This window comes from Epinephelus lanceolatus, chromosome 6 (assembly GCF_041903045.1).
Source record: "Epinephelus lanceolatus isolate andai-2023 chromosome 6, ASM4190304v1, whole genome shotgun sequence".
In the NCBI taxonomy this organism is placed as follows: Eukaryota; Metazoa; Chordata; class Actinopteri; order Perciformes; family Serranidae; genus Epinephelus; species Epinephelus lanceolatus.
Window position 1 is genome coordinate 32,972,623 of NC_135739.1, and position 61,121 is coordinate 33,033,743.

Here is a 61,121-nt window from a genome sequence, read left to right on the forward strand (position 1 = left end):
ATATGAACATATACATACAATTACAAAAGAAAGAAATAAACCACAAAGAAAACACATTTACACAGAGGTTATTTGCCTGTATAGGATCTAAAAATCTGATTGATTATACATTGAATGTAATATAATGAAAAATAACTTTGCAAAAAAAATATTCTATATGAATTTCTGTCCTGAACGCCTTGGGGTCCCCCAGGAGGAGCTGGAAAGTGTTGCCGGGGAGAGGGATGTCTGGGGTGCTTTGCTTGGCCTGCTGCCCCTGCGACCCAGCCCCGGATAAGCGGATGAAAATGAATGGATGGATCTATATGAATGACACGGGGAGAAAATGCAAACTCCGCACAGGAGGGCTCCCTCCTAGGATCGAACCAGGAACCCTCTTGCTGTGGTTCAAACCCTCTTGCTGTGAGGTGACAGTGCTAACCACCACACCACTGTGCCGGGTCAGGGCACAGGATTTATTTATTCAATTATTTCATTTTTTTCATTTGTAATTTTTACCACGTTTATCATCTTAGTTTGGCATGTTGGTATGATCGCATTTGCTTATTAGCACTAAGTACAAAGTACCGCTGAGGCTGTTAGTAGTGTGGCAATAAACCAAAGTACTGGTCCAGTTCAAATGACGACCTGATGATGGTGCCACATGATATCACAGTTCATTCTAAGGGGAACATGAACCCCATTTTTTTGGCAGTCCCTCTCATAGATATGGATATACCTTCCCATCCCATCAAAGAATCACCAAAGTCAAGATGATGTATCCTCTGTGTGCCATCAGTGTCTGTTTAAAATTTCACAACACTCCATCAAATGAGACAAATGAGTCTAGATCAAAGTGGCCCAACTGTGGCATCCCTACAGCCACAGTGCAAACATGGCTGAAAACTATCACGACTACATGGCTGACTGAGATTCTATAAAAAGACAATATATTTCTGTTCCTGTGTCAGTACAAAAGTTAGATAAATGAAAATTTTGATTTTTACATGTGAGGGTATTTTGTCTGGTGGTGCTGGGGTTAATTCTCATACATGAAAACTGCCTCTGCTGATGCTGTCGACATTCTTCTCTCGTCTCCTTCCTGTGTGAACACTAGCTGTTCCTCTTCAAACTCTACTGCTCCCAAACTGATGGGTCGACTTATCCGCGTCCCTGTACTACACTGACATGTCTCAGCTCCACTCTCTGACTTGATCTTTCGACCACTCTTCCTGACACCCATCACCATTCCTGGGCCATGAGAAAATGTCCATGTCTTTACTCCCTGTTTGTCCTCCATCACTTTGTTGCCTCTTCCTCTACCAATACTGAAAGTCCCAGCAGTGTTTCCCCTGTGCAGAATCATGCCCTGCAGGTTGCTGACAGGCACATCAGCCAGAAGCACTGTGTTCTGAAGTTGTGGTTGGACTATGTAATGCATTGGCTGCATCATAGGGGTGGTGGTGTAGTAGACTGGCTGCTGCTGTAGTACAAGCATCTGAGCCACAGAGGGCATCATGGCTGTGGTAACAGGACCAATATGGGGTAAATGAGGCATGCTGCTGGTACAGTGTGAAAACTGCCCATGCATGCTCCCGGAAGCTGATCTATTAAAGCCTGTGACACTGGTGGTATTTATCCCATGCATGCTGCTGGAGGATTTTCTGCTTAAGCCCATGACCCCAGTGGATGACTTGCTGATGCTGCTGACATTTTGGGTTTGCTCTTGGATCTTGCCTTGGATGCTGGGTGGTTTACTCTCCAATAAGGGCACAGCAATGTGGTCAACTTTATCCACCTCTGGAGCGACAAAACTTAGAGGTGTCGGAGGTCGAGGAGGAGAACAGATGTCAGCCAGCTTCTTGAACTTTAGCTCGAGGTCATCGAGAAAGTGCAGGTCATCGTCAGACTCCAGGATGCTGCAGCAGCCCACTGAGCCAGCAGGAGAGCCCTGGCCCTCATAGTCATACTCAAGCACACAATCTCTTGCTGCTTGCTTCTCTGCTGCACAGCTCGCTTTCTGCATAACATTAACACCAAGAAATTGAAAGACATGTTAATCTTGTCTCCCCCAATTCCTCGAATAAAAAGTCAGTAATGATTACCTCTGGCACAGCTTGAACAATCTGAATAATGAAACATGTATTACCAGTGCTAATGTGCTCAAGGCAACATTTTGATAACAGTATTAACAGAGTTTGGAATAGCATGTGTCTCTGATTACCTGGTATAAAACAGTTATTTGAAAACCAAACCAAACAAAATTGAACAGAGTGTCTATTTGCCCCCAGGGGAGAATAATTACATTGCAGCTGTTTGACTTTTTACATCCATCCCTATGTTGCTTGCTGATTATGGATCCCACTGTGAGCTGTGATTGGCTGGTACTCCTCATATTGGCATGTCAAGGTCAGGAGCAGTTAAGATTGGAGGAATAGGTCAGGGCTAGGGCTAGTACTGGCCATTGTTAGATATTCTCCATGATTAAAGTTGTAAATGTATGAATAAAAAACTCAAAAAAGCACTCCCAGATAGTCAGGTGACGTTGTATAAAGAACTACACAGTCCACAAGGGCTGTATGTCATGGTGGGTGAGTGGGACAAGCATAGGACTTTCACTTTGGAGACTAGGGTTTGAGTCTTGTGAGTCAGTGTTGGTTTATTACTTTTATACTTGGCTGACTTATTATTTTCAGTTTGTAGGATGTATAAAACTGCTGAATGCACACTGTGTACATAAACTTTCACAGAATAGCTGAAAAGACTCATTTGTGTGGATGTCATATTTCAATATGACTAGGATGACTAGCAGTATACATCCAGATGTAAATAGCCATATTGGCTATTCCACCCTGGGTGCAAATAGTATTGCTGGCTATGGATACCTGGGTGCAAATAGTATCCGCCAAAATAGATAAAAAATAAAAAATAATAATAATAAAAATGAACCAGCTTTCCTCCAAAATCAGCTCAGAACATTAACAGCAGTAATGCTGCCAGGCAGACCAGACAGGAATTAGAAATATGCCATCTACATGTAACTAAATATAGACCCTGATATTAAACAAATAATATATGAGCAGGACAAAAGAGCTGAAATACAGAAGTATTAATGGCACTGTCCAAAAAGTAGCTGGCTCACAACATCCAACACCACACTGCTCCTGAGAAAAAAGTCACATGAAAGATGCTAGATATGCTGCTATTTTAAATCTATTATGTGGTAGAAACTAAAAAAAACTAAACAAACTAAAATGTACAGCGTAATAATAAATCAAAAATAATGAATCAAAATCACACACATAGTTTTAAAATGTATACTTTCATATTGCCTCCTTTTCTTCAAAATTCTGAAAAATGGAAAAATAGCTTTTAAATTCGCCTCAAGCATAAATTACTACCTAAAATTTCTCACTTAATCAAATTTTACATATCCACTTCCTGCTTAAATTCTGACCCATGCACACACTGGTTTTCCTGTACAATGAGGGGTGATTAGCAACATCTCAGGTGCGCTACCTTCCAGTTTCCAAATAAAGTGAATTTGACAGTCTCAATAAACTGTTGTTAGTGACAACCTGTCTGATACTGATGTACAGTGACGTCACCATGCTCCCAATCTCAGCAATGACTTTGGTTTCTTCCATATTACTGACAATGACAGAACTATTGAGGGTAAGAGTTGTAATAAAGCAGTATCAGGCCAACGGTCCCTCACCTGAGAGTAGTACTGATGCAGAAACACATTAGAGAGGGCAATGTCATCCATGCTGTCATACTGTAACAGTTGTTTCTTCATTGAGTATGTCTCTCTCTGGCTCCCTCTGGACTCTCCAAAGCTGCTCTCCCACATCCATCTATCAGCACCGTACCCAGACTTGTACATTTTGTTGGCAATGCCCATCTCAAGAGTCCCAAAGGAAGTTGCTGTGTTTGCTTTGGTGTTGGAAGCCACTCTGCTGGCCCGTACATTAGATACAGCAGCAGATGTCATCTGGACTGGAGAGCTAAGCAGAGGGATCTCCTGAAAGACATAAGGACAGGGACTGAATAGAGACATATAGGTTTGTGTGCTAAACTAGATCATCAAGCCGGACTGCCCAAATAACTCATTGGGCTCTAGTTTCCCAGCGTGGTGCAGCGCAGTGCAGGGTGGTGCAGGGTGCAGGGTGGCAAACCCCGCGCAGAGCTAGTTTCAAGCAGCGCAACTCAGTTTGGTAGTCTGGCAGACTGAGGTGCGCTGAGATGGGTGTGGCGGCGCAGCAGGGGGAGGTGTCAACAGATCCAGCTTGGCGCAGTGACAGTTTCGTGCCAAAAGGCTTCGCCAAAGGTGTGCTACAAGCTCGCCAGCTGAAACCAGGTCTACTGTCAGCGCAGAAGGAGTGCAGCCGGTGTAAGCTGAAGTTTGGCTGACCAGCGGACAGTGCGCACACGTCACCAAAACCTCACAGGCAGGTTTCCAGAATATCAGGCACATTAATAATGCAATAAATACCCAAAAAAACACTATTCAATGCAACTATCTGGAATCAGCAAATAAATGTATCTCTATATCGACTGTCCCGTCACATCTGATGTCAGATCAAAGGGGATTGGCACCGTTTGGCACATTTGGCACGCGTAATGGAAACCCAACTTGATTTGATTAACACAGCTACAAACTAATGAGTTCACATCCCTCTCAGCCAACCACAAACAGCCACAACATCAGATAGGGAGTATATATTCAGGATCTGTCATCTTAGAAAAGCCAAAAGAAAAGAAACAGAGCGAGACTGCGAGAGAGAAGGAGAAAGCACGCACGCACCAGAAAAACGCAACATTGATTTACAACTGCGGTGACCTCCTCCCAGGCTACCTTTGCATCATCAGCTCGTGGAGGTCTGCTCGCAGTTCCATATATTCGGACACTGCGAGCTTGGACCTCCCGGACCAAAACATCAGTTTCCTCCTGGGAGAAATTTGGCTGTCTGACGCTGCTGCTCTCTTCTGCCATGGCGAATTGAGTAAACTCTCATTACGCCTTTGCGTGGCGCATTTAAGGGCGAGGAGAGGGGCTCATTTGATTGGTGTGATGTGTGTAAAACCCACTCCACGCCTTCTCTCCTCCCTCTTTCCGACTTGCGCAGGTAGGAGGGACGGAGGTGTGAAAGAGGAGTAGCTGCGCCAGCGCGCACGGTGTGCCAAACTTGCAAAATCCGCCTGGCCACACCCAGTTGGCGAAGCGCAGGTGCGCTGCGCTCCCGCCTCGCCCGGTGTGCGAAACTAGAGCCCATAATCTTAAAAACACTGACTGTACTTTTGAAAGCTGGAGATCTCCAGGAGAGTACAAATCCTCATCTGGTGCTGCTGCAACATGTTTACATCAGATGTATATGACCACACACACTTTTCATCAAAGAAAATACGTAGCAACCTTAGGTTGTATATGTCCTGTATGTAGGCTTCAGTGCTTATTGGCATAATGTCTGTATACACACATGTACACTACCCATACGGAAATGGAATACATGGCACATATGAATATGATAGAATACTTAAGATTCTAGTTGGGACAAAACACCAGTGAGTGTCTGCGGCATTAGACTGTCAGCTAAATGCAATGTAATGTAATACATAGTAATATTTAATAATAGTAAGAATATATATGTAGAACATAAACATACAGATTACATATATTTAACTTATATGTGCACACCATGTTTGTCATGAATCAAATGTATATATGTGTGTGTAATATGTATATTACACATTTAGACAAATACATGTTATATGTATGAATAATTATGCATGTGATATATATGGCAATAAATGTTTTATACATAAACATAAATATATGTGTGGGCTGGACATACATGTCAATACAGTATATGAAATTGTTCCAGTATCTAATAGGTTACATATATAGTTTGTAAATAAAGTACATATATGTTTTTATGTCATGCACATATATTTAATACGTGGACATTAAATATTTGTACACATATTTCTGCATGAGTAACCTGATTAGTGCTGCCTTTAGGAAATACACACCACAATGTGGATCACAATATCAAGATACAGACACATTAAAATCATAGAATTCAGGTCACTTCTTGTGTTACTTTTCTTGTTTATTTATGACATGCTGAAATGCAGTGTAGGAGTTGAATCAGAAAGCCAGTGAAGTGAACCAATAATGCCAGAAACACAGTAATATAGCAGTTGATGACATCAGCTAACATTAGCCATCATACCAGACCAAGTGGGGCTATACCATTAAATTCCCTGAGTGCACTGAGGGGTGTGTTTTTACTTAATACAACATGTGTGCACAATACATACAGTGTTATCATATATTATGCTTGCTGTTGGAGTGATTGTGGGGCACAAGTCATTTTTCACCAAAATACCAAAACTTTTAGCACTTTAGCACTGCATGCTTCAGTCTTCATGTACTCCTGAATACAGAACAGTCTGTTTCACACTGTATATTTTACCTTGTTCTCGCCTCGGCCCTCCGTATGATAGACCATCAAGTGTTCTCGGGTTTCAAAAGGAAGTTCAGAGAAGCTCCCCGACACTCCTCTACATGAGCAGGTCATTAGTAATAAACCTACGGCTGAAAAACACAACCACAACAGAAGGCAAAAATATTAAAGTTCATATACTGTACATCGTGAATATCCAAGTAATATCTGACATTGAGATGTCTAGCAGCAGCTTATTGTTTCAGAAATATGTCCGAGGTATGTACCTCACAAACCTCACTGTGAGGATCAGTTTTTGTTTTTTTTTTAATAGAAAGTAGCAAGTAAATTTTTATATATCCATGTAGTAATTCCTATTCACCTCCGCTGCATGGATTGGCAGCAGAAATTGTTGACTTTCAAAACCTGACAAAGAATAAAACCAAAACTGTACCCCACAATAAAAATATGTTTTCTTATAATGAAGTAACTCTTTAAGTAACCTTTTCATTTTTTATTGATTTATCTATTTTTATCATTTCAGACTCCTATGGCCTTTTTTCATTAAATATTTGATATCAGCCATATAATGGAGAGTATGTAAATGATAATGTTTACTACTGCAGAGAAATCCAAAATAACCTTGCCCATCAGTAGCACATCTTCAGTGTCACTTGAGATATTTTAAATGCTCATTTTGGTTTAACCACAATTCTAGATCATAGAGGTGTATTTTAGGCATCATTCCTGAGTCATGCTAACATAACTCATACTCACCAAGCAGCATCAGAAGTCCCAGGATCAGTGCCCCCACTCCCAGTCCTCCAAATGTAGATGAGGATTCCTTGAGAGGAGCTGCTCGACCATCTATACCTGCTGGTTTGCAGGTCTCTCCTTTCTCACAGGAGCACACATATAGGTCCAGGTACTGAGGGTCTGGGCAGGCGAGGCCCTGCTGGTCCTGGATGATGAAGGCGACCTGGTAGTGACCAGCCCAAAGAGGTTTCAAAGCCCTGAGGGATGCACTGGTACCTAATAGCAAGAAAGAACAAGAGGAATCTCACTGCTCCAGTGCAGGAATAGCTAGTAGGTTTTTAGATTTGAATGTTTCCTTTTTTTACTGTTAATGTTCCCAAAATTTGACTGCACAGGGGCATTGGAAAGGATGCCCTCTGTCTCCCCTTTCACTATGTGCAATTTTCATCAAAACAGTAGGAGCTGCCAGCCACTCTAACCACTGTTATAAACAATCACTACTTCCCCCTGAGGGTAATTAGAATTTAAACCATTTGATACAAAACAATGTTCACACACACTGGCAATAATAGAAATAAAGTATCGTACCATTTAAAGGTTCAACCCTCCACTCTTCCCGGCTCTCCTCTTCCACAAGGAGGAAGGTGAAAGGGGCTGAATTTGGATGTCCATCTTCATCCACTGCCGTAACATTAATCACCTCAGTGTCTGAGCAGATGTACTCCACGTGGTTGGTCAGTGTGGGGCAGTTGTCATTTACATCTCCCACCTGCAATGCTATTGTTCCAGTGACGATCTTAGTGGGCACATCTGTGGGAATCAGGAGACACAAGCTGTCTACAACAAGAAGTACAAACCAAGTGGAATCTAAACAGTGAATTGTCTATAAGAAAACCAAAGCAACATCTGTAAAAGTTGCGTGGCTGCATAGTAGGTGTTGATTCAGTGTGGTAAAACTTTCACACGACCAGGAGCCATGTAGTTCAGTGTTAATATCAAAAGTTTTGTTTAATGGAACTTTAAACTATTCAAGCAGATACCTAAAGTCTACACTTCTGGCCACATCAGTACAAGAGTTCAGTGCAATAAAAGACTAATTGGCTAATCCCAAGCTTTCCCAAGCAGCTCTCCAAATTTGAAGGTATAGTATGCAGGAATGTTGATTACTATTTGTAAACTGGCTTACCAGCAAAAGTGAAAGATAGAATCAAACCCAGATTCACTCTTGTTTTAGAACAACTATATTTGTGTTTTTTTGGCAATGCATCTATGGTTCTCATAGCTTTCTCTTAGATGTGTGCTGCTTACAGTCTGGCACCTGGTTACTACCATTTTAAGAAGTCTTAACCTCCCCTGTGTGCTAGGTCCAGGAATATATCAGAGTAACAAGAAAAATAAGAAAATACAGCCACAGGATTATGAAATTCCTGCATACTATGTCTTTAATACAACAATTACTACATATAATCAGAGCTTACCCTGAGTCAGACTCAGTATTTTAGCGTAGTAAGTTCCATTAACCAAGAATGGGGACTCTCTGTCGGGGAACTTTTGAAGTCTAATCTCTGCTGTTTCTGGGTCAATCAATAGCCAGTTGTCAGGATCATAGCCTTTAGCATATCTGTGGAAACAATGTGCAGCAATGTTTACTCTTTAGATTACAACAGTTAAAGCAGTCATACATTTTACTTTGCTGGTTCTAATGTAATTTCAATCTGAGATGTTTTATGAATATGTATTTATGGAGCTTATAAACTGAAAGTAATGTGACTTCATCTCACCGAACATTTTCTGCAGGCTTTCCGGTGTCACTGTCAGTAGCTGCGAAGACAGTGATCACTTCCATTAATGGATTTTCCTCTGGGTTCTCCGAAACAGAGACAGGCTTTACTCGGGGTTTAAATGCGACCCCCTCAGGTTCATTCACCACTGCAATGTTCACTGGGTAAAGTTTGCCTTTGATTGGCCTCTTTTTATTGGACTGGTTTGTAACTGTGCTACCAGCTCCTGCCCCAGTCCCTGCTCCTGCCCCAGTTGCCATGTCAATAGATACCCCTGCATTAGTTCCCACACCTCCTCCTCCTCCTCCTGCTCCTCCTCCCCCTCCTCCTCCTCCTCCTGCTCCACCACCTCCTCCTCCTGCTCCGCCACCTCCACCTCCTCCTGCTCCGCCACCTCCTCCTCCTGCTCCGCCACCTCCACCTACACCTACTCCTGCTCCGCCACCTCCTCCTCCTCCTCCTCCTCTTCCTCCTCCTCCTCCTTGACCATCGCCATCATCGTCTCCATCTCCTATAGCTGGGGCAACATTGGATACTACCACTCCGAGCTTTATATCAGGATTTTCCTCAAAATCAACAGGCTGGAAGGGAAAACAGAACAAAGCCACATCAGTTTACTCTCACAGGTCACTGTTTAACATGAATACATTGTTCATAAACCACAAACTGTTGCCCGCAAATGACTGAAAAGTTATGAACACAAGATTTCTTGTCTTTTTTTAGTCATCAGGCTAGACAAAATCAGCAATATATGCCAAACATAGACTGAAGTTAACTGTGCAAACAAAATAAATGTATTAGTAGTTAAAATAAAAATGTCTCTTATAAAACCAAGGAAAGAAAACAACTTTTTGGGAGGTAGACAAAATGGTCTGGTGGAAAATATGTCTACTAATCAAGACTAATATCAGTCAGTGAAACCACGTATTCATCTACATCTACATAAATATATTTTTAGGTTACTTGATTGTTGTAGTTGGTTTTAAATGAGTTTTGATAAAGATAGACATCGAGGAGCATTTTGGTTTTCCTGTTATGAGATTCATATAAGGAAATACTCATTAGTTTAGAGCAAAATAAAAAAAAAAAGAAGATTTTTCTCATTTTGATTTCTGGGGTAAATTATGGAGCAAATGCTCTTGATGAGATAGTATACATTATGTTATTTATAAACTACTGTATGCATATAACCAAGTCAAATTGACTGCTAGGGGCATCTTAATTATTTAGCTTGTCCCACAACTAATAATTGTCCACCTCTGTGAATGAACATGTGATGTTTTGTGATGTCTGTGATACGTCTGTGCCTGTGATATTTGTGATCGATCTCTGTAAATGTACAATTAGTGGAAACGAATTTCCCTCTGGGATGAATAAAGTAAGTCTAAGTCTAATTAGAAAGTATTTCATTTCTACTGAAATGATCCACACATACTGCTTTAAGCATGCTAGGGTGTTGTGATACAGACAGATTTACCTTTTCAAGCATCAGAACACCTTCGTTGGTTTTGGGATCAGTCTCTATGCTGAATATTCCATCTTCATTTCCAGTGACAATATCAAAAACAGCCAGCCAGTTGTCAGTTTTCTCCTCATCATCATCCAGCACTTTGAATCTCATGACCTCCACTTGGGCTGTGTTCTCCACGATGCTGCCTGCATACTACACAAGAAATATTTTTCATTTTACTATCATCCCTTTAAATTGCTATAAAGGAATACATCCTCCTGCAAAAGGCCATTTGTATAGTAACTGCTTAATTTGTGAAGAAAACAATGTTGTCACAATAACACAAACAAACTAACTGATTGGGGAAGCAGTAGATAAGCTGCTCAGCAAGGTGAAATTACTGTTTTGCCAATGGAGCCTGTCTTGAAGAGAGCATAGATACATTTTTCTTTTAGGTCAGTTTTAAATGGAAACGTTTTAGAGAAATGCATGTGTTTGGAAAGTACTGATCATATGACTGGATACATGAGACTTAGATTTTACTGCATAAGTTGTGTGAGAGTTTGTAAACAGATTCCATTTAGATGTTCTGTTGTCAGATGCAGACCCCGTGACTTAAATTCATCAGAATTTTCACAGTTTTTGGATTCTTCATTCACTGGAAACATGTGAGAAAAGCAAAATTAACTTCCTTTAAGAAAAGTTAAAGAAAGTTGGAGAAATACACTTATCTGCTTTATGGCAAAGAGAGATGAGAAAATTGATGTAATGCTCATGTTTGCCTGTCTGATGAACATGAAGGCAGGCTCATTATAGCTGGTTGTTATCATGAGTCTGCAGAGCCTCTAAAGCTCACAGTTTACCATGTCACGCTACATTACTAATTCATGCAAAAAGTTTCAAGGCAACCAGTGGAAACTGCAGGAAGTTACTGCTCATAACTACAGTTAGAAATATTTCACATAACCCTGTTGTTGTTTTTTACATTTTGGTAACACATTGAAGAATCTGGATATTAAAAAAGTGAGCTTTTGAAGCAAATGCATAGCCAGGGGTTCTGTTGTAGTTCTATGTACAGACGGATGGCCAGTTTATGATACAGTGGCAGGATGAGTAGGTGTAGTATTTAGTTGACATAGCTAACTGGGAGTGTAATTTATACACAGTTGGTAGACAGATCAGAGAAATTTCAGGGAGGGCTGTTTCCACACATGTTTTTAATCATAATCAACTATTTATTTCAAATTCTTTTTCTATGGAAACAAAGTCACAGTTGATACCTCGTCTTTTTCCAGCTCGGGTACATTATCATTGATGTCCACTACTTTGACATGAATTGTCCCAGTGCCTGTGTTGCCTCCAGGAGCGCCGTCCAGATCAGTTCCTTCAACTGTTAAAGTGTAGGAGCTTTGCGTCTGTGGACAACAGAAGCACCAACACAGGTTTATAATTCAATAAGAGAAGAGCTCAACAATCCTATCAACCGTCTACAAATGTATTATAGTTGATGTAAGTCATATGGTGTTCCCACCACAGTAATGTGTCTGACCTCTCTGTCTATGGTGTTTTCTTTGACGTAGATGGATCCAGTTTCTCTGTCTATGTAGAAGACGTTTCGGCCATCAGAGGGCTCCTGCTTCACAAGGCTGTAGGCAATCTTTGAATGGGAACAGTTGGCCTTGTCTGCATCCGTAGCTGTAATCCTACCAACCAGAGTCCCTGAACAAAAACAATGAAGACTACATTTAATATGTTTTAGATAACATTGTAATCTTCTGCTCTTTCAGCATCAGGACTATCACTGAATTAGGACTGTCAGAGTCAACCCAGAAGTGGTACCTAAACCGATGCATCTACCCTGAAATGTGTGTGTATATGTGTGTCTTTGTGTGTATGTAGACCCCACAATTGGGCAAAAAATGTGTAGACCCCTCAATGGAGCAAAACTAGTATGTGTGTTTATGTTTGTGTCAAGTACAGTCAAGTACCCACGCTTGCAAGTGGCAGTAACATGTGAAAACATTACAATTTAAGGCACTTCAGTACATCCAGTCTCACAATGGATGAGTAACGTGCCTGGGCATGTGCATACATTTGAGCTTCAAATGCATGCACATGCCTCAGGGCATGCTGCTCTTAGCAAAAATGCATTTTTTGTAAAGTGCTGAGTATACGACTGGATAAATGACATTTGGATTATACTGCACAAGTTGTATGAGATTTTGTAGATGGATGTTTTGATATAGTTTAGCTGTTGTTAAATACAGACCCTGATTACTTCAATTCATGAAAATTGTTCACTTCTCCGGGGTTAGAAAAAAAAGTCTTCTGCACGAATTAAAGGTCATTTTGTGTTATTTCAGTACAAATTTTCAATTTGTGGATGAAGTATTCCTTTTAAGACTTCTCTCTGTATGCCATTGCAACAGGGCAACTCTGCCAAGTGACGCTATACATGTGAGAGTGATTTGCTGTTTTATGGGTTGTTGTTATCGGCTTATGTCTCATCTGTAGTGATAATAGTAAGGTACATACAGAAGAGAGCTTTTAAATCTTATATTTTGAGTGTTGGTGGCAGAAAATATGTGTTACCTGCTGGACTGGCCTCTTTAACTGTAGCTGGAGGTACAGGGACAAAAACAGGTGGATTATCATTCTCATCCTCCACATCAAATCTCAGGTCTATTCTGTCTTCAGCCACAGTGCCGTTATTAAATCTAGCCACTCCTGTCAGCTATTGAACAGAAATACACACACACACACACACACACACACACACACACACACACTAGATTACTAGATTTTCATAGCTCCATGTTGGAGCAGAGCAGTGGTGAGGAAAGTATTCAGATTTATGCTTGAGCACTATAAGTAAGAATGCTCCACAACAGGTCAAAGTGCTGCATTGCAGTTCTTACATTAGTAAAAGAGAAGTTAGCAGCAACATTTACCAGAGCTTACAAAAGTAAAAGCAGAATTATAATTATTTCTGATGCATTATAGTGTATTTGCTGCAGTTTATGTTTTATCATATACTGTAATTCATAAGAATGCATCATGGTTTATAAACTGACGATATATTTTGTCACATAAAACACTAATCTTTGAAGTGACTACTAACAAGTGGCTATACCATTAAAATTAAGTAAATCTTGTAAATCCTACAAGTACTGCAAAACTGTATTTTAATACAGTTCTTGAGAAAATATACTTTCCACCACTGGTGCTGAGCACATGTTACTGTAGAGCTTTACAGCTGACTTCTCATTAATCACTATTTTTTTTCTTTTGTGGTACTCAATGTTTTCTTCATGGCTATCACTGCTCCTCTGTTCATTTCAAACAAACAAGAAATGTAAAATGTAGCAGAAGATTATTGTGAAATCGCTCACCATCAGCTCTGTCGGATCAGGATGTCATTATATGTGTGTTTGTGTTTCATTCTGAGTGTGGTTTTAAATTATTCATCTACCTCTACCAGCAACAGCTCTCTTGCTGATCTTGATCTTTTGACAATTAAAGCCATTATTATGTAATCAAATAGACACTGTGGAGGATAGCAGTGCAGAGCTTTCATGAAATCACCTTAATTCAACAGCACATACTGAATTTTAGTTCATACATTAGTAAGTAGATGTGTAATAAGCTGTGTGCTGAGTTATGTTCTCACAATGTAGGTTTCCCTCTCCTCTCGGTCCAGTGTTCCTCGGACATACACAAGTCCAGTGTCCTCAGCCACAACAAACAGGTTCACTGGTTCTTTACTGGCCCCAGGACCCAGCAGAGTGTAGTGCAGGGTCTGCTCTGTGTCCCAGTCTGACCTGATCTGAGAGTGATCATAATAATCATAACAACAATTAAACCATTTAAAAATATCACAATATATTCAAGGCTGTCCATTGCACATAATCAAGTAATGACTTAATTACTTATTTCTAACATTGAATGCCATTGTTTAAAAAAGTTTTTCTGTTTACAGTACATATACATGGCAGCTACACTCAGAAACAGTGTACACCTATTAACAACCCTAACTTGTACACCTGTTTTCTGTCGACCTAAGTCTGAATCTTGGCAATGAACATAAATCACGAGTCATCCAATATGTACTTACTTTCTAGAGTTACTGGGCTGCAGGAAAAGGGTTCTGCATTGCACTTGTTTAGGGTACTTTCCCATTCTTATTCTGTGAGCAGCATTTCGAACATCAGCCCTGCGTCATAACTTGAGAATGTCTGCGATTTCTGTCTCCCTCTACAACAGCTGAGTGCTGTACAATTGCTGGGTGCCTCAGCCTCATGCTGGAGGGCAGCTCATCTCGAGTGTTGGCAGAGATGGCAAGACTAATCATACATTTTCTATTTTTTTTTTTGACGAAAGCAGAAGTTGCAATGCAATCGTAAAGCTAAGGAGGGTGAAGTCAAGCCTTAACACGAGCACCACAGTAAAGCGTGACAACTTTTATTTCTCCTGGCAATCTCTTTTTATGTTGGTGGAGCAGTTTCCAACTTTTCTCTGTCTCTAGGCTGTGTGTGAGTGTGTATTTGCATATTTACAAAGGAAGAAAAGTTGAATGATTCAGACAGTAATCATATATGCCTTCTTCAATATGTCTCAGGTGCACTGCTGAATAATAACAAGCAAGACCTGTCATGCAGGCGTCAGTGTTATTTTACATCAGCGAACTCCTAGAATGAGTCAGTGTGAGAACATTGTAGACTAATGCATAAACACCACAGCTTTTAGCATGAGGATATGTTCAATATTTTTAACCTGGGACTTTATTCAAATGTTTTTTTAAGAAGTGTGCATAATACAGCCTTATTGAGAGCTGTGGTTTGATCAAATAACTGAGGAAGCTCACAGGATTGTTAGCAGTGGTGTAGCTCAACAATCTGGGGCTCCTTTTACTACATGTCCTCAATACATCTTTTAATACAGCCTCTACATAAAATTTAATCAACAAATAAACATATGCAGTTATAGTTGTAATTAATAGTGACTTGTTTACAACATATTTAAGATCTACACAGTCGAAATCTCAGCATATTTCACCTCTCTTTTCTCAACATCACCCTGAACTGCACCATCACTGTTTTGATTTCAGCTAAAGACCTTTATTGGAATCCTCCTTTTCTGTATTGTCTCTAATGACAGGAGCAAACAAAGGCAAGAAATGCCAAAATAATTATTTAAAAAAGGCTCCATTAGATAACTGTGTTTGAGTCCAGTGAGAAGCTGTTGCAGAAGTTTAAAATAATCAATGATGTTATCCAATTAATTAATATTATGATGACAAACAGCTTCCAATAAAGGTCTGGGATGAAAACCTATCAACCCTTCCTTCAATATAGACTAGACTATCATAATTTACCAAGCCGGCATATTAAATATAAACCTTTTGGTAGAGAAATTCAAATAACGTCTTTGCTGTTGTCAGAAGACACATACTGTAAGAACACAGAGATTATATGATGTGAGGGAACTTCTTACCCTGGCAATAGGCTCCCTTGTATTGTAATTATAATTCTCTTTAAGCATCTTCGTTGGGACAACCCAGTCTCTCTTCTGGCGTCTGAGATGTGGGACGCTGGCTGCATCGTCTCCCAGACACCCCCACAGCTGCAGAGAGAAGAGGACATGTGACTGTGGTGTTGCTTCTCCAACTGTAACTTTTTGTGTCTGTTTTCAGATCAGTTATTTAACTGAACAAAATGCTTTGTAACAAGATTCAAATTCAGAAGCTCCTACAGCAGCTCATACATCCTGCAGTGTTCATTCACCAGTATGAAAGTGTTACACCCTGTCAGCACATGACTCATTTCAGGCCTGTTTGTCAGCCATGATACAATTAATAAAAAAAATAAATAAATAAATAAAAAAGTTTGAACAACAGGCAATAATTAAGTTATGAGCCATCAATACTAGGGGTGGGGGAAATAATCGATTTTTAGATGCATCGAGATTCTGTCTTGAACGATGCGCGCATCGATTTGGAAAACTCATAATCGATTTTATTTTTATTTTTATTTTTGAAATTACCGTAACTCCTCGACCATTCACGCTATCGACGTAATTCCAACAGATTCCGAAAGCTAAGAAGCGGAGCTTTCCATTGACGTACCATTACGGTAGTGACGCCATTACCTGTGGAGGCGGGGAGGGAAGTGAGCACAGTAGGAGGAGAGTGACGGCTGACGAGGAGAGTGCGAGTTGGAGTTAATTAGCGGAGTTTTGGTGAGTTTTAGTGGAGTTTGGGTGGCGTTTTCTTTGTAAATAATATTTAGTGTTGTAAATAATAGTATTTGTGGTTTTTTGAGAGCTTTTGAGTTTTTTATGCCGTGTTTTCATCTTGTTTTCACCATAATTCGTAGTTTTGCCATCGTTCCTCTTTTTTGCAATAGTACGTGTTTTTATAGTTCATAGATATTTATAGCCAGTTATAGTTTTGTAAATACTGGAGGAGAAATGTCGAGGAGGTCGACGAGGGACAGGAGAGTCCCCTTTAGATTTGTGGATGAGGAGGATGGACCGGAGGAGACTGGTTTAGTTTAGTCATCTCAACCACAGTAAGTAATACAGATTGTATGCACTGGATATGTATTCCCAGCTTTATTACAATAATGTTTTTCAATATCAAGTGTAACTTTTCTTATTGGCTCGTTTTAGAATCGAGAATCATTTTATAATTGAAATCGTTGCCCTCGGAATCGGAATTTAATCGAATTGTGAGATTCCCACCCCTAATCAATACGCTATCTGATCACATTATTCATTGTAGTTTAATGTGTCAGACTTCAATGGCAAGCTACAGTATAACAGTATAACAATTTTACAATCTACTGTTCACCAGGAAACAAACTCTCACAAAAGAATCCTTGAAAACATACCCCACAGATTCGGTTTACATGCTAACATGTATCATGTTAACATGCCAACTAAAAGCTAAATGCTTCATGTTAACATGTGATGTTAACATGAACATGTGATGTTAACATGAAGCATTTAGCGTTTAGTTAAAGCAGTAAAGTACAGTAAAGCTGAGAATGATGAGGGTTCAATCATTAGATTTAGAGCTATCCTTTCATCCTGTTGGAGATCTGGTAAGGCCAAAACACACCGGTGGCGTACGACGCGCGTCAAAACAGCCGCCCCCATTATTTTCTATTTACAAACCCACACCGGCGGCGTCTCGACGCTTGTACACTGTTGTCCTATTTTTCCAGCATCACCGCCCTTGAAAAAGCGCTATTTTGTACTTGACTGGAGTGTGCAATAGAAATCCGGTTGATGTGTGTTGGGGGTGGCACTTGACTCACCGTCATATGACGCCGTTGGTGTGTTTTGGCCTTTACTGTGTTGTCTGAGTAAGTGTAGACATATAGAGTATAGTGAAGCGCAAATGCAAATTCTCAGTAAACTGTTTAATGTAATTTTAGTGCACCCACGACACCTTTACACTGACAAAAAATATCACACTTCAGGTATGTCACAATCCTTAGTCATGAATGAGAGCCTAGTTCAATGTTTGCATGCTTGAAAGCTTTCAAGATGATTTACAGCATCTATAGCTCACTCACTGCTGCCCTGAGGGAACAATTTGCAAACAGAAAATGTGATCACTGCTAAAATGTGCAGAGTTCTCGAAAGTTATATGTCAAGACAGTCTCAGCTCCTGCATGTACAGACACAACATTGTAGATGATGTCTATACATTTCCCCATCTTTCACCTTTTGGCAGGACTCAGGGCCGGGGCAACCGCATAACCCCTACTTTGACTCTCAGACAAAGCACTAAAGTTAGGTAAAGAGTCAGTATGGCTGTGATTACAGTTAGGGTCTGGATGAAGCTGTGGATAATCATTTGTTTTTACATTTGTTATCCGATGCTCTACATCCACCCTTTCAATACTTTTTTTTACTACATTTGCTTATGATGTTTGTTTTTATTTTATTTTTCCTATAAAATATCTCTCCATATTTGCTTCCTCTGTATTTCATTATGCCTGTACTATGTACTCTGTGGAGGTGGCGACCAAACATTTTACTGCCGAAACTGTGTGCATGACAAATAATCAGAATCTTTAAAATCTAAATAAAATATCAATGTTTTCACAGGGGACCGTAGTGTTAAAAAGTAATGTTAAAGTATTTTCATAATAAGAAAGATAAAGACATAAGTCCTCCTGCCCGAACAGGTGTAACACAGTTAACATGAGACTGAGGGACATCAGATAATCAGTCACAGTCTGTATGAGGCCACACCCAGCTGAAATCAGTATGAATAATCTTTGGGGTGGACTCAATCATGGCTGTGTATGGTCTTTCTTTAAACACCTGTTGGAAAATATGGATTTTGAGTTTCCTGTAGTATTAACTGTCCATATAGACATTCAGATTGCAGTGAGTTCCAGTCAGAGTGCAATTTGTACGCTAGTTAACATAATGAATGTATTGAGCTTATTCGGAGTGGTAGGTAATTCTCATGTATATAATTAACAGGGTTATATTGATTTATTTTCTCCTCTATATTCTCTGTTTCTGTATCTTTTCTCCTGATTAAATCAGGAATCCCAAAATGATAACATATCGTATATTTTAGGATACAGTGTATATGCACCTGGCCAGCTCATCACATGCGCGATATAAAGAGCTACATCCTTGTTTCTGTCCTTATAGTATTCCAGAGGGGACATAGTGTGGGTGTGTCTACTGACCTATATTAAGAAAACAAGTCATGTAACAGGCAGCTCTCTGCGCAATTACATAATACAACAAAGAATATCAATCAAGATATTCAAGCTGACTAGGCCTACATCAAGATCAAGTTGGACCAGATAGTCTTTTGTTATTGAAAGTGGGTTTGATGAGAAAAACATATGATGTGTGCGTGGGAACAGATACAATAGGGATCATTCAAGGAGAGACTGGGAATGACAGGACCTATGGTGACCTGATACCAGCATGAGTGGGAATTATACCCTGTAGAACTTTCACGTACAGTTGTGAAGGTGAAATCTTGGCAGTTTATCTTGAAACCTGTTTAATTTCACATACAAGAACGACACGATTTAAATCAAACCTTACCAAGTCATCTCCCTTTCATGCTTTTTTACTTGTTTTTAGTTTATAAACCTTTTTTCATCATTGCATTTCTATGGCTCCCTCTCTTCATACACACAGACACACACATAGACAGACATAGACATAGTTGTGAACTCACCAGAACTGACAGGTGAAGCAGTAAAATGATGGCTGACAACCCTGCCATGTCTCAGGTAGAAGCTGCACAATAGGTAAATGGTGTTCCTCCACGCAGACTGCAGTAATAGTAGTGGCTCCTGATATCAACAGGCCCTCAGAGCACAGAGAGATTCCCTCACATCACCCTCTCCTCCTTCTCCAGATAATCTGTCCCCTCTTTGCTCCTCCCTGCTCTCTTATTTTCTGTCAGCCCTCTTGTTCTCCTCCCTCCTCACAACCCCTCCTGTTACGCTCACTGCTCTCCCATCACTGAACACACCAGCAAAAGTCTACATGCATCTTAAACTTTAAACTTGTTTATTTAATCAGAATAGATTCAATGAAATTTGGTTATTATTCAGAACAATTTCAGAACATGTAAACGAACTTCTTTACTCATCAAATTAAGTTTGTAAAAGCTGCATTATTTATCAGCCATTTGGTTTCAGTAGAACAAATGATAACACCAACACTGGCATATTATCACCTTATAAAGCTGATGTGACTAACCTGTGAGCAGCCTGCCTACTTACACATCTATAATTCATTTGTGTTGTTTGTGTTCACCTGATGAATGTTAGTCCAATATTCACTCTTTTTTTGCTCTACTTTTGGTCTCTAACAACTCCTGAGAGAAATTTCTGTCTCCTTAGTTGCTAAATGCTTTACTGTGTTCACCAGTTAGTCACTATGTCTGTCTGCTGTTAGCCATTGAGCAGCTATTACTATTCTATTATTATTTTAATTATAGGTATGATTATTCTCAGTGTCAAACCCATTCACATTACAATCACTTGAGCCACTGTTTACATAATTTTTTTATTAGTACAGCAAACATTGTTGCTAATTAGCATAATTCCCAGCATGCTCCTGTCATGAACTCCCCACAAACCTTAAGGTTGTAAAAAGTTGCCTGATGATGACTTTTAGTGTGGTTTTTTTTTGCATGTGTCTTACTTTAGCTATGACTTCCTTCTCTCACAAAAAAAACCCAACCAAAGTAAACCATCCAACCAACTAAACAAACAAACAAATAAATAAAACCAGCACCACCATGAAACAACAACACCAAAAACTGTCCAACATGGCTACCACTTATACAAGCACCCAGGCTATCCTTGAGAAATGGGTCACTCAATGTGTCTATCTACCAGCACCTATCACTATACTACTACTGGTTTGTCTTCAGTTTATTGGACTTCAAATTCAATCAACGCAGTCAAACAAACAAAATCAAAGTTCCAGCACACAGCAGAATATTAGGATTAACACTATTTTATTGACAGATTCTATTACAAAAAAGGCACAAACTTTGCATTTCACATTCTGCTTCATCAGATTAGCCGTCACAAAGAGGATCTTTGATTTAGTTTACGTGGTTTACCCTGCACCAGCTGGCACACACTAGAAGCACTGCTGTGCATGAAGTATCTACTGTCTTTTAAGCAAACTGTTTACTAGTTCATTTAACTCCCTTTAAAACAATATGTTGAAGTACAAGTGAAACTAAGTGCCATACTCCTCACCCTCTTCACACCTCAAGCCAAACTGAGACCAAAGTGAAACCAGGCTGCACTATGGATCAAGATGATATTATGCAAGTCACTGTTTACACCAAAGTCTTGGAATTTAATGGAATTGTACAAACTGTGTCCCAGAGAGGTAGAAACAGGAAGCTAGATAAATGCACCAGGGACTCCCAGTAATATTAAAGAATATTACAAACAAGTTACATGACAAGACACACAATATACAGCATAATGTGTATGCTAATTTACTATCTGATCTATTAATAGTCACATTTAAGAATGATCGCAGATGGTGTTTAAATGCAAAGTAAAACTGAAAAACATTTTCAAGAAACAGGCAATACCCCTTACAGGCTTGGACGGTATCAAGGTATTACTCTAATGTTGTGAATTAAGGTTTATTTCGATCAAACCAGAGTTCGTGATTGTTGGAACTATGAAAAGACTAACCAAGATGATTTTGGTGAGTTTTATTTTGTTTCTGTTGAGTTAGAATGAACTGTGTTTTACGGTGAATTAATAAGGAAATTAAATTGATTTTAGAAAACAGTCCTCTAGAAACTTGAATTCAGAAGGTGCACAGTTGTATTTTTCTGTTTAATAAGGTAAATAGGTGTTAGAATATATCATCTGTCTTTATATTTTGTGAGTTTATTAGAGTAAAAAGAAACTAAGAGAGCTTGTGGAATGTGGCAAACTCAGTGCTCAAAGTAATCTACAAGCTAGCCGGTGGAGCTAGCCGGTGGCTAGGCTGACGGAGGCTGGTTGGAAAATTGATACCGCCCAAGCCTAACCCCTAATTACAACAGTTTTATTCTTATATACTGTGAAACTAGGTGTGGGATACATAATTTCAGAATGCAGTTTAGCAAGTTTAAGTTGGCGCCTTCTTGCAACAAGAGAGGAAGTTCACACAAATGTCACCTTGAAGGGTTTGATGTGGCCAAACTGCAAATTAACATGAACATCAAGGAAACATGTAAGTCATATCATTAGTGCCAGGAGTGTATGGGTGTGTGTATAATGAGGTGTGTGTAAGAGTTTAACCCCCTTCCTATTAAAACTGGGTCCTAAGGACCCGGATCAACCAATGCTACAGACAGTCACAATTAAAGCATCTCTATGCAAAATTCAGAGCCATAAACCATAATCCATAAACAGCTATGAATTAAAGCAACAGTGCTGACAGAGCTGATGGTGTTAACCAGGGGGGAGTGGAGGGTGGACCTATGTTTTTGTGACAGCACTGGGAACTGATGAATGGGTACTACTGTATACTTTTGCAACGACACTGACCCGATAACAGCCATAACTACCTTGTGAGTATATTGCAATGTTTTGGCATGAGATAGTTATTGGAATACACATGCACGTGCAGTGGTTTACCATAACACACACAGAGAAGCTCTGATTACAACACACAGAGAGGTAGCTTGATTTCCCTCTTTGATCAGGATGCCATCACTACAATACATAGCAAATTTCTGATATAATATTAATACTCGGAACGTTGCATAAAGAACTTTTAACAAGTACAACTTACTTTCAGTATTGGCATTTATTGCATGAAAATGGCTAACCTGTGTGTTAAAGTTACTGTGCCTCATCTACCACTGCATAATGCTCAGCTCACCATCTCCAACTTGGCAACATGGACCCTAAGACGTCATTTTAAGAGATAGGAGAAGGAAACATGGAAACAGATGAAAAAAGGAACCATAAACACTTTGAGGTAATGTTTTAAGTAAGGTGCCAGATATCACATGAAAAGGCTGTAAAAACAGGCACCATCTCATCAAAGCCTGGTTCAGGTTCTGTAATTAGCGGAGAAACATGAGGCTATTATGATCAGTGTACACCATTAAAGGCCAACAACCACTACCTATGTACACCTCAAAGTACAGCAAATCCCAAACCAGTGCAAGTCCCTCTACAATTGAATATTTCAACTGGAAGGGGTTAAACTAGTGAGAGGTAACTGACTAGTCTGTCAATACTAGCTGCATCTTGCAAAAACACATCACTGGAACACGTATAGTGGGATCAAATAAATGGCATTCACTTTGAGCTGAAACAGCTCTACAAGATGTGGGACTGCATGCACTGGCACACTAGTAAGAAGAGCTTTGATATCATCAAAAGCTTTCTGACAATGATCTGACCAATGAAACTTCCCTGACCGAATTCATTTTTACAAAACCCTTGGTAATAACCTTCTATTGCAAGAAATTGGATGAGCTTCCTTTTTGTAGTGGGTGGGGGAAACTTCTCAATGGCCACAACATTTGCTATTACAGGACACACTTAACCCTGCCCATCCACCTTACCCAGGTATGTCACTGTGGTCTTAGCAAACTTAAACTTTCCCAAGTTCATGGGGAAGTTTTTCTCAGGCCAGGCATCAAAAGGTGCCTGGATGGGCTGCAAATGTTCTGGCAGCTTGTCACTACACAGAACTACATCATCTATATACACAGTGCACCTTTGGAGCTCAGAAACCACCTGGTTCATTAAGTGTTGGAAAGTGACAGATGCATTTCTCAAACCAAATGGCATGACCATGTAAGATTTAAGGAAGTCAAATTTACTTACAAATTTTGCAGAACCAACTTGAACCACGCAATCCTCCATTCGAGGAAGAGGACAGGTGGCAAGCTTGGTTATGGCATTCTCTGCAAAAAAAACAGTACAATGTCTAAAAGTTGTATTTGACTTACATGATGAGGCCTGTCTTGAACAGGGTTAACACTTAATCATCAAGGCATAAGGGCATAAGGTAGCTTCCAGTCCTTTTGTAGTACTGCCAGTGGGCCTCTGAACACTGGATGTGGAAGTGGTTCTCCATGCTGGTCAGCAAGCAATTCTGCTCTGCGCTCTGTTTAAATCACATGTAGAGCTCTGTCTCTGTCCGCTGGTAATTGCGTGTGTGTGTGTGTGTGTGTGTGTGTGTGTGTGACTCTCTGTTAAGACACAGCTGACAAATATATGGAAGCAGGGGATGCAGATTTTATCATTTATCATAGTTAAGTTATTTATAAATCTAAATCTAAATTAGACTACAGCCTTGCTTAAAAGGCCCAAAAATACCTTTTCCCCCTTCTTCAGGCTTCCAATAATTCAATTAATTAAAACAGGATTAAACCTAGTGTGTTGCAAGAAGACATGACTTTGTTTGAGGGGTGATAAGCCAAAAAGATTGCAATGCACTGTCCCAGAGCATTCACAAACAACATCTCTGTCTTAAAGGCCCTGAGGATAGTGTTTGGGATCATTGCTTTAGGTTGTAAAGCCTGATGTCTGCAGATTATTGTTCACCTCTCCCTGACAGTTTTACGCAACGTGCTATTATCTTGTCACAAACACCATTTTACAGACCATGACATCCCTCTGTTTTGACTCGTGTGTTGTTGTTCTGCTCTTGGAACATCATGTCTGTCAACACCTCAGGTCTCTACTGTATGTCAAAAATTGTATGGTATACAAATGCAAGGCAGGTTCCAGTTCTGGATTTTCAACACTGCTCTCACAAGAAGAATGACAGCATCAGTTGTTTTAGCAAATATGTCAGAACATTTAAGTGACAAAAGGAATCATGACTCAGGTCACGGATCAAGTTGGGGTAGCTAGATGGGTCGACAAAACTGCTGACCATTTTCCAAAGCATATTGTGATGGCCAAACAATTTCCACTTATGCTTGTTCTGGAGCTATTGATCATTTCATACAGACCTCATCAGCATATTGAGCTTACTCATGTCCTGTGTACCTATTGTTATTCAACTTGTTCTTGATTCTGTGCACCTCTGGGACAAATTCTCCATGTTGACCTAACCCCTGGATTCCACTGGGTGCAGCTTAGCCGCATTATGACTGCGACCCAGTTCTGTTCTGTTCTCTGTCACCGTATTCCACATTTAACACAACAAGAAATGATTATGGATAATGTCAGAATACTGCATGTATCAGATAAAATTAGTAGAGGATATCTTTGATGGTGACCATTTGAATTAATGCAACATCCCAGCTAGATTTTTTTGTTCTAAAAACATTCTGCAAATGTTACATATAATGTTCTGATAATGTTTTCAACGAGAAGTTTTTTTTTTGTTCCTACAACATTCTAGGATAACGTTCTCTAAAAACATCCTAAAAATGTTTGGTGACAACCTTCTTAGAATGTTTAGTGATAACAGTGTTAGAACATTATGCGATTATTATTGTGATTGCACCTCTTACACCTACTGACTCTCAACCAGCAAATGTACACTTTTAGAACATGTTTGTTTCCCAGGGTGTCACCTCTTTGGAGCTCTACCCTTCCACAGACACACCATCGGCGTCTTCTCTGCTGCAGCTGCTGGTTTATCTCCTTTGTTCTGCTTTTGCTCTGTAATGTGACTTAAAATGTAGCAATACTTGTGATTTGTTAAAAAATCAGCACCTCTGTATGGGGTCAGATCAGTCTCATAATGAATGAACTCACGCAGGGTTTTTCACGAATGCACATGTTCTGGTTTGCAGTTGTATTTCGGACTCATCTGACAAACTTGTAATATAAATTCACAGATCATGCAAATCGCTGAATGTGCATTTACAAACTGCTTCTCATTTGTGAACCTCTCCACATTTGTGAGAGAAATCTGTGTGGTGAATTTTGAGACTCCCCTGACATCGCAGGTCAACGAACGTCATCATCGTCATTCATCAGTCAATCAGGTGTGTTCGCTTTCAGCCAATCGTATGGCTCCTTACATTTTCTCCATACTTTCATTCAAACATGTTACTTGGCTAAGCAGAATGCTTCAACTCATTATAATTCAATAACATTGCATGATTCACAACGAGGGGATAATAAGATAAATGTGTTACTTACAGGTTGAGATTGATCCATGTCTCTTCCACCGTTTCAGTCTAGCGTGTCTTGTTTGAACACTGCAAACAGTAGCTCAGTAGCTCTGCGATTGGTTTAAAAGTGTGGAAAAAATGTAAGGAGCCATATGATTGTCTGAAAGCAAACACACCTGATTGACTGATGAATCTGTCAATCAGAATCATAAATTTGATTGAAAGATTTATCAGCCAATGGTGACGTTCGTTGACCTGCGACGTCAGGGGAGTCTCAAAATTCACCACACAGATTTCTCTCACAAATGTGGAGAGGTTCACAAATGAGAAGCAGTTTGTAAATGCACATTCAGCAATTCGCATGATCTGTGAATTTATATTACAAGTGTGCCTCAAAATAATATTTGTGAAGCAGAGCGTGTGCATTTCCGAATTTATATTACAAGTTTGCATAAACATTATATTTGTGAACCAGGGTGTGTGCATTTGTGAAACAGATCGTGTGCATTAGTGAGTCCGAAATACAACTGTGAACCAGAACATGTGCATTCGTGAAAAACCCTGCGTGAGTTCATTCATTATGAGACTGATCTGGCTCCATACCTCTGGAATGTTGCAATCGCAACAACTAATGCAAATTCAATTAATGCCTATAAATTCTGCAAGACTCTGCAATTTTTTCCAATCCGCGCAACTTTTCCACAAATTTCACCACTCATTGTAGTTTCACTGATGTTCTGCATGAAAGCATGAGCAGTGGTGCACTGGACGGTACAAGCAGGTTTACCCACCTCTTATAATCACTGTTTACAGTATACCTGGCTCTCAGCCAAAAACCCATGGGAACATACAGGAGAGAATATCCACTTCCTCCTTGGTAACCTACTCATCTACCTACACCCACCTTATCAACTACCACTACATCACTGAGGTGAAACACGTACAAAAGTCATTGATTGATAAACCCTTTTTTACCGCAAAACACATGTGGAGAATAGCTGAAAGGTGTAAACAATAGACAAATCACCATGACGGAGGCTGTTGTAGTATTTGAAGTTCTGAAAGAATCAAGGTGACTTAGATTAAATATGCAATGTTAGAGAAAACAGTAGAATAGTATAAATCACAAAGTGACAAAGGTGAGTTGTGTAACAAACTGTGTGTGTGTGTGTGTGTGATAAATGAAATAGTTTAGGAATAAGAAGTGTGGAATAAAACAGTAAAACTTACCTGTTCCCACAATTTCATCACAAAAATATAAAACTAAATAAAAAGTTTAAAAACATTACAACATTAGGTTGCAACAATCTCCAGTTGTTCTGAAATGTGGGAGTTTTAAATGCAGAGGCAAGTTAGCCTCACGTCAGCAGAGACCACCATTGATCTTAGGGGACAAACCTGCTCTTCAGTAAGCAGTCTACAGACCAGAGAGATATTTTTGCACAGGGCCATTTCATGGTGTGACAGTTGGCAGTGGGGGCAGTATAAGTTGGCTGGGATAGTATGCAAATCTTTCTGAAATGAACTGCTCTCTGTGAAGCCATATTCTGCCCTGTGCATGCTCTGTCCTGATCTTCTTCATTCCTTCAGGGTGTGTTCATACAGTCAAGCACTGTAATTATTTGAAACTCTACCAAGCCAATGACTGCTAAAAAAAGAAATGTTTTCCATATACTACAGTAATATAATAAAATATCTTGCAGAGACAAACATAAAAAGCTCGTTGACCTGAAGTGTTCTGTGAAAGAATTTATTAAAAAGGGCAAGCATGAGATAAATTCTTCCCATTAGACATCCCTAAAAGACATATTATGTCAAAATGTATTCCAACACATGAGCACCTGTCTGCATCATAATAAATGAACCACTTTTTCTTAACCTCACACAACACAGATAATTAATACATTACACACACAACTGAAATTTCATGTTCTGAAGGGCTGAATTGCTTTTGATGATGATGATGATGATGATGATGACGATTTGTCTTTTGTTTGTCTTGCACACAAAAATGTGCCCAACCCCCATGGGTTTACAAGACACCAATACAATGACGTGGCAGTGATCAATCCAAAGTACATGTTTTTTTGTTTTTTTTTTGCTGCTCAGTCCAATAGTCTTTTAGAGTTTCAGTTCGTGTGAACATAGCATGATTTGCCATTTTATGGCATTGACAACAACAACAACAACAAGCAAAACAAGACAAAGGTCATGGCATCCTGACTGTATTAGTAAAAAACCTTTTTGTCCAACATTAAAACACCTACTGTAGCTCATTTAAGAACAACAATCAAATTGCATAAACATAGAAACTGTGTAAAAGTATATCAATCATGTCAAGATCAAGCTGGGTCCCAAGAAACCAAAGTGCAAGCGAACAGAAGTAATTTTTTTGGATAGTTCTTGTTAATAACACCCCCACTTTTTCATCATATTGCTTAAAGTGTTTCTACTTTAACAGAATTATTGCTAACAGTAAGCTTGGCTAGCATCACTCTTTCAAAACTCACCTGTACAGTCCTCATAAACAGGAGCAGTTTCAACAAGTTAATCTCACCCATGTAATCACTGCATTAAAATCAAGACTGTGCTGAATCAAATATTCTAAATATTCTGGTTGTGCTTTGTAATCTGGCCGCTGGTTTGTTTTCTTTGTGTTAGTTAAGGTTTTGTTGTCCTGTAGTATGTGTACTACAGTATGTTTTTCTGTATTTTATACTGTAGCCACATGATGAGGTGGGTGTTTTCTCCCTCACCATTAGATGCATGTTTAAATTCACACATCTCAAAAATCTGAACAGCTGGTCAGGTTACTTGTGCAAAGCTGTGGCTTCATCAGTGATGAGAAGCTTTTACAATTTTTGCAATTTACAATTACAATTAATTACAATTTCTTTTTTTCTTAAGTATATTTGGTATAAGTTTGAAAATGACCAAAATAAACTACTGCTACAGCCTGTTACACTGATCACTAATAAGGAGTATTAATGAAACAAGGTGTAACAAACATTCCAATTATCTGCTGTACAGTCAGTGACACATTTGAACCATTCCTAATTTTAATGCCAGTTATATAAAACATGGCCTCTCAATGAGTAACAGACTGTTATATCACAACAGAGACACTTTATTTGAAATAATATGCAAAGCTTACCCCTTCATAACCCACAGTATGGTCTGAGCAACATTCACTAACTCATTTGTCCCATGCTTTTTGCATTATTAGGAAAAAATAATAGAACTGATCATGTTGACAGGAAAATTTAACATTGATCACAAGCTGCTATTAAAGTAAGTTACATTTGTATTTGGTATTCACAAAGTAATTCAGTAGAAAATACTGTGCATGCTGCAAGGAAAAACAAGCCCTGATAGAAGGCAAGACTAAATGTGCTTTCAGACAGCCAACAGCTGCAGCTGCCGCCTCAGTTGTCCGAAACATGCAAATCCTAACTTGCTTTATGTATCATGTAAGATTGTTAACCATTTAATCTACTTTAAGCTACAGCCTGCTCTTTTTAGCTACGTGATAAGATCAAAGTAGATGGGTATCAGCCCGTGTTGCATCAGCAGTAGGATCGGTAGCCAGGTGGCAGAGTTGGTATACAGTTGCTGCCAATTCAAAATACAGATTAATATAATTGGGCAGCTAGCTGCTCTGTAAGGCTTTTCATAGACACAGTTGTGTCTTGAGCTAAATGCTAGCATCAGCTTGCTAACATGATCACAGTGATGATACTGACATGCTGGTATGTTTAGCTTGATCACCATCTGTTTACCATATTGGACAAATTTATATTTTTGACCTGATAATAGCGCTAATAAAAGTTACTGGTCCATTAAATTGTTTGCTGTTTCTATAAGATGTTACAATATTTAACAGGGTAAGTGAAAACTTTCACCTCATAGTGGCGCTACTCAGGAGGATCACCAAATCCATTCATCCTCTGAGTTCCAAAAATGTCTATATAGATTTCATGACCCTGATCCAATGGTTGTTGAGACGAATCAGTCTGGACCAAATTAGTGGACCAACAGACTGATGCTGCCATGCTGCTGGCAGACAAAAGGACACAAAATGAGTAATCAAAGCAAACAACACACAAAAGAAAAAACACAACACAACAGTGGAAAGAAAAATACCTTCGGTAAAGTTTTGGCAATTATGTGTTTGGATCCAAAGTCTATATTGTAAAAAATATTCTTCCCAGAAAACTGTGGATATAAATGTATTTTTTAAATCAAAAAGTTAGGTTTTACAGTGCAATAACTTGCTGTTTGGGTGCATATGTTGGTGTAACTGAGAAGCTGTGGTAAATGAACACACAGATACATGTAGCTTCACTTCTAGTGACACTGCTACAGCACACCCTCCACCAATAAACTGACATCAACGCACAAATTACCTGAAAATACTTGAGAGGTTGCTTTGCCAGAAGTTTGAATTGCATTTAAAAAAAAAGTCTTTTACGACATCATCATTCAGTGAATTCCTCCTGCTGCACCACCACCTTGCGGTAGGTGGGGGTTGTGCTCACTGTGGTGGAAGGGGAACCCATCAAGCTGCTGTGGGCACCAATGGATGTGCTGCGGTAGAGGGTGCTTCGAGAGCCAGAGATGTCACTCATTTGGGACAGACTTCCTGCCTCCTGGACCAGCTGCCCTCCGCTGCTTGTTGGACTGCCGACCACCAGGACTGTCTGAGATCCTGAAAGCCCTCTTGGCTGCAGAGTGCCCCCCTGCACAAGGCTCCCTTTCAGGCCTTTCACTGACCCTGAAGGGACCTTGTCCCCTACCACCATCATGGTCTGGGCTCCAGTGATGTTGCCAGTGGGGATCAGGTTGGCCCCGCTCCCCTCCACCAGCACCATGTGGGGGCCTTGGGCATGTCCGTTGGACATCATTGTCTGTCCCTGAACAACCATGCCTTGGGCAGGTCCAGCCTGGGTGCCATTAACCAGTACCATGCCCTGCAGGTTGGTGGCTGGTGCTTCAGCCAGCAGCACGGTGTTCTGAAACTGTGGCTGGACTATGTATTGCATTGGCTGCAGTACGGGGGTGGTGGTGTAGTAGATAGGCTGCTGCTGCTGTAGTAGGAGCATCTGACCTCGATTTGCCATCCCTTCTTTCACTGTAGTCATCCCTTCCCTCAAAGTGGCAAAGCTTTCGTTCACCATTTGAGTATGCGCAGATGTCTCTTTAACCAGAGTTTGCCCTGTTTGGGTGATGCTGGGCTGCAGCTTGGGTGGAGGGGACAGCTGTGGAATGGGCGGCTTTGGAGTGGGCAGCTGCTGGGCAGCCATCAAACTTGATACTGAGGTCTGGGTATTAATGGAGGCACTGGGCAGAGGAGTGGACTCTTGTTTGACTTCAGTCGGGATCTTCTTGCCTCCGCACAACTCAGCCAGGGTCTTGAACTTCGTCCCAAGGTCATCGAGGAACTGCAGGTCATTGTCAGACTCCAGGAGGCTGCAGCTGCCCACTGAGCCAGCAGGAGAGCCCTGGCCCTCATAGTCATAAACCAAATAGTTGTCCTTTGCTCCAAGATTCTCGTTTCCACTGTTCACCTTCTGTTGAAAATGGAAAGGGAAATCATTACCAAGGTTTCTATGTTTGTTCAGCTGAGCTTTTTCAGCTACACCTCTTTTGTCTAGATTGTTCTATTTTCCCAACATTTGAAAACTACCAAAAATAATTACTCTCAGAAGGACAAAACCATCAACATATAAAGAGTAGAAATATTTAAATGATTCCTCACCTGAGTGTAGTACTGTTCCAGGAAGTAGCCTGGAAGAGCCATGCCATCATAAAATTCTGTTTCTCTGCTCTCAAACTCAGAGTAGAAGCCACTGCCACTCGGCTGGTTCATCATCCCAAATGTTTCTTCTCTATGTTCAGTTGTAAAATCTCCTTGATAGCCGGCCCCGTTCATCCCATCCATAGAAGTGATGGATTTCCGGAAATCCAAACCTCCCATAGTTTGCATTGCTGAAGTATTGTTTGCCATGCCCATAGTTATGTTGCCCATATTTCCGTCCATTTGCGTTGGCATGCTCAGTAGTGGCACCTCCTACAATGAGCCAGTGATCCAAAGGTTAGAACATAGTCAACAGTTATTCTGCTGCCCACAGTCAAAAATCACTAAATGCAGCTTTCAAGCAGACATAATCTCAGTAGCAAGTGACCAGTATATGTGCCAATATTCCTATCCTTAACAATGAATGTTGTTTGCTTAAAAGATAAATGTGTTGATCTTACCGTGTTCTCCCCCTGGCCCTCAGTGTGGTAGTTAATGAGGTGTGATTTGGTGTCAAAAGGCAACTCAGCAAAGCCCCCTGGCAGCCCTGCAGCCCCCCCACATTGGCAGAAGAGCAGCAACAGAAGAAGAACTGTAAAAACAACAACAAAGTTTTAGTTATCTCTGGGGTCCTCTAAAAATGAAGGTGCAGTTTCAGTTTATCTGGCACAAAAAAACTGGTTGCTTGTTCCTTTATAAAAGGCAACCGTGTAGTTCATTACTGTGAACACTGGGTGTATCTTTAACCATTCTGGAGTGAGTTGCATGTTGTAATTTGTCTGTCATTTTTTGATTTCTCACTGTCTGACAGTCTGACCACCTGTGTGTGTGTTGTTAGATTTTGCTACTGCCCTCTGCTGGGTGAACCTACAATTACATCTAAAGGTAAAGGGATCCCAGAATTAATCTCAGGTAGGGCTGTTAGAGACTTTGATCAGATTAATGTTCTCATTGCAACTACTGGTTCCTCAGGGTTGTTGGAGCATTTAAACTGAACTGAAAACTTTCTTATTTTGCCTCCCACTGTGAGTGATGAGTCCCGACATAAACACACTGTTGTGTGTCACATTTGTGGTCCTTTTAATACACAATCGAAATAAAGAGTTTTTGAGTGTAACAATAAAAGTGTTTGTTGTTTCCTGTATTTGATGCTTGTCGATTCAATCATATTTAATGTAATGGAAAATCAGAAATTATTCATATTTGAAGCCAAGTTTTTATTGTCTCAAAATCTCTTGTCTGTGGGACAGTGCACTTTTCATGCTTGGAGGAAGTGCCTTTATGACATACTTAAGTATTTGTCTTGTGGTGATTGTAAAGAACAATACTATATAAATTATAAGGCTATATTGTGTACATGGCTTGTGCAACTCTGCAGGCATTATTACGGTATGGAGATCTCATTGGTTTTTATCAGCTGACATACATGTGGATACTCATACATCAGTGATAAGCTGATATCTGCCAGTTGGGTTTGATGTTGAGTCCTGTATTAAGACCATCTCTCTGGCATCCTAGGCTTTGTGTTGATGTTCTGCCAGTTCAAAGTCAGACCTTATTTAATCACAGCTGCTACTTCATATTACTTTAGATATTTCCCTGCATATCTAAAATATCACAGACATGACCACTTGATGCACCTTTTTTTACTCGGCACTGCTAAATATTTAAGGGATAGTATGTAATACTCTTCAACTGATTAACAGTTATTTAACAAACATCCTATGTGTTTAGTGTGTTAAAAATACCAGTCCTTATTTTGCTATTATCTCACCTAAAAACAAATGCATATTCTTTGCAACCTAGTTTTTGTCTTGCTTTTAAATCATTTGCTCTGGCCTTATCTCAGACCTAAATTGGACTTAAACTAAATTCAAGCTTTCTTGGGATTGTCTTTAACACAGTCAAGTTGTTCAGTGTTTGATCACATGACCCTTAATAAGAATGAGCATCACTTACGCAGTAACAGCAGCAGGCCCAGGAAAAGCAGACCTATGCCTGCAGGTCCTAACTTTGCTCCTTTGCTGGCTTCCCTACACACCACCCCATCTTCACATTCACAAACGTGGACTGCGACTTTCTGTGGTTCTGGACAGGCCTCTCCCTGCTGATCCTTCACCACAAATTGCACCTCATAGACACCAGGCCATAGGGTCTCCTGGGCTCTCAGGATAGCTGCAGTTTCTGCCAAAACCAGGGGAGAAATGTGAAAGTGTAGGAAGCCAATATGCTTTACTTTAAAGTTTGCAGTATTCTGGATCAAAGACTTAAGTTTAAAATTGTCTTTTCCAAATTACAATTTAAAAAGAAGGGTTCAGACATTCTGATACTTCACTGGTCTAAGATGCTAACAAGGTGTACTAGTCAAAACAATCATAACCTGTTATTTGCAACGCTTGAAGCAACTCGTGCAGAATTTGATTTTTTTTTTTCATTTTGGCGTCCCCTTGTTGAAAAAAAGGAAAAATTATGTGGCAAAAAACCCCAATTCATATCAATACATGACCAGTTCTAATTTTATATCTATTTTTATGTTTTTATATCTACTTACATCTATTTACTTTACCCAACTTTTTAACAGTCATCGGTATTATGCTCACCATTTAAATGCTCCACCTGCCATTTGCCCTGAGTGCCTTCTGGGATGATGACAAAGTCAAAAGGTGGCCCGTTGGGGAATAAATCATCATCTCTGGCATTCACCAAAACAGCATCATGTGGGATACACACAGTCTCGACGTTACTGGTCAGGGTGGGGCAGTGGTCATTAAAATCTTCTACCTGGATGGCTATTGTGCCGGTGGATGTTTTACCAGGCATGTCTGTGTTGAAAAGAAACAAATAAAAACAGATCATTCCTTTGTTTCGATTTCTTTTTTTCAAAGACAGGTTAAAAGACCCTTGATAGTGAAGAACAGGTGTATACAACTGTTTGCCCTGCTCTTGTGGCTGTGGATGTCAATGGTTCCCAGAGGATAAATCCTAATCCTACTTATTTCTCTTGGATTCAAACGTCAGCATTGTGCAAATTTCATGATCTAATGGGAGAATGTCATGGAAATTTTCATCTGTGCTTCTAAAAGGATAATATTTATAGATTTTAATGACACTGATATTTCCTCTAGAGCCATCCTTAGATCAGATTTTACATTTTGCAAGACTGCAGCAAAAATGTCTTTTTGTTACATCCATCACTTTTACAGTGTTGTACATATGGGGTAAACACTGTAAACTGTAAGTCACTAGTAGAGTTAGGACTTTTAAGCTTGATGTTTCACACCCTCCCCCAGCTACTTTTCACTAGGATTCTAGTAATACATATAAAACATCTGAAGCAAGAACAGGGTACCTTCTGAAATGCAAAGTACTTTAGCAAAATATGTCCCATTGACCAGGTATGGAGATTCTCTATCAGGCCTTTTTTTCAGTTTGATGTCAGCTGTCTCTGGGTCGATGGTGAGCAAGTTGGCAGGATCTGAGCCCTTGGCATACCTACAGCAGGAACAGGCTGTATCAGTTATTATCATTGAGTGTAGAAAATTAAACTAACATTGTAGTCTTAACTGCAGAGGGTGCTTTTATGTGTGTGTTTTTGCGTAGGCACTGACCTGACATTGTCAGCTTGTTTTCCAGTGTCTTGATCTATTGCTGGGTAGGTGGCAATAACCTTGTTGATGTCAATGGGCTGGCCTCCCTCTGATATGGGAATAGCTTTGACCTCTGGGTCAAAAGCTGGGCCCTCGGGCTGGTTTATCACATTGATCTTGATTGGATAGGTTTTAAGTGTGGTTCCAATTTGCCCCGTTGATCCTCCAGACCCAGCTCCAGCACCAGTGGCAGTTACTCCCCCAGACCCTCCAGTTCCCCCTGACCCTCCAGTTCCCCCTGACCCTCCAGTTCCCCCTGACCCTCCAGTTCCCCCTGTTCCCGCAGCTCCACCTGTCCCTGCAGTTCCCCCTGTCCCTGCAGCTCCCCCAGTTGCCCCTGTTGCTTCTTCTCCACTTAAACTTATATCAACTTCCGCATTTCCCCCAGTTCCATCATATAGTGGAGCCTTGTTCCTCACAGCTATTCCTAGGTCAAGGTCCTTCACATCCTCATAATTCACGGCCTGTAAAATAGAACACAAATGCACAATACAATAAACACAAATGAACATTTGTAAATAAAGACTCACTAAACTGAATAAATGAGGACTGAACTGTAGATGCTGTGTTTTGTGTAAAACCATAATGTTCAATTAATGTTCCATGGGCCAGACATTTTTATCTGTTCTAAATGAGAGTAAGTAAGTGAGTTAATGAGATAAAAACTTGACTGGAGGTTAGAGGTAAAGTTTGTATTAAGGCTGAACTGCTCAAACATGTTTCAGACAAGTTTTGTCATGGTTCAATAAAAAAGAAGTGCTAAATATGAAAACTTTACTCATTAGATAAACAAGTAAATTGCCCCTTTGAGAACAGCCACATCTCCAAGCATTGGCACCCCTTCAGAGAATCGCTATTCTGAAGAGGCAATTTCTTGAAACAGCTACCTCACCTGGAATAAAGAGGTTGCTGTGCCTATCCCCATGGGACCATGTCAGTCTAGGCCTGAAGGCATGACAGGATGCCACTACCTTGTGGGCCCACAACTTACGAAGACAGATGAAAGGGTCAGTTGCTTTCCCAAACACAGATGACACACGATACCACCTATGGAACCAAAGTTCTGGTTAAGGCCTGGACTTTCTCTTTTATTGTTGCCCTTGGTTGAAGGGTTGTGAGGTTTCTCACCAGTCCTCTTCTGAATGTTGCTATGTCTGCATTATCACAGGGTCATCTTCATGCGATTGAGAGTTTCTCAGAGGAAGGTCTTGACTGTTATCCTTTGCATATACTCCAAAGATGATGCCACCAAGGGACTCCATAATTCTGCTGGGGGACTTAAAGGTCAGAGATAGAATCTGCCGTGGTTCCATCAGACCTGCAGACCTTGTGTGTCTTTTTAGCGAGTTGGCTTAAGTGGTGGGACTGCTACACGGTCCTGGTAAACCCAAACAGGTATTGAGGGAGGCCGTCAAGCTGAACAAGAAGTCCTCTCAGGCTTGGTTGGCCCGATGATCTCCGGAAACAGCAGATGAGTATCAGGAAGAGAAGGACTGCAGTTGAGGCAAAAACTTGTCCGGAGGAAGCCATGGAAAGGATGTTTGGTTGGCCTCAAAGAGGTTCTGGCAAGCTGTTAATGCCTAGTTCTTGGTAAACGACTTGTAAACTCATCAATGTGTCACAGTTTTTGGAACTCCTGGCAAAAGATCTGAGGCAAATCAATGATGTCTGAGTGTTCGCAGATTGACAATTGAGTGCTATGTTCAAAGACACGAGCAGAAAGGCCCTCAGATATCTAGAATGATTAATATCTAGACCTGTCTGGAACTTTTTTAGCGAGATACAGCCAGGTACAGGGCAAGACACGGGTTGAGGACAGAAACAAGTGGTGCTGTGGTGCTCTCCTAGGTGTGTATGTTTGTGTTTGAAAGGGAGGCAGACTGTGACTGAGGCAGTAAGAGAAGGTGGAACGTGGACTATTGCACCCAGTGTTTCTGTAAGTTAGCCTAATAACTTATCCATAGCGCTGCTTTATCACTTTTTGATTTTAATATTTTGTAGTATGCAAACCCCAAATTCCTCCAGGTGAAAGATAATGTGAGGAAAGCATAGGAGGGTGGCAGGGCTTCATACAGGCTTTTATCAGCAGGGAGAAGAGCTGCTTTTGTCCACATTCTTGGTAGGAAGACAAATGCATTTTCAGGCATCATCACAATTCTGTTTTAAGTTTTTAAGGACACAATCTTGAGGTGCATTCAAGGGGTGGAGAATGCCCAAGTTTCAGTTTTCAAGGGTTTTATTGTCACTTTCACAACAATTACAGAAGAGCAGTTGCTGGCAATGGAATTCTTGTCCCTGAGCCTGTTGCTGCAGGATGCTGTGGTACTGTGTGCCAGGTAGCAGCAGGCAGAGCAGTTTGTGGCTGGGGGGCTGAGGGTCTCTGATAACCCTGTTGATCTTTTTCCTGCAGCGCTGGGTGTAGAGTTCCTCTGTAGATTGCAGCTGCATTCTGGTGATTGGCTGGGCAGTTTTCACCATCCTCTGTGAAGCCTCATGGTTAAGGGCAACTGCCATACCAGGCGGGGGTGCAGCAGGTTAGGATATTCTTAAGGATGTACTTAAATTACAGAGTATCCTGGAGTCCACGTTGAGCCTCCGCAGCCTGTGGAGGAAGAAGACCCATTGTCTTGCTATCCTTGTGCTGTTGTCTGTGTGATGAGTCCAGGTCAGGTCCTCACTTATGTTAACCTTGAGGAGCATACATTATGAGAACAGCCACTCTTGCTCAGGGCTGAGTTGTGTAACCACTTTTTCTATTGTGGCAAGTTTTCCGTCCATCTTCTAACTGCTTCATCCTCCAACAGTGAGTGGAAACAGGACTGCCATTGTGAGCAGCCCTGGATCGGAGGCAGAAAATATTTCTATGGAATGTTTGTTCTCACACACCGCTGGGTGATGACAGTCAGTTCATGTTGATTTTTGTATAACAATTTACTTTAAATAAATTGCAAATTGATGGGGCTTCCTCCTCTTACCTCCCGTACAGGCCAAAATGACACCTCAGATGACAGCCTTGGGTTAACACTGACTCTGTGACTTACCATGTGAGAACGTTTTATGTTTTACAGGGACAAAAGGGATAAAAGCAAATCCCACTGTATACCTTTGTTTCAGAGGCACTACTTTTTCATGATGGGCAAGTTGCTAATGTTCAGTCACTGTGTATGGGAGCATGACCATTGCACCACATTTTTCCTACAAAAGACCAACACATAAAATTACAGAAACACAACTGTCTTGCTCATTCAGCAGTACCTTGTCGAGCATTAGAATGCCCTCGTTGGTTTTGGGGTCTGTTTCAATGCTGAAGTACCCGGCCTCATTGCCTGTCACAATATCATACACAACTTCCCAGTTGTCTGTGCCCTTCAGGTCCAGGTCATTTGATTTGATCCTCATCACCTCGATGCCATCTGTGTTCTCCACAATGCTGCCCTCATACTGCAAGTAAAACACACTATGAGATGAAAGTAACAGAGTTCATTTCTGCAGTATTTGTTTTAATTACACATTTGCTGATCAGCATTTCTTTGACTTCAATGTGTGATCATGGGAACTCTTTCTTTTTGCACCAATTTACAGTAGAACTTCTTGATATAGAAGAGGATAAAAAAGAAACCTACCTTCTCTTTTTCCAGAGTAGGAGGGTTGTCATTCACATCTATGACATTAATAGTAACAGTGGTGATTCCACTCAGTCCCCCTGGTTCACCGTTTAAATCTTGACCTTTCACCGTTAGAGTGTACTGATCCACTTTCTGAAATTAGAAAACAGGGACTGTATCACAATCTATCACACATTGCTGTGACATGGTACTAATGCCAAAGGTATGAATTCTACAAGGTGAACTTTGAATTATACTAATAAGAGTTTGCTACTTGGTTTTTAGAGTAGCAATGCTCCTGTTTGCTTCAGTTTCTACAAATTAGGATTCACAGCCAATGGACTTGTCAATGTCAAGGCGTTGTATGGTATAGGACAGTACCTTTAAGTACTATTTTGGCCACAAATAACTTAAGTTCTCTGCTCTGCAGCTCAATATTATGTTTCAGGCAAAGACACGTACATGTATGTCAAATGATTTAAGACCAATCAAAGCAGCAATATGTGTTTTAGAGGAGAAGTCTCTGCACATGAAGGTGTTGCCCTGTTGAAGAAACTTTTGTTAACTGTTCTAGTCATTTGAGAATTTATCTGAATCCCCTGAATCAAATGTAAATGAATGAAGTGCAAGAACAAGTGAATCTCAGCTAAAGCAAATGACATAGTAATGGAAATAAGCTAATTGCCTTGCATGTAGCATGTATGAATTAGACACAAACAATTGATAAGAAATCCTACAGGTCCCTGCAAACATCATTACTTTAATTAATGTTACCTTAAAGCTGCATTAATTGAACTTTTTAGTCACTCTGGGGCAGTGTACCAAGCTGTACACGCAACTTTGACATAATACAATACAACATATAAGATAATATAGCACTTTTCAAGAACAAGTAACAATGTGCTCTACAGAGACATAGAAACAAGAGAAATAACCAGGTAAAAATAGATAAAAGTAGAACTTATGGAATATTAATGACAAGCGAGGTAAAAAGAATAAAAACATGTAAATTAAAATGGAAGAATAATCAATTCAAGAGATAGCAATTCTGAAAAAGTGCTTTTTAAAGAGAGATTTGAAAGAAGGAACAGAGCTAGCCTGCCTGAACGCCTCCAGAACGCCATTTCAAAGTTGTGGGGTCTAGACTCCAAAGGCTCCATCTCCTCTGCTTTTAGCCTTGATGGAGTATCTACCAACAGACCTCTGCTGGAGGATCTCAGGCTGCATTCAGGCTCATAAATCAGTGAGTGTGTTTCCATTACAGTTTTGCACAAAATAACTGCGATATTTCAAAAGTTTCGACAAAGTACAATTGCGACTTACAGGTGTTTCCATTAAAAGGTGTTTTGAGAATGAACCATAATTCTTGTAAAATCTCGTCCCGTGAGACTCCACTTTGTTTGCGGAAGTAAGATGGACATTCCAAATCTCTTGCGAGCTGGAACAATCATCTCGGTTGCCACTGCTGCTGTTGCAGTAGTCTACAACCGAAGACAAAAAGAGTGAGTGGTATTCCAAAGGCAAAGTCCTTATGTGTGGCAGCGACCACGGATAAAGGATTTCTGGGAGAGGATCGTGAACGAGGAATTCACGACTTGAATGTCCGGTGACGTATATTTGCGAAAAAAGTGTTTCCATTACACTTTTGCGATATACTTCTATATCGACACGTCTGAAAAACCATCTCATGAGAGCGTAAATCTTTTTTCGAAATGTAGGTGTTTCCATTACCAGTTTTTTATTGCGATATTTAGGTTTTACGCATTTCTAGGGTTAATGGAATAGCACTTATTGATATATGGGGCCAACCATGTAGTGCAGAATTTTAATTATCTGGAATTGGCACAGGCCATGTGGATGCAATTCATACTGTACCTCCCTGTCCAGGGCAGAATTTTTGACATAGATGGTCCCATCCTTGGACATGTAGAACATGTCATCAGGTGGGTTCTGATTTACGATGCTGTAGGCGATCTTGGAGTTCTTATTCCCTGGTTCATCAGCATCAGTTGCAGTTATTTTCATAACTGAAGTGTCTGTAAGAACAGCATTACATGAAAACTTAATGATGTCTTGTGTTGTTCTGTTGTAAACAAAAAAAGTTATGTTTAGTGTTTCGTTATGTTAAGTTAGGCTAGTCTCCAGTGTTTCTCAGCAAAACACATCACATATTGTATCCTTGAGCCCTGACAAATGTGATAAGCACATTTCTTTTGTAATAAAATATTTGCAAAGCTGATTTTATGACTATGTTTAACTTTAAAGGAAAAAGGGGCTTAAATGGCTTGTACTTGAAGGACCACCACCAAATCTAATACCGTTAATGTTAGGGAGAAACCTTCTGAAATACCTTTGAGAAACTGGTCTCAACAGCCTCTGCCAGTTTAGGAAAAATAAAGAGAAAAAACAGTAAGCCACACTTTATTGTGACCTTAAAGGATAACTTTGTTAAGTTAAGAGAGTTTGGAAATGTGCAAAAACAAACCACTCTTTACAACATAAGCATTTTTCCTCAGTGGGCACAGGGTCACAGCACTCACAGGTACACTACCAGTTTCCCAGCCTCATGTCCTGCAGGTCACCCTCAGCTGCCTGTTGTCTCTCTCTCTTCTCATCCGTTGTTGTATACTCAAATAAATACGGGCTGCAGTCAAATTCAAAGGCCTCATCCACATTATTGAAATTATGTAAATAATCATCCATGACATTAAATATCTTTTAGATAACACAAAACTACATTTTCTGTGAACTACTGTGATTACTAATCTCTCTCCAGATCTCATGCAAGTTTCCACTGTTATCTTTCTGCAACAAGAGGCATCTTGTGACATCTCGTGATGTTACAGAAGGAGACTTCTACTTAACAAGGCAATAAGAAACAATTCAGCCACCTATAAAAACAATCTAAGTTTGTCTGTGGCAAAAGTAACCACTTAATTTGTGTGACTGATTGCCTAGTATTCACCTGATCGACTGGTGGTTAAAGAAACACAGCAATGTGCCAACAAAGGCAGAGAAGACTGCAAGCTATACATCAGTGTAAACCATCCATCCATCCATTCATCCATCCATCCATTATTGATAACCGCTTTCACTGATCCCACCTGACACTGGCTGGGTACACTCTGCCTGAACAGACATTGATGTAAAGAGTACAAGATTTAAAATAAAAAAAATCAGCTCTGCAAAGGTTTTAGGAGGAATTAAACACATTCCAGATGTCTGTAGGATCTCAAGGATACATACAGTGTTTTTGGTGATTAAAACTGTATGTCAACTCAACAGATGTAACAAAAAGGAAATACAGGCAGAAACTGTTTGTTAATGATTTAATTAAGCTTATAAAGATTACTTTGCCATCACATAACAGGTCAGACATTTGTGAGAATTGTACACAAAAGCAGAAGCACAAACCTTTAGCACTGAGCTCATTCACCTCCCCCGGCTTGATGACTCCAAATACAGGAGCGTTATCATTCTGATCTATAACCTTAAATCGTACGGGAACGTCGTCCTCTGCTCGGATGCCATTCCTGTACTTAGCAACACCTGACAGCTAAAACAGAAAACTCACATGTTGTTGTCTATATTATTTGTCTTAGCAGGTGAACTTACAAACGTAATAGCCTGTGATAATAATGTGAAGCAAATGGCTGGAAATATTAGTAGGAAATATTTAGTATGAAAAGCATCAATCACTGAATCTCAAGAAGGGAAAAATTTGCATCAAAGTCAAAAAGTACAGTAGAATAAAAGAGTCTGTCATCACTCACATTGTACATATCGATGAGCTCTCTGTCAAGCACCTTGGTAACACGAACGTATCCAGTTTTAGGGTCGACTACAAACACATGGAAGGGATATTGGCTTGCACCGATGCCTTCTAGAGAGTAGTCAATATTCCCTTTGCCATCATCATAATCTGAATGAATCTGAAACACAATACATAGAGCTGTTTCAGCTAAACACATTCACATACATTTCAGTGCACAAGAAGCAACAACTAAAAACATCAAACAAAGTTTGAAAATTAGATACTGAGAAAAATAAGTGGTGACTCTAAACCATCACTTATTGCTGAACGCTAGCCTTCTCAGTATTTTACCGTCTCCAACTTTCTGGATACTTGAGCTCCCCTTTGGAGAACTTTGTGTTACAAATACTGTACATGCTTATCTGTGGTAAAATGGTGCCATCTTTGTTGAGAATGCTGAAAATGTTCCAGTTCCACCCCTGTAATGACTGATAGGTTTCTTTATTTCTTATTACAGATTAAGTAATCAATTTGTTGTTTTTGTTTTTCATTTTTGTGGACATGAAACTTAAAATATGTATGTGCAGGACTTTCTTCTCAGGGTAAGCAGTGTGTGCTGACCATTTGCTAAAATTAAAATGACATCAGTAGACACATTTAGATTTAAGAGACTTAGGTCAATGCATGCTCATGTTCTGTTTTTTTTTTTTTTTTTTTTTTCCTGAGGCCAAACTTTTGACACAATGATAAAGTGGTTCATAGTAATTAGACTCACAAGTCAGTCTTTAGACGCTTTGCTTAACTAAAGACTGATGACTTTCTCCCTGATTTTGTGTTTAGATGGGCGGATACAATTTCAGAGTTTAAAAAAACTCCCTACATTGCAGAACCAATAGTAAATCTGCAGGGTGGTCCTTCAGTGGCTCACTGAAGTCTTGTGCTTGTAAACATAGTCCCACTAGAAACACGTGTAGCGGTACAAAATGGTTCAGCCGTGCTCGCAGAAAACGCCGTCAAATGTTTGTCGCGTTTGCGGCGACACATTCTCGCCAACTAAAAGAAACAAACATAATCTTTTACAAGGCCATGACTCATCCGTCCGGCCGGACTATAGAGGCAATCGCCTTGTAAACAACACGGCGATTCTCTCTATAGTCCGGGTAGAAAACCAGCAGAGCTTTTAGCTATATATATATATATATATATATATATATATATATATATATATATATATATATATATATATATATATATATACATGTAGCCTATGTACCACATTTTTCACATCACTGTACCACCATTTAGACTAATCCGATGTTTGTAAAGTCTATAAACACAATGATTGAACAAACATTAGTATTTCTGTGTGCACGTTTAGCTGGGCTAACCGTTAGCTGTTAGCCCTGTTAGCCCTGTTAGCCGTTAGCGGTGTCTGTCATAGGTAATAACTCATTAAACGGTCCGTGAAAAAAATATCTTTTCCAGCGGATATCTTAGTTACAACATGATTGAGCTAGCAAAGCAGTTTTGTGTTGCTATGTGTGGTATTTATTCAGTTTTGGGAAATCACGATGTCTAGAAAGCAACAGTTGACAGGGACAGCTAACACTAGCAGCAAAGCTAACGGACGTCATCTGTTAAAAGCCTCCCGTTGTCGGATACGACATGAAACTACTCCAGTTAGCTCAATCATGTTGTAACTAAGACATCCGCTGGAAAAAATATTTTCTTAACGGATGAGCACACGTTTGATAAAACGGAGTTTAATCTCTCGGCATCCATTTTCAAGCTCTCTGTGTGTTTGTTTCCTTGCGGGCGAGAAAAGGGGGAGCGCACATTTCCGAGAAGGCGTGTCCTTTTCAAAAATGCAAGAGGCGTTTTGTTGCCGGCCGTTTTCGCTGGTGTGTTAAACACACCTTAGAAAGGAGTGTCCCCAGACTATCAGAAGGCGGAGATCTCTGATTGTCTGGTGGCGAGACTATATAGTAATTAGGTGATTGGGATCAGAGGTGGGATGTAATAAATCATTTAGAGATTAGGGATAAAACTAATAAAGGTAAACTTAATTACTAACTCAAACAAACACACTATACAATATTTTTCTGAATTAAAATAAATGTTCAATGCAACAATTTAGGCCTGAATATAATGCTGCATCCAGTTTCTAAATCCAAAACGGTCCCCATCTCTAAGAGATAATTTCACCAATTCCAAACCTTCAATTCTTAATCAATAATTATTGCTATTATGTTCCTCCTTGAAATGTTTTAAATTGGATCGTCAACATTTAACTTTTGTTATTCATAAACGTGTTCAGACAGATGACCTACACAGTCAAACAAGACAGAAGTTTACAACAAAGCTGTAGCTCTGAAGATCAACATTCAGAGGAAGGATTATTACTCTTACATCAAGACTAACTTTTAACAATGGGTTGTGTGCTGGGCTTATCACGAGGTTTCAGTGACTACAAAGGTCAAAAGTTTGTCTTAACACAGAGCAAATATCATACAGAATGGTAGGCACTTAGTCAGCGAACAGGGAAGAGAATAATATGTTAGAAAAAACTAGGTATTAGGTTGTACAGGTTCTTCTACACATGACTTTTTCTTTACAGCAGCAGTTATCGTTACATTTGGGCACTTGAAGGTACTACCTGGCTTCTTCAGTCAGGTGTCCTGGAAGGTAACATACAAACTTTTTGTTTCAAGGTATCAGTAAAGGTCCCTTTTTACATATTCAGAGCCAAAGTTATTCAGTAGCATAACAGAGAGTTGAAATTAAAGACCAATGACTCACCCAGGCAACGGAGCGCTCTTTAGTGTAGTCTACATTTTCTGTCAGATTTTTTGTTGGGGGAAGCCATACTCTTTTTCTTCTTATCAGCTTGTCTCCAGAGTTGGCCTTCACCACAGCAATAGTTTGCAGCTGTAACACAATATGTAATTAGTTTACAATAAAGCCATGGTCTATACATGTTAAGTCAGCCACATATCACTTAAGGTTGGAGTGTCAGATATCCCTGCATGGAATACAATTGTACCAAAACGGAGGTACAAAATATGGGTATTGGGAGCAAATAATCACTGTCTTTACATATTCATTTGTGCTGTCACTATTACTGAGAGCAGGATGGTGGCACATCGGCTAATCTCAACAAGAAGGTCTGTCGTAGTGTCTTTGTGGAGTTAAAAAAGTCAGTATGTGATATGAGTTACATCGTCCCAACCCGCACACCACGTGGCTCCTTTAAGTGGGCTAGCCTCATTTGAAACCCTTACCATGAGACCCTTGAGCAGTCCTCTTTCCTGGGGAGTCCCCAGGCCATCTCCCTAAGGTATCTATGTGGGTGCCAGAGCCCCTAGAAAGAAACAGGGTCTTAAAGGCATCAATCTCAGCACCAATCAAGCCCAGCACCATGATTGACATCCAGATGGACCTTGGACTGGTTTCTGAGTTGGTCATCCTGGTTAATGTTCTGTTGATTTTGGGTCTGAGGTCCTTGCCGATGTGTTGAGTATCTTGACCGATGTCAAGTCTGTTCCTGAGTCAGTTCCTAAGTCGGTTGTGGAAGCCAATGTCTTGTCTGTTCCTGGTCTCAAGTAGGTGGCCCGGCCAACACCTGCTCCTCCCTTCTAATCAACATGGACGACACCAGTTCCTGGTTTCCAGTCCGGTCTGGTCTACACGTTTCTGGTCCCCAGTTGGTGGCCTGGGTGACACCTTCTCCTGGTGACCGTATGGTGACACCTGTTCCTCTTTCCCCGTCGGCAGTCCAGTTGACACCCATTTCTGCTTCCCACTCGGCGGTCTGGCTTACACCTGTTCCTCATCCCCAGTTGCCAGTCTGGCTGGCACACGTTCCTCCTGAGCTGCAGTGGTCACCCAGGTCCTGGACTGCATCATTTCTTAAGTGTGGCCTTATGTCAGCAACATCCTGTTTCCTTGGCTCCACCATCTAACCTGAGAGTCTTCCAGCTGCTGGCCTACAGTCCTGCAGCTCTGTTGCCAGCCTCCAGTCCTCCTTCCTGTTGCCAGCCTCCTGCTCAGCCCTTCATGGGTCTGACCTGTAGCCGAGTCATCAGTTGCTGGCTGCTTGAATTAATTTTGTAATGAGGTGACACATTTTGTCCACTGATGTTGAATTACAGATATCACATCCAATTTCTTTTTGACGGGAGTTATTCCTGTTATAGAGCTACTTATTAAAGACCCTTATTATGTCTATTTTCAATGAAACATAGAAGATTTGCAGTTGTGTCATCCCAATCAACTCACATAGGTGTTTCAAGTTATTCTGACTGATTAAGTCTCTATCCACTTTGAAGTTGGGGGAACTATGTGGCATGAAACTTCATATCCTCAAAAGAATGAAACAAAATTTTCCCAGTCTAACAAGAGAAAAAAAACAAAACAAAAGAAAAAAACACACACACAGCAAGATGTCACTCAAGCACAGTCTGTACATGCCCAGACAATCCTGAGCAGAGGTCTGACATTTTGCATCCCATCTCACCTCCTGCTGCTCATGTAAAGTTCAGTCTTGCTGAAATTTGACCTGACAGTTTGAGAGAGAGGGTGGGGCTGAACTGTTGTTCAGAGTGTACTGACTGTGGCCTTTTAGTGTCTTTTGCTGCTTGATGAAAGAATACTAGTGTATCCACATGATGGTCGGTAAAGGGTGCCAGAAGAGTTGCAAGCGTGACCAGCTAAAGCCAGTTTGGCTGGTCAAGGATAGCAATCTACGTATTAAAAATGATGATACTACTGTTAAAAAACACTGAGCTGTCTTTTTCATTAGCTGCCATTGCTACCATACCATCTTATTCAGTTTGTAATTTTCATTAGCAACCAATTATACAAAGAATCAAAACTTTATGAAGAAGAGGTAATTCTCAAAAATCGTAAAATATCCAACTTTTATGACTTATTCAAACACTTTTTAGAACTGGATGCTCGCATTGTAGGCCCGAAGTCAAACCATGCAGATGGAAAATAGAATTTACATGGTTCTTCTATCAGTAAATGCATCGCGATCTAACTGGCTTCCCATTGTTCAGCCAACAGTGCAGCCTGCTGGAGAGTGTGACATACAGTAGAATGAGCCTTTCTTACTTTCTTTTGGTTTACGAGGTTAACCTCATGTGAGCAAACTGAGCTGGCTATACAGCCTATTTAGTTGTATGACATATTATGGTGATTACTTTTACATAAAATCAATTTGTTGCCAGCTGCGACAGCAGGGCTGGTGTTTTCACCTCGTAAGTCATGGCAAAATGTTGTCCTGGAGACACCTATTGTAGCGGGAACTACAATAAAAATGGTTTTGAATATTTTGGTGTTCATACAGAAAGATTTATACAGGACAGATTTGTCACTGTGATTGTGTCACAAACATACAAGATGCAGTCACGGAACTTTACACGTGCATAGTTGAGATCACAGTGAAGAGCACGCTCCAAGATGGGCGTGGTCCAAGCAAGGGGGCTGGAAGAAGGGGGCAGAGGTGAGCCAGCTATAATTTGACTGGCTGATCACTGTAATTTTTTTCTTACTATTTTATTTTACTTTGTTGTGGTGTTGCTGACCTCAATCAAGAACAATTTCAGACTGAACAGTTGAGGGCTTGTTTACACCTTTGGCCCACATTCCTTTTAAATTGCGGATCACAGTATCGTGGCTGGTGTGATCCCTCTGCAAGCTAGTCTTGAGCCAACATTATTGCCAGTCCTCTGCCAAGTTGAGGATATCATAATTGTCAGATACTGAGGTTAACATGTTATTACAACTAAGCATTAGTGTTTTTTCTTCTCCTCTGGAAAGTTTGTATTTAGACCTGTTTAATAAAAAACACAGCATGATTTAAGACACTGTGATTAAAAGCATCCACCTGGGAGGTTATGTTGCTGCTTGTGTTCAGTGGGGAGACTGACACACCCTACCACTGTTAGGAGATTTAACTAATCCTCAACTGTACAGTAAATGCATGGGCATGTCAAGGTAACAGATGAACTATGATGAAAGAAGCCTGACTCACCAGCACCTTCTACCATCACATGTATGAAAAACTGCTGAGCACACAGAACATATTTGTCTTTATTGTTCATCTGAAAAATGTCATTGCAGTCCTTCCCTCACTTGAATAATTAGTCAGTAGTTGTTTTGAGTGTACTTGCACGCTACTCGCACCAACAAGCCCTCAACTGTTCAGTCTGAAATAGGTCTTGATTTAAGTCAGCAACACCACAACAAACTAAATAAAAAACTAATAAAAATAATTACTGTGGTCAGTCTGGCTTAGTTTAGAAACTGTAATGCCGAGGGCAACTTAACTCTTGTTGTGGCTGAACTGACTTTCTGATTAAAATGGTTGGCCAAATAATTGAGCTTGAACGAAAACAATTTAAAGTTTTTAAGACATCACAAGAGATCAAGAGGTGTCTTCAAATTATGAATGCATTTTTATGATCCATAAAGAAAATCTCATCCCTAAACACATAATTACTGATATGACAAGATCATGATTTCATAGAAAAGTAGAGGGAAGCTATAATTCATATCAAAGTGTACAGTATAAAAATATGAAATGATCATGCATCTTCAGTATTTCTGTTTGCTGAAAATAAGATTCACAGCAGGGTTGTAGGCCTTGAATTTTTCGAGACTGATGATCACCTTAAACTCTAGCCTATATGTAGACAAGCTCACATGAGACATAGGATAGTTGTTGAAACGAGAAGTGATGACTTGTCTCTGTCTAACAGGTCATACCATTTCTGTGTTGCCAAGGCAGCCAGCAAATGTTGGCTTGAATAAAACAACTAGCTTGAGTGAAAGAGTACACAAATTAAAACTCAGGGTTTCATCAACACAGTATTATTTGAACAGGTTTTTAATCTGGTGGCATTGATGGTTAACAAGACACTTTCCAAAACACACTGCAGTCTGTAACAGTAGAAACACACAACATTTAAGAATCAGAAAACTCCTTCTGTACTCACCGCAAACAGTAAGATACACAGGGGCAAAGAAACCCGAATCATGACTGCAAAGAAGTCCCAGGATCAAGCGAATCGATAGAGTCCCAGCAGCTTCGTCAAGAGTTTTGGATAGACTGAGCTGATGGAGACGAGGAGGAGGCTTATGAAAGGGAGTTTCCACGCCCCCCACACACACCCTTAGGACAGGAACACAGCAGTGTGTGCAGAGATGTCCTACTGCTACACTCAAATATGTTAACCATGTAGCCTGTTGAGAAATGGTGTACTTACAAAAGTATGGAAGAAAAGAGAAACATATTGTATCGACCAGTTTGTACCAGAAAAAATGCCTACATGCCTATGAATACACACCCACATATCTATCTATCTATCTATCTATCTATCTATCTATCTATCTATCTGTTAGTGAGCACTTTTCCTTTGTCACTTAGACAACCCATCCACCTGTAAGGTGTGACCACATGTTGATATAACAGCATAATTACTATAACAGGGCTGTGCCTTGTGATGGTCACAATAAAAGGCCTCTCTAAAATCTATCACAATGCCACAGAGGTCGCAATGTTTGAGAGAGTGTTACATTGGCATCCACATCTTCACCTGCAAGATCATCTGAAACCAGCCACCCGGACAGTTGATGCAACAGTTGATTTGCACAGCAACTTCTGCACAAACTAGCAGAAACTGTCTTGATGTATCTGTGACCAAAAAGACAAACAAACAAACAACAAAAAAGCATTTTTGTTGTGCTAGTGATGGAAAATGTTAAGTCTTTTTTTTATTTGATTTATTTATTTTTAAAAAATGGGACAATATGTATTAATAAACAATTACTTGTAAATACATGAGATTATAGTTGATGTTAAACACAGAGAAGGCAACAATGCCAACAATAAGAAAATAATCGAAGTAAAACAGAGTGAGACAAGCAAAACAACATACACAGAGACATAGTTTTCATGATAAAACTGCAGATTTTAGAGGTGCCTGTTAGTGTGATGCTGTTTAATGAGCATCTTGATATGTTACACCTGTCAGGTGGATGGATTATCTTGGAAGGATTTTAACAGATATGGAACCAAAATTTGAGAGGAATAAGTTGTTTGTGTGCATAAAAGAAGTCATAAATCTTTACTTTAAACATGTAAAAATTGGGAACAATTATATAGTGTATGTGATTGTATGTCTATGTGATCATCATGTTCCAGTGAGATCTGCATGTCACATTGCACATGTTTCACACCTAAAAGTAGTCAAAAAGTAGTCACTATTAATGAGTTACACCTGTGTTTCTGTGTCCAGATGTCCACCAGAGACAGTTGCTGTGTCTCAAATCGCTTACTTCTGTACTTACACTTAAATATTTTGAGTGCATAAGTGCGTTCACACCATAGACTGTGTAAAAAATAAGGTTCACACTGAGAAGTATGGAAAAATGCAGTGCACTATGAGTACCTGGATGGTGCACTCAAAATGGTCAAGAAGTTGAGTGTGAAACTATGGACACGTCTCGCCCTCAATGGTCGCCATCTTGGCTACGTAGCGGAAGGGGAGGGACCACTTTTCAAACTGGAAGTGGCGGCAGAGGAATGTGTGATCGTGAACGTTGCTGCATTGTACAAATGTAAGTTATAGCCTATATGTGTTTTTTGCACTAAGCATCACTATACTGTTGTTGGATATAAGCCAGCAGTATTGGGTTAATTTAGTAGTCTAATGATTTGGTACCACGAACAATAACATGAATGCTAATGCTAGTTTGCTAACTAGCTAACAGCTGCACATTTCCAGTAAGTGCACAACGGCCGTGCTTGGTTTGAGACAACACTACCCTGTTGAAATTCGCGCACTATGCCAATAAGTACATAGTGCACATAGTATACTACATGGAAGTGTACTAACGGAAGTATGTGATTTGAGACACACGGCCACTGTTGTTAGCAGCTAGCTAGCACTGGACTAGCGAGCTGTTACAGTGTTCATTGCCTAATGATCCCAGTGACACAATAAGCATTGTTGTTATAATAATATTAATTATAATAATGATCAAAATGTCATAATGTATTTTTATGTCAAATGTGGTTTGGCAATAAATAAGACATTGGCTGTATTTGTCATTCACTTAATAATCACCATGCTGTATGCACTGACACTCAATAGTTTACTTCGGACACTTATGAATCATCATAACTTTGCTTCATCACTGACAGCTGTTATCATTAATAATGTAAACTGTTATTTGTATTTAATAAGTCAAATTTGATGCTCTGCATTTAGGGATTGTTACTGCAGCAAAAAATAGTGTATGGGCCAACATGCAGGATTTTTGAGGGTGCTATGTGGTGAATAAATGTATCAGTCATACTGCAGACAAAAGAATACTCTCTATATAGGGTGCTTTAGTTTTATTCATTTGTTCTGGATCAAGGAACAACATGATACATGGCTGTCTTTAGTTCTGGTCAATTTAGTACTCACACTGATTCCTTACAAACATTTAGGGGGTTTTATGGACAAACAGATCTTTCATTCAGCAGTTTTAACTGTCCTCCTGCATTAGCAGTGCAGCAGCTGTACATGTATGTGTCATAGGCCCACACAAGATACAGCATGCAAACGTATACAGCTCTGAATTTTTAGAATACTTAACAGGTCACCTGTTACTTTCTGAGGATTTGACAAATTCAAACATTTATCATGTTCACATGTTCACGCCCTTGAAAGCTTTCACAACCTCATTCACCTCTAGTGACACAGAGAAAGTTGTTTGCAACATTGTGAGAGAAAAAAAAAGTAGATATGAGTGACTGGCATAATTGTGCCGATCCCATACAGTGTGCTGATGGTGTCACACCCAGTGATTAACTGCTCTTTTTGTGTTCCAACTCAGCCGCTATTGATTTTTAGACAAGCACAAACCCAAAGACATCAGCACTGTTAGTCTGATAAGTGGACACAAGATCTTTCAGATTTTCATATGACACCACCAGACTGTCATTTTCTATTTTCACTCTGTTTGTCTGCGTTTTATCATATTTTTTCTCGTATTGCCAAGACATGCTGCAAGTTAGTCTGACTTTCCTGATTTTTGGATGTCTTATAGAATCAAGAACAGCTTTGCATGTATTGTTATTAAAGTGATACGCACCTGTTAGGTTTAGAGGAGTGCTGCAGGGGATAGATCTCATCACACAACCTGAAAATCAGACATGATGCCAGTGCAACACTTTTTCACATTACAAACTATAAGAAATATATACTAAAAGTAGTATAAGAGGCCAGGTCCTCTTACTTCTTTAACAAAATTACAACAAACCATCCTGATTGGCCATGTAACTGGCCTATTATGATGTGCCCATATGAATATGTGCAGACCCCTCAGTATAGACCCTTTTACTGTAAGTAAACAGAATGATGTTTTTTGCTGGGCGGGGCTTAGCTGAAGGCAAAACAATTCTCCACAGACAATAGTTAGCGCTAGCTAGCAAGTTCTGTTACCCTGTTTTAGACAATGGAGGAATATGATACGAGTGGTGCATTCAGAAATACTAATTACGAGTGTTGGAGTGCACTCTGGCACAAACTGGACCGTTCATAAATACAGAGCGTTTGTTTTGCTATTTAAGGTAATGTTAGCTAATTCACTAAAAAGTTAGTGTTACGGAGAAATCTAATATTCCTCTAAATACCTTCCTAATTTCAGATAATGTGGACATGGTAATCCCTAAAACACGTAATGTTATTCATCCCTTCAACAGTAAATACTATTTCCATAACCTGATATGAAGTGTGTGCTGGACATGCGAGCATTTTTGATGATCACCTCCATCCAGTGCTTTCATCTTATTGCATTTAACGATAGTTGTCTTGTTGACGGGCATTGCTATGCATAAAATTTGAGTTTTGAGCCCTGACTCCTTCTATTCTGGCTCCCAATAACACAACAAGATGGCATTTCAAGACTCCTATGTTGTCTACAGTCCTATATGGTGATAAGTTTTGTCTCCAGCCAACAAACTGATGTCATTGTGACGTTGGCCCTAAAAGGGTCTATAAAGACAGTACACAAGGCTGTTAGCCACCCTACACCCTCTTAAACAAGCAGTGTAGGAGCAACAAGGCCCTCAGGTAGAGGGCTCCACCTGTGCTAATGCAACTACAGTTGCAATATTTTAGTCTTCCTTCTACAGTACCTCATGCAGGCTCCGCCCTCTAGTGGACTCCATGGGTACAGTGGGTGGGGCCCGATGAATGAACGCCCTGTCATGACATAACACTGATCCAGCCACACTGATCCTGTCCAGCTAAAGGTTAGCCACCACAGCTTGACTGCAGTTGAGAAGTATGGGGCCACAACAAACTAGGGTGGTAAGCTACCAAACTGTGTGGAGCAATGGCCTAAATTGACAGCAGTTGAAAGACAAGCAACAGACACCCTGCACACTACATTTCCATATTGGTGTATCATGCCCAGAGGGGAGCAGGTGCAAGTCCTGTACCCTTCCAATGAGCACAGCTACTGAAAAAGAGGTTGACATGTCCAAGAGACAGAACCATATGAATGGGCAAAGCACCACGACACTGCCACACATATGTCCTCGACACTTATGCAGCTGAATAAGACTGCCAACACTGCCACATCACGTGTAGAGTGTGAATATCGCGTCGCTTGATCACAAATGTCACCTTTTTGATCATCGCTTCATCGCTTCATCGCTTCAATCGCGATGACGCAACCCTCCTCCCGCAATTTTCTTCACCTCTCGCTATTTTCTCGTCAACCATGGCTGAGTTAACTACCATAGCTGCTCTTTATCTGTTGTGGACATCTGATTTGGATCGGAGACCCAAACGCCACCGTGTCTGGGTTCACAATATCCTCCAGAAATGCACACAGCTGGGTGAATATCATCACCTCCTGCAAGAGCTGCGTCTGGATGACGGTCGTTTCCAGCGGTACTTCAGGCTGACGCTGGCCCAGTTTGAGGACCTGTTGGCCCGTATCGGTGCGTGGATCTCCTGCCTGGACACCAACTACAGGCGCTCCATCCCAGCTGCGAAGCGCCTGTCCATCTGTCTCCGGTTAGTTGCTTATAATTTCTTTATGAAAATGAACACTGATTGGATGTCGCGGCACAGCGTCACGCGATGTCGCTTGAAAAGTTCAAATTTTTCAACTTCAAGCGACACGCGATGAGGCGATGGACGCGTCATTGCTTCATCATGTCGCTCTTATCCCCTGAAACGTGTTGCCCGAAGCGACATCGCGTGTCATCGCGTCATTTACATTGATTTTGAATGGAAACTTGTGACGTTCATCGCCTCCATCGCGTTCGGTGTGAACGCACAGTAAGTGATCAATCATATAATTCAGCAGGGGATTTTCTTGACTGTCTTCTTTGTATGATTGTTTTAAGTAAAGCTGTCAGAGCTTCTTATTACTGTCAAGACGGTCTCTGATTTTATAAATTTGTCAAAGTCTTCACCAGAAAAGGACAAGCTTTTTTCAAGTCAGTTCAAATCTCTAACACTGCACAATTGGTACTTGATTAAGGTACAATTTAGGGCTGCTACTAAAAATTAGATTCATTTCATCTCATCAATTAACCCGTCTGATGTCAGTTATACAAAGAGTTTGACCTACAGTTCAAAACCCAAAGCTGTTCAGTTTACTTTCACATAAAACAAAGAAAATAGCAAATACTTTAGTTTGGATGCTGAAATTGGGAGATACAGCATTTTTACTCAGTGTAAGCACCTAAAACAAGTACTCTTTATCTATATAGTTGGCAGATAATATTGTGGCCTCTAGTTTCCCGGCGGTGGTGCAGGGTGGCGAACCCCGCGCAGAGCTAGTTTCGAGCAGTGCAACCCGAGGCGCGCTCAGTTTGGTAGTTTGGCAGACCGAGGTGCGCTGAGATGGGTGTGGCGGCGCAGCAGGGGGAGGTGTTGACAGATCCAGCTTGGCGCAGTGACAGTTTCGTGCCAAAAGGCTTCGCCAAAGGTGTGCTAAAAGCTCGCCAGCTGAAACCAGGTCTACTGTCAGCGCAGCCGGAGCGCAGCTGGTGTAAGTTGAAGTTTGGCTGACCGGCGGACAGTACGCAAACATCACCAAAACCTCACAGGCAGGTTTCCAGAATATCAGGCACATTAATAATGCAATAAATAGCCACAAAACCACTATTCAATGCAACTATCTGCAATCAGCACATAAATGTATCTCTATATCGACTGTCCCCTCACGTGATGTCAGATCAAAGGGGATTGGCACCATTTGGCACCATTTGGCACGTTTGGCACGCGTAATGGAAACCCAACCTGATTTGATTAACACAGCTGCAAACTAATGAGTTCACATCCCTCTCAGCCAACCACAAACAGCCACAGCATCAGATAGGGAGTATATATTCAGCATCTGTCATCTTAGAAAAGTCAAAAGAAAAGAAACAGAGTGAGACTGCGAGAGAGAAGGAGAGAGCGCATGCGTGCACGAGAGAAATGCAACATTGATTTACAATTGTGGTGACCTCCTCCCAGGCTACCTTTGCATCATCAGCCCGTGGAGGTCTGCTCGCAGTGTCCGAATATACGGAACTGCGAGCAGACCTCCCGGACCGAAACATCAGTTTTCTCCTGGGAGAAGTTTGGCCATCTGACGCTGCTGCTCTCTTCTGCCATGGCGAATTGAGTAAACTCTCATTACGCCTCCGCATGGCACATTTAAGGGCGAGGAGAGGGGCTCATTTGATTGGTGTGATGTGTGTAAAACCCACTCCACGCCTTCTCTCCTCCCTCTTTCCGACTTGCACAGGTAGGAGGGACGGAGGTGGGAAAGAGGAGTAGCTGCGCCAGCGCGCACGGTGTGCCAAACTTGCAAAATCCGCCTGGCCACACCCAGTTGGCGAAGCGCAGGTGCGCTGCGCCTCCACCTCGCCCGGTCTGCGAAACTAGAGGCCTGTATGTGCATGCGTGGACCTGTTGCGTTATTGTCCACATCCTGGAACAAAAACCTCAGACCTCATCATGACACCCTCAAATACTTATTTAAAGAGCAATAACAAAAGAGTTCTCTATATGTTAGCTTTGATACAATTTTTGCGAGAAATGTACTATGGAGTACAAAAATGTAGCCTACTATTTGTGGAGTAGGCTACATGTGTTCAAGTGTCCAGCATCAAGTTTTCACCTGGTTGTTCCAAATGTTTGTGTGATTTGTTTTATGGGTTGATATTGGGACAACCCGCATCTCTCTTGTATAGGCAAGAATTGAATAAGAAGTGGCAGAAGACACCTCTTCCTGGTTCTGGCTCCAGATCAGACATCTCAACACTGCTTCTCTCCTCTGAATGCGGATACTATAGGTCCGCTTGCAGTAGTTATGGTCCGCTCCAGTCTCTTATACTGTACTACCTTACCTCCAGTGACAACAGAAACAGGCCTTAACGTGTAATTCCACACAATTTGCTGTTTAACTGCCCGCTGTTTATGTTCAATTTAACACATCAACTGTTTCACATAAAAACTTTATAGTGGTTCAGAGATTAAAATCCCCTCCTCAACTCGTAAGGCTTTTATTTTGAAACATCGTAACCTATTGAAAGCACTGTAGAAATGAATATTGTGGAGAGCGTATAAAAACCTCATGTAAGGCGTCATAGTACAGGTATTGCTCTGGTTTCACTTCCTTTTGCTCCAGCCTTTATTTGTCCACTCTGACCCTCTGTGATCCAGTCTGCCTTGGTTACCATTGTTCAAATTATCACTGACAGCTTATCCCACAGCCAGACCTAGGGGCCAAGTTGGAATTCCTTCTAGTCATACTACTGGCCTGTTAACAGCTTAGAGCAGACACTGGGTCAGTCTGTCTGTAGTACTGCATGCTGCATTTTAATGTGTTCATCACTCTTTTATATGATACAGACTGAGGCTCTGAGTTGGGAGAGTAAATGGATAGAGAGATTAAGATTACCAAAAGTGTAATTAAATTAGCCAAGGAGGTATGCAGACAGCAAATCACCACATTCAGTTAAGAAGTCTGACAGTTATGAACATAATGTGCTCACAATAACCCCTTCCTGACTGCTGATGTTTCAGCTCTGAAACTCGTACATCAGGTTTTTGTTATTCCAAGACATTAATCTTCAAGCATTGTTACTCACCACCTCTGTCTTGTCTGTCTAACTTTGAAATCTGATGTGACCATCATTATCAAACTGTGCAGTATATATGGATCTGTAAACATCCCAGGTGATGGTGCAACATGACATCTTAGTAAAAAAAAAAGTTTGACCTAAAAGAAGTCAGTAAAAGAGAGATGTGTGCTTGGTTGAGTGTGTGTGTGTCTCTGTGTGTTGAGCACTAGTTGACAGTAAACAGATGGGTAGGGTGTGGTGTTAATTACAGGCGTGTCTATCTGTGAGTCATGACTGTGATGAACTGCGTTGTGAGAAAATGCTACTATTTGACATGTGCCAGTAAGTTTCTGTTTGTGCCTTTAGCAATTTGGCACATGAACCCCCAAGGAGATTTGGCTTGATAGAATATGCACGATGTCTGGGTGGTACAGAGGTTAAAAACAAAACCCAGAAACTTCATGCTCAGTGAAATTTGTGTGTTATCCATATTAGCTATTTTTTGGGAAACATTTCTAGTTATCCCAAAAAACTTATTAGAACTTGAGAAATAAACTTTGAAAGTGAACACAGTTCTTCAGATTCGTCATGACCTGCAAAAGAACTTTGACCACAGCACATAATGCAGAACTTCCTGTGCCTCATCTGTCGATCAACATACAAGTCTGAGGTACTGAAGGCCAAAAACTCAGGATAACTCAGTATAATTATCCGACAACATAATGGAAAGGAGAAATGAATGTCTGCATTTGCCTTTAGCTGGAGTCAGACATGTTCCTCTGCCTGTTGCAATTTTAGTATATTTGCTACCGAAGTCTCCTCCGAGAACCGTCACCTTATCGTGGTGGAGGAGTTTGAGTGCCCTAATGACCCTAGGAGCTGTGTTGTCGGGGGCATTTCGCCCCTGGTAGGGTTTCCCATGGCAGATTGGTTCTGGGCGAAGGGTCAAATGAAGAATGGTTCAAAAGACCCTTCATGATGGAAAACAGCAAGAGTTGGCGTACCCGGCCCGGAGTGTTACCGGGGCCCCGCCCTGGAGCCAGGCCTGGGGCTGGGGCCCGTGGGCAAGCGCCTGGTGGCCGGGCCTTCTCCCATGGGGTCCGGCCGGGCCCAGCCCGAACCGGCTACATGGGCTCGTCCCCCTGCAGGCCCACCACCCACAGAGAGATCCAGAAGGTTCGGTGCAGTGTGGATCGGGCAGCAGACCAAGGCGGGGGCCTTGGTGGTCCGATCCTCGGCTACGGAAGTTGGCTCTTGGGACATGGAATGTCACCTCTCTGGCGGGGAAGGAGCCGAAGCTTGTGGAAGAGGTTGAGCGCTACCGGCTAGATATAGTTGGCCTTACCTCGACACATAGTTTCAGCTCTGGAACCCAAGTCCTCGAGAGGGGCTGGACTCTCTCCTTTGCTGGAGTTGCTCCGGGTGAGAGGCAGAGGGCCAGGGTGGGCTTTCTGATAGCCCCCAGACTCTCTGTACGTTGGGGTTGACCCCAGTGGACGAAAGGGTTGTGTCCCTGCGCCTTTGGGTCAGGGAACGGGTCCTGACTGTTGTCTGCGCTTATGCGCCGAACAGCAGCTCAGAGTACCCGCCCTTTTCGGAGTCCCTGGGACGGGTGCTGGACAGTGCCCCGACCGGGGACTCCATTGTTCTGCTGGGGGACTTCAATGCTCACGTAGGCAATGACAGCAGGACCTGGAGGGACGTGACTGGGAGGAACGGCCTGCCCGATCTGAACCCGAGTGGTGTGCAGTTATTGGACTTCTGTGCAGGTCGCAGTTTGGCCATAACATAACACCATGATCGAGCATAAGGATGTCCATTGGTGCACGTGGCACCAGGACAGCCTAGGTCGCAGGTCAATGATTGACTTTGTAGTCATATCATTTGACCTGTGACCATATGTTCTGGACACTCGGGTGAAGAGAGGAGCAGAGCTGTCAACTGATCACCACCTGGTGGTGAGTTGGATCAGGTGGCAGGGGAGGACGCCGCGCAGACCTGGCAGGCCCAAACGAGCAGTGAGGGTCTGCTGGGAACGCCTGGCGGAAGAACCTGTCAAGATGATCTTCAACTCCTACCTCCAGGAGAGCTTCGACCGTGTCCCGAGGGTGGAGGGGGACATTGAGCCCGAATGGGCCTTGTTCCTTGTTCCGCTCTGCCTTTGTCGAGGCGGCTGCTGTGAGCTGTGGCCGCAAGGCCGCGGGGCCAGTCGCGGCGGTAACCCCCGAACCCGCTGGTGGACACCAGAGGTGAGGGGAGCCGTCAGGCTGAAGAAGGAGGTCTACAGGGCATGGTTGGTCTGTGGGTCTCCAGAAGCAGCTGATGGGTACCGGCAGGCCAAGCGGAACGCAGCAGCGGCAGTCGCGGAGGCAAAAACTCGGGCGTGGGAGGAGTTCGGTGAGGCCATGGAGGAAGACTATCGATCGGCTCCAAAGAGGTTCTGGCAAACCGTCCGGCGCCTCAGGGGGGGAAGACGGCAACTTGCTCACACTGTTTACAGTGGGGGTGGGGAACTGCTGACGTCAACTGGGGACATTGTCGCGCGGTGGAAGGAATACTTTGAGGAGCTCCTCAATCCCACCAACACGTATTCCAGTGAGGAAACAGAGCCGGGGGTCTTGGGGGCAGGTCGTCCAATTTCGGGGGCGGAAGTCGCCGAGGTAGTAAAGGAACTACGCGGCGATGGAGCCCCAGGGGTGGACGAGATTTGCCCTGGATATCTCAAGGCTCTGGATGTTGTAGGGTTGTCCTGGCTGACACGCCTCTGCAACATTGCGTGGACATCGGGGGCAGTGCCTCTGGAATGGCAGACCGGGGTGGTGGTCCCCATCTTCAAGAAAGCAGACCAGAGGGTGTTCCAACTACAGGGGATCACACTCCTCAGCCTATCCGGTAAGGTCTACGCCAGGGTGCTGGAGAAGAGGGTCCGGTCGATAGTTGAACCTCAGATTGAGGAGGAGCAATGTGGTTTTCGTCCCGGACGCGGAACCGTGGACCAGCTCTTTACCCTTGCCAGGGTGCTGGAGGGGGCATGGGAGTTCGCCCAACCAGTCCACATGTGTTTTGGGGATTTGGAGAAGGCTTACGACCGTGCCCCCAGGGGCATCCTGTGGGGGGTGCTCCGGGAGTATGGGGTTGGTGGCCCTCTGCTAAG

General features: G+C 41.2%; 2 protein-coding genes across 3 annotated transcripts; both read right to left on the reverse strand.

Annotated features, from left to right (window-relative positions):
* Positions 1-316: 316 nt before the first annotated feature.
* Positions 317-19,787, reverse strand: LOC117253818 (desmoglein-2-like protein). The gene is made up of 15 exons (XM_078169126.1): positions 19,639-19,787; positions 15,909-16,037; positions 14,086-14,241; positions 13,008-13,149; positions 11,965-12,134; positions 11,696-11,830; positions 10,443-10,628; positions 9,397-9,546; positions 8,966-9,273; positions 8,663-8,805; positions 7,773-7,994; positions 7,206-7,460; positions 6,459-6,580; positions 3,698-4,003; positions 317-1,999 (listed from the first exon to the last, which is right to left on the reverse strand). Exons 1-15 carry the CDS (start codon positions 19,684-19,686, stop codon positions 1,019-1,021), a joined length of 3,453 nt encoding a protein of 1,150 aa, XP_078025252.1. The 5' UTR covers positions 19,687-19,787; the 3' UTR covers positions 317-1,018.
* Positions 19,788-27,765: 7,978 nt separating this feature from the next.
* Positions 27,766-49,982, reverse strand: LOC117254225 (desmoglein-2.1-like). Of its 2 annotated transcripts, XM_033622347.2 has the most exons (14): positions 49,836-49,982; positions 45,634-45,762; positions 42,854-43,012; positions 42,495-42,636; positions 40,956-41,116; positions 39,099-39,233; positions 38,731-38,916; positions 35,437-35,939; positions 35,178-35,320; positions 34,429-34,650; positions 33,788-34,012; positions 32,290-32,420; positions 31,790-32,101; positions 27,766-31,601 (listed from the first exon to the last, which is right to left on the reverse strand). In XM_033622347.2, exons 1-14 carry the CDS (start codon positions 49,875-49,877, stop codon positions 30,510-30,512), a joined length of 3,582 nt encoding a protein of 1,193 aa, XP_033478238.2. In that variant the 5' UTR covers positions 49,878-49,982; the 3' UTR covers positions 27,766-30,509. The 2 variants fall into 2 exon arrangements, with proteins under 2 accessions (XP_033478238.2, XP_078025112.1); XM_078168986.1 differs by lacking the exons at positions 42,495-42,636; positions 42,854-43,012; positions 45,634-45,762; positions 49,836-49,982 and adding an exon at positions 42,046-42,146.
* Between the last annotated feature and the right edge of the window lie 11,139 nt (positions 49,983-61,121).

Excerpts from the sequence above, each read along its gene's own strand:
- LOC117253818 (XM_078169126.1), bottom strand. The coding sequence starts at position 19,686 with ATGGCAGGGTTGTCAGCCATCATTTTACTGCTTCACCTGTCAGTTCTG. Across the intron at positions 12,135-13,007 it reads TAAAGAGGCCAGTCCAGCAG|GGACTCTGGTTGGTAGGATT; the intron begins GTAACACATATT and ends GTTTTTGTTCAG. Across the intron at positions 7,995-8,662 it reads AATACTGAGTCTGACTCAGG|ATGTGCCCACTAAGATCGTC; the intron begins GTAAGCTCTGAT and ends TGATTCCCACAG.
- LOC117254225 (XM_033622347.2), bottom strand. The coding sequence starts at position 49,877 with ATGATTCGGGTTTCTTTGCCCCTGTGTATCTTACTGTTTGCG. Across the intron at positions 41,117-42,494 it reads GAATGAGCTCAGTGCTAAAG|ACACTTCAGTTATGAAAATA; the intron begins GTTTGTGCTTCT and ends CTGTTCTTACAG. Across the intron at positions 35,321-35,436 it reads AAACAAGCTGACAATGTCAG|GTATGCCAAGGGCTCAGATC; the intron begins GTCAGTGCCTAC and ends TTCCTGCTGTAG.